Source organism: Pituophis catenifer, unplaced genomic scaffold (assembly GCF_029215685.1).
Source record: "Pituophis catenifer annectens isolate HBS135680 unplaced genomic scaffold, rPitCat1.0.hap2 SCAF_6, whole genome shotgun sequence".
Classification (NCBI taxonomy): Eukaryota; Metazoa; Chordata; class Lepidosauria; order Squamata; family Colubridae; genus Pituophis; species Pituophis catenifer.
In genome coordinates, this window is record NW_027256886.1 from 74,190,980 (window position 1) to 74,251,927 (window position 60,948).

Below are 60,948 nucleotides of genomic sequence, written 5' to 3' on the forward strand. Positions count from 1 at the left end.
CCAGAAAAACAAGAATGACAGAAGTAAAAATGGGCTGACTGGAAAAGTTTGCTCCATGAAAATAAACACCATGAGAAGAAGCTTCTTTCCCTGTTTTGATCTTGGAATTAGCACGTAATATACTTCTTCTAGAAATGGAAATAGCTTATTTAATTAACCTATTGCTCACTAGCCACATCTGAATATCTGTCAGGGTTCCAAGTACTAAATCCATTGCAAGCAAGACTCCAAGGCAATTGAGTTCCTCAAAGATTGTTGTTATTGGAAATATCATATCGGCACATATCTGCTGAAAACCGACACTGAAACTCCCACAGTTTTCACCTTATTAAAAGATTTTCTACTTTCTCAAAATGATCAGTCACATAGTCCAATCATCTTGCAGTCCGACAGCCGAGTGGCATCACTCTGCCTTCTTCTGACCAGATGTGAGAATGTCCTTGGTTCCCAAGAGAAAGTATTTTGCTTTGGCTGCAAAAACTCCTCTGTCTCAAATCCCCCCTTCCTGACCCTCAGCCCCAGTGTGGCAACACTGAAGCAGACAAAATGGCTTCCGTCAGTACAGCTTCAGAGTTGACATATATTTCTCAGCTTAGAAGCTATGGCATCTGAAGCTTGCTATTTTTTGCCATTTTTTCCTTAAATTTTTCCTTTAACCTGAGAGCTCAAGGCAGTTTTCGCATTTGTCTTCATAATATTCACCTTGTGAAATGAGCTGGGCTGAGAACAGCAGGCAGATACAATATACTTCTGAAACTCAGCCTCTCATTTAATAACAAACTTACAAGAGAAGTTTCAGAGACATCAACTAGATTGGATGTTCTATTGCAGATAAGAAAGAAATCATATGTGTAAAAGATTTGCCTGCAGGACATAACAATACTTCGAGCTTTGAGAATTGGAAATTTCTGCTTCATATCAGTTTCAATGTCAGTTGTGTCTGGCCTGAGAACATCACCTCCTACCTTATCGGTTGCAGACCTTACACTATGTCATTGGCACCAGTCTCTCAATGAGCTCTTGGTCAAGTCCATTGTCTAATCTTTATTGCACTATATCCTTGGAGTTTGATTTCACCGGTGATGCAGTGGTTATAATAGAATCTTTCATTCTGCCAAGTGTGATTAGACACACGGATTTTGTTTCTGGTGCGTAAGCTCTCAATGGTACATACAGCAATTGTGATATCATTAACATAGTCATTGTAAAATGCATTCATCATAAAAGATTAGATACCACACTTAAGGTGCAGCATGGCAGGCAAACTCTGCCCACAGCCTGGAGTTCAGGCTGACAGGACTCAAGGTTGACTCAGCCTTCCATCCTTCTAAGGTTGGTAAAATGAGGGCCCAGACTGTTGGAGGCAATAGGAAAATATTGCTTCTACGTTGTAAACCACCCGGGGAATACTGTAAAGGACTACAGGGCAGGATATACCATATTTTTCAGAGTATAAGACGCACCTTTTTCCCACCTAAAAGGGGGTAAAAATTTAGGTGCGTCTTATATACCGAATGTAGCCCCGCCCGCCCACTGGCCCCCACCCTTTGGCCTCTGCCTTGCAGCAGTTACCTCCTTGCAAGCAAACAGCAAGAAAAAACAGCTCCTTTCAGCTTCAGCACAGCCTAATTAGCACAAGTTGATTGGATCGGCCTCCCGACTCTCAGCTGATTTGCTCTCAGCTGGTCTGCGCAGGGCTCTGCTGCTTGCTGCAAAGAGGTAAATTGCTGGAGCAGATTTTTTTTCTCCTTGTGCTAATCAAGCTATGCTGAAAACGAAAATGAAAGTAAAGCAGGCTGTTTGCTGTTTGCTGCAACGAGGCAAAGGCAGAGGGAGATTTCTTTTTCTTCTTTTCCTCACCAAAAAAGATAGGTGCGTCTTATACTCCGGTGCATCTTATACTCTGAAAAATAGTCATTGTAAAATTCTAAATGCTATTACTGTTATTTATTTGTTTGTCAAATTTAGATACCGTCCATCTCATTCACTCATTCCTGACTAATTTTCAGAAAGAGTTCGTTTTCATCTGCATTCATTTCCCACTAAAAATAATGCAGCTCAGATATGACTTGCAATAATCATCTTCATGTCATCTGAGATTCAGCCAGATTTTGCGTCTTCTGCAGAAACCAAATTGCTTTGCCTAGCCTGGAACAGGCATGCTTTAAGGCAGGGGTCTCCAACCTTGGCAACTTTAAGATTTGTGGACTTCAATTCCCAGAGTTCCTCAGCCAGCTTTGCTTTAAGGAGTTTTGTGTTTCTTTATGTTATATCATTTCCACCTAAGCTCCCAAAGGGAGGTTACAGCTGGCCTGGTTAGGGGTCAGCAACCTGCGGCTCCGGAGCCGCATGCGGCTCTTTGAGCCCTCTGCTGTGGCTCCCTGTCAGGTGATCCCACCACTGGCTGCCCCCCCTCGCCCTCCCCTCCCAGTCACTCCTTGCCTGGCCTGAGAAGGTAAGGGTAATGGCGGGGGTGGAGAAGCGGCCAGGGCAGAGACAGCAAGATACAGAGGGGTGGGGGAAGAGAGAGACATAGAGAGATACAGAGATAGAGGGAGGGGGAGGGAGGGAGGGAGGCGAGAGAGAGATATGTCAAAGGAATTTTGTGGTTCCTGTGTTTTTTAACAACTGGTTCTCTGCCCTAATGACCGGCTGGGTAGGCATGGCTAGAGGGTGGTCATGTGACTGTTGGAAGTGAGTGACATCGAGTTGGCCATGCCCACCTAGATTTTGTGGCTCCCAGTGTTTTCTGTGGGAAAAAGGTCCAAATGGCTCTTTGAGTATTTAAGGTTGCAGATCCCTGGCCTGGTAGCTTTGGAGTTGGGGAATATAAGAGCAATAGCTGTTTCAGACATTCATTTATCCCAAAGAAGCATTATGAATTGAGGAGTACATGTATGCATTCATCTTCTTAACAGCAGGTCGTTTTATTGACATATTTGTCCTGCCAATTTTTATTTCATTTTTACTTGATTATCCATCTTGGAGAAGGAGCGGGAAAGCCATATTAGCACTGAATAACCTAATACCGAGGATGGGTTAAGGAACTCCCATCTTTGGGCCTCCATGTCTTTGGGGTTGGAATTGGTGTGCAAAGAGGTTATATGCATATAGAGATTTTTTTATAAAGAGTTTCCCTCCTAGGAAGTGGATACCCTCTGTAGCCTAGAAGTGAATGGCAAAAGGGTTTATGGTATTGGCATTGCAAGCGGCCTGCCTGAACCAGGTTTTCTTCCTCCTTCCTTTAATCTGCATAATCCACATTTCTTCCAACATACAGAAGTTGTACTTTTCTAAACAATCTTGGAATACCTCTGTTTAAAGTGATCTAACATGACTCTCACTCTTGGGTTACTATTGGAATATTGGATAACGTGTTCTGTGGAATTCAGTTTGCAGTTTCCATCACTAGGACCTTTCTACTTTTCTTTAGCCCCCCCCTTTCCCCCCCCCACCAAAACAATAGGATAAGGTTAGCATCTGTTATATGGGAAATCACATTACGTCTACCAATGGAGATAGCAAAGCAAAGGAAACTTGTAATTTTGCCAACTGTTGCCTCCTGGATTTCTCTTCTTTCGTAGCTTCTTGACATTCAGCATCATCCCTGGGAAACCTGATTAAAAATCTGAGTTTATTTATTTTATCTGCATCATTTAAACAATCAGTGTGGAATTGGAACAATCACTGGGTGTGCAATGTTGTGTCAACAGTGATATTCCAGAGAGATAGACTAAGCAAGAGAGTATCAAGGTCGCCCAAGAACAACAGACCTATAGATGGATTGGCACAGCTCTCCCATGGCCTCAAATTTGTCTTCAGGGTTAATTTTTTCCTAAGGATATTTTGATCCCTGTTTTTGAAAGCTGTACCCAAATGGCAGGTGGCATCGCATCCCCGATGTGAAGCTTCATTTGTTCACTTGGCAGAGCTGCAGTGGAGTGACAGGGTGCCAGCTCTGACAATGCACAGTTTCCTGTTGTGCAGAGATGGGAGAGAGAGAGAGGGAGGGAGAGGGAGGGAGGGCGGGGTGAAGAGAGAGAGTTAGAGAGAGAGGAAGAGAGAGAGAGAGAGAGAGAAACAGGATTTATATGCTCACTTTGGTATGGTGTTATTGAAAATGCACCCAACAGGAGTGCAGCAGGCTAAAAGGCTCAAGTGTGCCATGCAAGAGAGAATAAATTTGTTTTGTTCTCTGGCCTTCCAAATTGGCAAGCCTGGAAAAAAGCTGGGAGGGCAGATAGGGACTCCTAATGCATCTGAGTTTGAATGATGCCATAGCGTGGCTTCTTCCAGCTGCAAGGATCCCTTGTCTCGCAGTTTGGGAATTCCAGCTGGGCTAGAGACTTTGTGGCAGAAGATGGAGGGAGATGCCACCATGGCATTTTAAAAGAAAAACAACGGGAGAAGAGCTATTACAGGAGTGAGTCAGGGAGATAAATGGCTTGGGTAGACAGTCCTTCACAGAGTGGCAATGAAAGAGGCGATGATGTCTCTGTTGAAATGAAAACTTGCTGGCTGAAAATACAGCCCTGAGAAATAATAAAGAAAAATATGAACCTTGCTGGAATGGAGGGTTGCTATTCTTGATTTGATGTCCATGTCCAAGTAGGCCCTTATGTTTCCGTTGAGACAAACTTGGTTGAGCTCATAATTCGGTCATTTTATCAGGTTTCAAAATTCATAGGTTCAGGATTTTATTATCATATGTAGTGGACATGTTTGAAAGCTAGAGTCTATTGGAACAGAATTAAGATTTGGTTAGAGGAAATGACCCAAAAACATATTGATTTAAAACCAGATATCCTACTGGGTATCCTACCAGAAAAAATTAGTAAAGAAAATGTATATTTGATTATTCATATAATAACTGCAGTGAGGATAGTATTTGCACAAAGATGGAAAGTAGAGAAAATCCCGTTGGAAGGGGAAGTAATTAAAAAAAATTTAGATTGTGCAGAAATGAATAGATTAACCTTGATGATTAAAAAGAAAGAAGATACGGAATATTTTAAAATATGTGGAAAATTGTATGTTTGGTTAGAAAAGAGAAATACCGTATTTTTCAGAGTATAAGACGCACCTACCTTTTTTGTTGAGGAAAAGAAGAAAAAGAAATCTCCCTCTGCCTCTGCCTCTGAGCAACTTTGCCTCGTTGCAGCAAACAGCCTGCTTTACTTTCATTTTCGTTTTCAGCATAGCTTGATTAGCACAAGGAAAAAAAAAATCTACTCCAGCAATTTACCTCCTTGCAGCAAGCAGCAGAGCCCTGCACAAAACAGCTGAGAGCAAATCAGCTGAGAGCCGGGAGGCCGATCCAATCAACTTGTGCTAATTAGGCTGTGCTGAAGCTGAAAGGAGCTGTTTTTTCTTGCTGTTTGCTTGCAAGGAGGTTACTGCTGCAAGGCAGAAGCCAAAGGAGGCAGTGGGTGGGCGAGACTACATTCGGTGTATGAGACGCACCTAAATTTTCACCCCCTTTTAGGGGGAAAAAAGGTGCATCTTATACTCTGAAAAATACGGTAGATATAGATTTTGATAACAAAATAAGAGGATATTATATTAAATGTATTGTAGTTAGGGAGAAATATTATAATAGAGAAATGGAAATTATAAGGGAAGAAATGACGATATAATAATAATAAATACAAAAAAAAAAATTCATAGGTTCTGAAGTCCAAATAGCATTGTAGGTAAGTGAGGGAAGAAGTTTTTGGTTGTTTTTTTTAAACGGGTTAGATTTTGGGATTCGGTTCCTGGCCTCTCTAGTTCCTCTTTAACACAGAGGAAAAGATTTTCAAAACTTTAATGTAAAGGCAAACGGAGGTTAAAGGCATCTGATAGAATGATTCATTTGACTGTGGGGGTTGTCTTTTGATTGTAATAATGGGATTATCGGTATGTGTGAATCTGTTCTTTCAAATCGAGGAAAATCACTTCAGGCGAGATAGCAATAGCACTTATATACCACTTTACAGTGCTTTACGGCCCTCTCTAAGCGGTTTACAGAGTTAGCATATTGCTCCCAACAATCTGGGTCCTCATTTTGCCGACCTCGGAAGGATGGAAGGCTGAGTCAACTTTGAGCCTGGTGAGATTCAAACTGCCAAATTGCAGGCAGCCGGCAGTCAGCAGAAGTAGCCTGTAGTACTGCACTCAACCACTGCGCCACCGCGGCTCATGTTAACTGATGGTGCCTTATCTTCTAATCTAAGGACTATTTATATGTTCCTATCATCAGGAGATGCTGCTATCCTGAAGTGCTGAAGCCATTTCAGGAAAACGGTTGCTAGGATCAGCTTCCTTAGGAAAATCCAGAAGCGTTTCCTAGCTGGATTTTTTTAAAAAATCTAATTGGTTCCTGGGTGTAGCAGTTAATTATGGCTGAACTAGATGCCTTGCTGAGGCTATTAGACTCTAATCTAGAGTGATGTTTTTACAAAAATAGACAGTTTCATTTTGCAGAAGGATAGGCTTTCCACCTGAGTGCTTGCTGAAAAAACACTCCTCTTAGCAATGACGGTGGTCCCATTACTAAAAAAAAAAAAGTCCTCATCTTACAACAGTTCATTTAGTGGCCATTCAAAGTTACAACAGCACTGAAAAAAATTACTTATGACAGATTTTCACACTTATGACTGTTGCAGTATCCCTGTGGTCACGTAATGAAAATTCAGATGCTTGGCAACTGATTCATATTTATAGCAGTTTCAGTATCCCGATGTCATATGACCCCATTTTGCGACCTTCTGTCAAGAAAAGTCGAAGGAGAAGCCAGATTCACTTAACAATCGTGTTACCAACATAACAACTGCAGTGATCCCCTTCACAACGGTGGCAAGAAAGGTCATAAAATGGAGCAAAACTCACTTAACAACTGCCTTGCTTAGCAACAGAAATTTTGGGCTCAGTTGTGGTCTTAAGTCAAGGACTACTTGTACAACAGGAATAAATTCCTCATAAGTTCTTTTCTGGGGATTTTATGAAACTTGGGAATTTAAGGAGGCTGCAAATGACTGGAGAGATGATCGTGCCCTGAACGCAAGGGTGAAATCCAGCAGGTTCTGACAGGTTCTGGAGAACCGGTAGCGGAAATTTTGAGTAGTTCAGAGAACCGGCAAATACCACCTCTGGCTGGCCCCAGAGTAGGGTGGAAATGGAGATTTTGCAATATCCTTCCCCCAGGAGTGGGGAGGGAATGGGGATTTTGCAGTATCCTTCCCCTGCCACACCCACCAAACCAAACCACACCACGCATCTAAGAAGACTACCATCCTCCCTATGAGAAATTCTCCAAAATTCTCTCATCTTGTGAAATATTTTTAAAGCAAAATCTTTTAGATTAAAAAAATGGTACAGAACATAGAATAACAGAGTTGGAAAGGACCTTGGAGGTCTTCTAGTCCAACCCCCTGCTCAAACAGGAGACCTATACCAATCCAGACAAGTGGCCCTCCAGGCTCTTTTTTAAAAGCCTCCAGTGATGAGGCATCCACAGCTTCTAAAGGCAAGCTGTTCCACTGGTTGATTGTTCTCACCGTGAGGAAATTTCTCCTCAGTTCTAGCTTGCTTCTCTCCTTGATTAGTTTCCACCCATTGCTTCTTGTCTTGCCATTTGGTGCGTTGGCGAATAGGTTGACCAACTCATTTTTTGTGGTAGCCCCTCAAATATTGGAACACTATTTTTTTTTTTTTAATTTGATTTATATGCCGCCCTTCTCCGGAGACTCAGGGCGGCTTACAGTGCGTTAAGCAATAGCCTTCATACTTTTTGTATATTTACACAAAGTCAGCTTATTGCCCCCACAAACTGGGTCCTCAATTTACCTACCTTAGAAAGGATGGAAGGCTGAGTCAACCTTGAGCCTGGGGAGATTCGAACTAGCAGTAATTGCAGGCAGCTGGTGTTAATCACAATGCTTTTAGTCTGCTGAGCCACCAGGCTCTTTTATCGTGCCTATGTCTAGTTTAATGAAAAAAACTTCTTGTCACTAGACTAGACATACCCAATTCATAAGTTTTAGCCTCCAGAGTTCTTCATAGCTTTTTGTCTCCAGAAATGGGGCCTTTTTCTGCTAAGTACTAGTAAGTCCAAAAGGCTTGCACACCCCTGCATTTTGGCTCCAGAGTGGCAACAGGATGCTCATGAAATGCTCACTAGCTGGGTAGAGCATCATTGCCTCCTGCAACCCTTCCAACAGCTGCTGCTCTTGCTGTAGATTAATAGCTATTCTATTCTAATTGACCAGTTCTTCTAATAACGTTATAGATATTAATTCCTACGGAAGGACAAAGGAGGAAGTGTGACTGGAGTGGGTACAGATAGTCCTCGAGTTATGACCATACTTCAGCCTGGCAATGACAGTCATGCATTGTGACTGTCATAAAGTGGATCACCACATGACCAGACCTGATTTTACAACCTTTTTTTTTTGCAGTGATAATTAAGTGAATACGGCAGCCATTAGTTGAATCCATTGTTCGCTATAGGGCAGGGGTGTCAAATTCGATTTCATTGAGGGCCGCATAAGGGTTGTGTTTGACCTTGGGGAAGTGGGATGTGTGTGTGTGTGAGCAGGGTGGGCATTGGCATCAACATCACTCATGTCACGGGCACCTGTGGTGGCCCAAGCGCTCTGCCAATGAAAACAGGCTCCTGAGGTCTATTTTTGGCTGTGACAGCCTCCTGCAACACTCTGCCAGTGAAAACGGACCTTAGGAGGGCCTCCTGCGGCCCTCCCGAGCTCCATTTTTGCTGGCAGAGGCACCACGGGCCAGTCCTTCACTGTTTCCAGGGCAACGCTATAGAGCACTGCACACCAGAACAACTAGACACAAGAACAGTTTTTTCCCGAATGTCATCACTCTGCTAAACAAATAATTCCCTCAACACTGTCAAACTATTCACTAAGTCTGCACTACTGTTAATCTCATCGTTCCCACCACCCATCTCCTTCCACTTTATGATTGTAATTTTGTTGCTTGTATCCTTACGATTTATATTTATATTGTTTCCTGACTGCTTATTTGTACCCTATGACTATCATTAAATGTTGTACCTTATGATTCTTGATGAACCTATCTTTTCTTTTATGTACACTGAGAGCGTATTACCAAGACAAATTCCTTGTGTGTCCAATCACACTTGGCCAATAAAAAATTCTATTCTATTCTATTCTATTCTATTCTATTCTATTCTATTCTATTCTATTCTATTCTATTCTATTCTATGTGTGTGTATTTATATATTTATGTGTGTGTGTATATATGTATGTATATGTATATATGTGTGTGTGTGTGTGTGTGTGTGTGTGTGTGTATATATATATATATATATATATATATATATATATATATATATATATATATACACACACACACATATACTTACATAGACACATGGCTGAAAAGCTTACTGGGAAAAAATGGGTGAGTCATATTCCCCTGTATACAATTATTTATATAGATAAAGCCTGTTTAGAGATTATGCAATCCATACGCTACAATTTGATGTCTGTTTCCTCATGCAGTACATCAAGCTGGTACTGTAATGCTTCAGGGTTATTTGCAGAGGAAAAGGGAGAAATAAGCAAGTGTACCGATTATTGGGATTGTCAGAGTATGAAATACGTTGCGCAACTCCAGATGAGCCTGCTGGGACTCTGTACTTCATGCCCCGAAGGCAGGAGAAAACCTCTGGGGGAAGTTGTTGCTGTTTAACAAATGTCCTGTTTTGATTAATATTCCTTTCCAAGACCCCCACTGCTGTTGTTACAAATGACTTAATGCCCTTCAACTGGACAAACAAATCAAAGTAAACCTTTATTTATTTATTTATTATTTCAATTTATATGGCTGTCCATCTCAAATTCATGATTCCGGGTGGCCCCATAAAACGACCCCAGCAGAATAGTTAATAAAAACATCATTTATGGAGAATGGATTCTGATGTTAATAGAAATTTATGCTGTAGAAAAAAAACAATTGGTTACTTTGCCCTGCTGGTATGCATTTTAATCATATTGTACTTGCTTTTTTGTGCACAAAGAGTTGGTTTTTGGGGTTTTTTTCACTTCTCTTTTTCTTTCTCTCTTTCTGCTGCCCGTCTGCTGCGGTCTGAATTTTCCAGGAGGTGGAGGTCAGTATAGATTTTTTTTTTATCAGTCCTGTACCATCTTCCTTCCTTTTGTCTTCTCTTAGTCTGGCCTAACCTCTCTTTTAAACTTTTGTAATAACTTTTAAAATTTTTAAATTTTAAATTTGTCTTATGAATTTGGGGTGTTTTAAATTTCGTTTCCAGGCCAATTATTTAATTGTATTTTAATGGTTTTTTAACATTTGTATTATATGTATTTTATTTGGCTGTTCACTGCCCTGAGTCCTTCGGGAGTAGGGTGGTATACAAATTCAAATAATAATAATAATAATAATAATAATAATAATAATAATAATAATAATAATAATAATAATAATAATAATTAACACAATGCTTTGGATTGGGTTGCTTTTAAAGGTCATTCTCAGTGGTGGAACATAGTCCATAAAAAACTGGCTAGACCCAGGGGTGGGATTCAGACCAGTTCAGACCGGTTCGGGAGAACCGGTAGTTTTGACGATCAGCTGAGAGCAAACTGGTTCGCTCCAACAATCAGTTGGGCCAGCTCACCCGCCCCTGCACTATACCGACCTATATTTCCTTTGTTTGAAGCCCAGCTGATAGGCGCGGCAGAGTGGATTGCCGCGCCTCAGCTAACCGGTTTGTTACACCAGTTGAATCCCACCACTGGCCAGACCCTCCTGCCTGCTGCGGATTGCGTATAAATTCTGATAAAACGCAAATTGCTGAAAGTCTATGTGCTGTCTCCAAATCATCTCCACAGCCAATTCACAGATCTGAGTCGGGCCTCTTGCTACTTTCTATCCAGTCCTTTTGAGAAGCAGTAATTTTGACACTTCCAAAAAAAAAAAAGCTGTTTGGATGGGAACAAAAAGCTTCTCTCTCCAAGCCAGCCTCTAATTTTAAAGATTGGCAGGAGAAATGGAGAGCAATGTGCAGCACCTTGTCATCTTCCCTTAAAGAGGCTGCTGCCTGGAGTCAAAATATCTCCTTTTATACTCAAGTCCACCCACCTCCTTCTCCCCCCGCATCCCTTCAAAGAAAATGGTGCTTGGCAGAAATGCCACCTTTGAGCTATTGCAAAGAAAGCTTATTTTAGACATCATACTTCCCTTTGTTTTCCATCATAACCTTTAAGACGGCATGAAAACCAGCACAGGCATCACCCCATCTCGCTTACAAAAGCAAACAGCTATGAATATTATGACACGTTATGTAGGGCATCGCTTAAGATAAATGCAACTTTTTCATTTCAGACAACCGTTTGTCTCTGTGATCATTTTCTCATTCTCATTGCAAGTTCCTCATTGAAGTAGATGGTTTACGTTAGCATTTTTGTTTTGATGCCCGGTTCTCTTAAAATACGTTGCAGGTTGACAATGCTGTCAGTATGTTAAGTGTAAATCAAAAGATCTTGTAGACTGGGGAAGTTGTTCTACAAGGTTGCACAGATCCCTTGCAAATAGCTTCCGCAAGCATGTCTTGCAAAAAAAAATGTGCATGTTTTTATGGCTGTCCTTTGCTTATTGACAATTTTCTCCTTTTACCAGTAGACTAGTAAAACTGTTCACCACCATGGCAAGGTTATCAGTTTCCATCATATAGAAATTAAATTAGGAAACGTGGCTTTTTTAACTACACAAGATCACATGTGGAAATTGAGGAGAGGGGAAAAAAAACACACAGTGATGTTCCAAAAAGTATCACGTCAATCAATTCTAAGCTTCAGCAAAAAAAAAAAAAAAAAGATTGGCGATGAAACAGAGTGGCAATCCTGTACCCCGAGGGCTGCACCATTAAACCATTTTTATTTTGTTCTTCTGGCTAAGTGAGCATGTTTATCTTTAATTGCACAAGACTTTCAAACCAGAAAATGTTGAATTGATTTTCAATGGGTTGTTATTTTGTTTTGTGGCTTGCCACTTTGGGAAAGTCTCATTAAAAATTATAAGAGGGATGAGGATACGGCCTGATGTTCTGGAACTCCTAGCTTAAACATTCTTAATTGAACATGGGCAGATTCCCTGGGTTAGATTTTGTCCATTTCCTTTTCTTTGTGCGGTTTCTTTTTAATCTCCTTTACATTCTTCTTGTGCAACAAAATTAGATCCAACAGAAACCTTAGGCAGATCATGGTTTCTGTTTCTGGAATTAGGTCTATCAAGAAAGTACAGATAGTCCTTGACTTATGACCACAATTGAGCTCAAAATTTCTATTGCTAAGTGAGACAGTTATTAAGTGAATTTTGCCCCATTTTGTGACCTTTCTTGCCATGGGCGTTAAGGGAATCACAACAGTTGTCAAGTTAGTAACACGATTGTAAAGTGAAATCTGGTTTCTCCTTTGACTTTGCTTGTCATAAGGTCGCAAAAGGGGATCACGTGAACCTGGGACACTGCAACCATCATAAATATGAGTCAGTTGCCAAGTGTCTGGATTTTGATCATGTGACCATGGAGATGCTGCAACAGTCAAAAGTGTGAAAACGGTGATGAGTCACTTTTTTTTCAGGAATGTTGTAACTTCAAAGGGTCCCTAAACATACTGTTGTAAGTCAAGGACTACCTGTATCAGATATTGCACCCTCTGAATTAATGTTCCTTCTAATGCAGTTTATCCCAATTCAGTACTCTTTGGATGTGTTAAAACTAGAGATTTCCCCCTACTTCCAGTCCTATAATGCTGTGCCCAAGATTTCAAATTTCAAATCTTTATTGTCAGTGCGCAACCTATGTACAATGAGATTGGTTGAGCTCCCTCAGTGCACACACACACCCAACACAATACAACTCACAGTGAAGACAGAAAATCCCTAACCCAATAAATCATATTAACAAAACACCCAGTCCTATTGCATCAGTGTGAACATGTTACACGTTGCACCGGCCCTGCAAGTCCATCATACTACGTAGTTATGATGTTATTTCGCATTCAGGAGTCTGACAGCCCACGGATAAAAACTGTTCTTCAGCCTGTTTGTGCAGCATGCTTCTCTCTCCTTCCCGATGGTAAGAGGATAAAGAAGTGGTGACCAGGGTGAGAGTTGTCCCTGGGAATTGACCAACACTTTTGATTTACCTGGCCTTCTGGATAACCAGATTTTTTATTGCCGACATTTTGTATGGTCTAACAGTTAACTTGTTCTTTTTTTCCTTCTCCCTAACAGGATGACTACATCAAGAGCTGGGAAGATAATCAGCCAGTAGATGAGGGTAATTTTCTCCTCCTTTTTATAGTGCTTTTTTTTTTTTTAGTGTTGTTGCCTCCAAGAAAAAAATGGCTGAAGTTGCTTGGAAAGAAATTACTGCAAATTACTGAGACCGAAGAGAAATTGAACTGCTTGTTATCCATTCTGTAAACATTTGAAAATAACTGCATGCCAGGATGATCCTACAGACAAATGTAAAGAAAAATGTTCTGCTTTCTTCTGTTTTATCAGCCAGGAGTGCATTTTACAAATTGCAACATTCCTTGTAGATGAAGGCTATTATTTTCCTTTTTATCTTTAACATTTGGTTTTTCTTTCTTTCTTTCTTTTTTTTTTTTTTTTGGAAAAGAGCCAATTTAAATATTGGGACATATCAAGTGCCATCTCTCTTGAATGGCTTCCTTTGTGGTTTTATATTTTCTAGTAATAGACCTGTTCTGTTTCTTTTTTCCAATTGTGTTGGGAAAAAGTCTTGTTGTATAACATATATTACAAACGGAACACAGAGGCTTGTAGTTCTCCCTGTGTTAATTTAATTATAGTGCCCTCTAACAATATGCTGTTGAATATTTGTACTTGGGATTTGCTATAAACAATAATAAAAAAAAAATCCTTTGGGCATTAACATTGCATTTTGAACTCCAGAGTTCCAACTGTTACAACTTCCATTCATATACAATCTACCTGCTATTGTGTATCCTCAAAATGATTGAATTGGGACTGGGACACAGATTATTTTTACTGTTTCTTTCCCTGCTCTGGAATTCAATAGACTTGGCTGTCCATAGCTGTTCATACATGGTTATTTTGTGAGTGAATTTAGATTGTGTTCCAGGTTTTAATTAACTGCAGTTCAATCCTATACAGGTCTATTCAAAAGTAAGCCCTGTCATTTTTAATGGAGATTATACTCCTTGTTAGATTATTGTACAATCGAAGTGCTAGTCCTTTGTTTGTTAAGTGTGGTGGGGCTGCAGTAAACCATTGATTTAGTTTTTTGGTGGGGCAGGTGTTTAGTAAGGCGGAATGTCTGCTAAATGGCAAAAACAAAGATTTTCGAGACCAAAAACAAATTTGTTCATGACAGAGTTTACTTTACCAATAAATCAATATTGAAGGGAAGAGAGAACATTCTTCAGACAGTTTAATCAAATAAATAACTCTGTTGTTTGGAAAGAATTCATTATTGCCTGAAATTTGGACAAAACTCAGTTCCGGTGAAAATGAGTCATATTAACCTAACTAGTTAATTCCCAGGAGGTTAAATTTTGCCCCCAACAAACACAACCAAGCATAAGGTTAAACTAATTTAACCAGTCCATCATATCGGGCAATCTCCAAAGTCCCAGTCTTTGTCCTTCAAAAGGAAGAAAGAGAAAGAAAAACTGAAAAAGCAAGTTTCTCCATTATAGAAGTATCTCAAGGCCCACCAAAACAGAAAAGACCTCTTAAGCACTGATTGATTAGGGTGGCTCAACCAACCTGTTGCTATCTACCAGGCCAACAGGAAAGGTTTACCAATGCAATGTAATTTTGCTAGCTCTATTCTGGTTCTGGAGCTCATAAGATGCTAGGACTAGGTGCTTTGCTTATTGAAAACATATGCATGTACTTTGAATTCTGAAAATATTGTCAGTGTATAAAAAATTATGAGCTGGAATAGCCATAACAACAAGTCAGCCAATGGGAACTGTTTGGTGACTAAGAAACAGGGTCTGTTGTGAGCAATGGGAGATGGCTCAGAGCCTGGGCGTGGCTTAGTTTCACTGGTCTGTATATACATATAAGGCTTCTATGATTGTGTCTGTGCTTCTGGATTCTGAATTCTGAGTTCTGGTTCTGGCTTCTGCTACATGAGTATTGTATACATGCATCATGCTTTATATTACTGTATATAAAGAAGTTTCTTCTATAAATTAATCCTGCTGAATTATTTACTTGTGTGCTGGCTAGATTGCTGCAGACTCTGACAAATATTTACTGTGATCATGGACAATGCCTGCTGATGGAGGTTTGACAAGGCTAGCGGCTGTGGGAACGGGATTATGGTTTATGTGAGTGATGGAAGCCAACCATTTTTATATCTGTGCAGTTTATATTTTTATATAGGTTACAGTTTACGGTTCTTGGCTTCCTTTCCTTTTGCCATTTATTTGCTAGCATCTTGGAGTTGAGATTTCACAATCCGTTGGTCCAAAAATACTGAGCAGGTGTACAGTGTAGGAAATGAGAAGTTTGTTCAGCAGAAGCAAAGCGGTGAATTTTGAGTAAACGCCCACATTATAATAATAAATAAATAAATAAAATAAAAGAGGGTGATACATTTTATGGAAGAAATGAAATGTTGTTTTTTAGCCATTTTGTTGTGTCCAGCTCTTGGTGACTTTATAGGCAAGTGCTCTCCATGCTGCGCTGTCTAGCACAGCTTCTGTTCTGTCCCCGTCCCACACGCACACACACCAACAGAAGTTCAAGAGTTAAAGACCAAACCAGCCGGCAAAATCCTTTTCCTTATGATAACGGAACTTGGCAACAACCTAGTGGCTGCCTGCCAAGAGTTTATTATTTACGAAGAGGAGAGATAACTTCTCCCCACTTCTGGTACATCAAAAGAAACAGCTCAATAATTACAAACAAGTCCAGAGATAATCCAGCAAAGTCTATAGCAAAAGTCCAGCAATGCAGAATGGCGTGGAAGCTTTCAGCTTTGTTTGTCACAAGGTTTGACTGGCCACCATGTTCCCTTTTATATTCTGTGGGGTGTGGCCCAGTGACTCAGCCTAATCTCGGGCACGCCTTTTCTTCTGTTGTGCACACTTATCTCTGCGATGCTGGCGTGGATCCAGCCAAGACTCATTACCCTCATCACTGTCCATCTGTGGCTGCGTGGACGTGCTTGGCCCCGGCCCTATCTCTTGCCCTTCGGTGGACACCGAAGGCATTGCCAGAGAGGAGGGTCCTGGAGAGGGAGGCCTTGCCAACTCCTCTCCTTCACTCTCAGAGTCCTCTCCTGCCGATGACACAGGCTCAGGTAACGGAGCCACAACAGCTTCTTTCAATTGTTGTATGTTCAACTTTGCATCAGATTTGATGTTAACAAGCCAGCGTGTTCTTTGCTTGCCCTTTTCTCTTTTTCTTCTTCTTTTTTCTTTTTTTACAAACATATCACATCAGTGCGTGAACAGTGTGGCACCTGAGTGTCATACATTCTAATACAAATAAAACTAGTAAAATTAGTCATAGTTATTACATTCAATCAACTTATGTATTTCTAATAATAATACACAATGATAATAAGTTGCAATCTATCATTATTCAATTATTCCATGTTTTCTCTTGTTACTTTTATTTTATTATATAACAGTGTCTACACTAACGTCCCCCCTTCTCTTATTTCTATCACTTATTCTAACTTTTAATCATGTCACCTTTTACTGAAAAGCATTTTCTTTCTATCCTATCTAGCTTCTAGTCGTGCCATCTACCTAAAAAAAAAAGAAAGTAAGAGAGAAAGAGAGAGAGAAAAGGAAAAGCAAATCAGAACAATGATAAAGAAAAGAAAAGAAATCATCTATCCATTGTCTCTTGCCCGCTTCAATACTTTAGTTGCTATGCTTTTTTTAATTTGCCTCTCACATTCCTCTCTGGGAGCTTTATCTCTATCTGTAACTGCTTCTTGATTATTCAATCTAGGTATTTCTCCCATCTCTACCCTCTTCCACTGCCTAATTTCCAAAATTTCTGCCTGGGCCCCTATCTGCTTGCCCCTTCTTCTTGTTCCGCTAACCGTACATAAGGAGACAATGCAATATGAATGGATTGTTTGATGATTTCCTTAAAGGTACAAGTGGTCTGTAGGATAACGTTCTTGGGAGCCACAATGCCATTGGATACCCGCTTGGCCATTTTTCCTTTTTCCTGTTTAGCTTTTGATTTAAAAACACATTCTTTCATTTTAAAAAAAATGAATACTTAGCATAATATAAAGTAACTGAATCGTACAATATTGGCTTTCTGTATATGTACAAGAGCTTTGCTGTTCATATACATTTCGGTCAAATAAGCTTCAGTTTTACTGTTTTGCTGCTTAGAAGGGAGGAAGGAGTTTTATTCATTTGTTTGTATTTTCTCTCTCATTTATTTCTAAATTACCTTTGATAACTTGGCATGTTTATAGCACAACAAACAATTCCTTAGACAGTCCAGCTTCAATTTGTTTAGAGCTTTATATCTTAAATTGAATAGAACTTTGAGCTGAACTTGGAAAACCACTGACAGACATTTATTTTAAATATAGGTAGTCCTTGATTTACAACAGTTCATTTACTGACCGAAGTTAGAAAGGCACTGAAAAAAGTGACTTTATGACTGTTTTTCACACTTAGGACCATTATAGCATCCCCATGGTCACATGATCAAAAGTGAGATGCCTGGCAACTGACTCATACTTATGACGCTTGCAGTGTCCCAGGGTCATATGATCCCCTTTTGCGACCTTTTGACAAGCCAAATCAATGGGGAAACCAGAGTCACTTAACAATCGTGTTACTAACTTAACAACTGCAGTGAGTCACTTAACCAATGTGGCAAGAAAGGTCATAAAATGAGGCAAACCTCACTTAACAACTGTCTCACTTAGCAAAAGAAATTTTGGGCTCAATTGTGGTCGTAAGTCAAGGACTACCTGTACTGGGAATTGTTGTGGTCCACCAGCAGCCTGCAGAGCTGGCAGCGGAGTCAGACAGCGATGAGGCTGAGGAAGAACATGGGCCAGTCCTGGAGGCTGGGGAAGGCCCAGATGAGGGCTCTGCATCGGAGGCAGAGATGGGGCCAGGGCCATCGGGGAGTGATGTGCGGACTTCGGAGCCTCCAGAGGCTGACAGTAGAGAGGCAGAGGAACAGGAGGAGCCTGTTCCTAATGCACGTATGAGAAGAGCTGCCAGAAGGCAGGAGCAGCTAAAGCAGAGAGGACGACTCGGGAGTAGGGCCAAAAGATGATTGGACCCTCCCATGAGGCTTAAAAGACCAGCAATGGCTCTTGGCCTCTTTGCCGGAAAACAACCGTTGAGAGAATTGCTTCTTGTTTGGCTGTAGTTTTTTTTTTTTTTTTTTAATTTGATTTATATGCCGCCCTTCTCCGGAGACTCAGGGCAGTTATTTCTTCTGTTCCTGAACTGTTGCCAAGAAAAGCCTTTGGCAGTTTGCCTAATTATCCCAAGGTCAGAGATAAATTAAAGACTGGTGTTTTGAGGACTTTGCTTTCATTTAATTTAGAATACGCTGAGAATGAGTTAATTCTCAGCTGTTTTAATAAAATCTGTTTGTTTTTTGCATTTAATATCAACTACGTGGGCCTGGATCACAACAGGAATGATATAGTCCCAGCCTGGGTATCCCTTAGCAGCTAAGATGCTAACTGTTATACCGGTTAAACCTTCTGACTGCTCTTCAGGATTAGTCTCTCTTAAAACCCACTGCAGTAGTCAAGACAAATTATAGCCAGGTCTGGATAACTGTTGGCAGGTGCAGCTTTCATAAAGTTTATCAGCACCATTGAAAATTAATATCTGGCTGGTACCATTTTGGTCCTGTAAGTTGAAAGACTGTACAAACATTTCAGTCATTTTTTTATTTAATATAAAGAAAAAAAATCTTTCTCAAAAGGTTGATATTTAAGACGTCTGAAGAAAAGGAGAAAGATGGCTCCTTAGCTTCCAGATCTTGTAGATGATAGCTTCATCTTCTGTTAGTTCCTGGATTATATGGCAGAGCCAGAATAATAATTGATTGCTTCTAAATAGTTTTGAACTTCTCAATAAAGTGGAATACCATAATCTGCCCATCAAGTCCAACATTATATAATTGCAGTAGCCTTTGTTGACTGGCTAACTAAATTCCTAGATATCTATGACCATGGTGTTGGGGATGATGGGAAATGTATTCCATCCAGGTACCTATTATTAGGTAAGGGAAGCTACTGTAGAAAGACCTTACTGAGCTAGGCAGACCAAGATTTATCTTACTACAAAGCAGCTTCATATATTCAAGCAGTGAGAATATTTAGGCTCATCAATTACCGGCATTGGCAGACTTGGTACGTGAGATGTCGACATTTTTAAAAAAAGGAACTTCCAGGGCTAAATTGAAGAGGAAGCATTCAATCACTAATCCTTTCATCAGCTTGTGAGATTCAGTTCAATCTAAAGCATGTCTTGACTTTCCTGGAATATTAGGGTGTGTTTTTTTTCCCTGAGCTTCAGAAAATTGTGCGAGAGCATCTGCCTGACAGCCTTTCTCTGCCTGTAATATTTGCTGGCTACAAACTCACAGATTCATTTTATTTTGCCAATGAAATTGGGAAGTCTAAAAGCTAGATCCGAGTGTTGTTTGCGATCCAAATCTAACAATTATTGCAGGCAATTAGTGATATGTAACTGGAGGCCCTGCAAATTTGGGTTATTGGTTAACCTCAAGAGATTTGTGCTGTCAGTACAATATGATATTATGGATAAGCGCTGTCATTCCGTGGCAGAGATATCTTTTCAGTCAGCGGCTACATGCCTTGGGAGACTTCTGATAAACCGATCGGTCTTGCTGGATCAGAGCAAATGGGGGATTTTTTATATTTCTAGATCGAGTCATGATGATTACTTACAGTGCTTAAATTTTGAGCCTAAATGTCTCTGATCCAGATTCAGATGTTCGTGACCATGCTCTTATCCACAGTTACTGTTTCCTGTGTTTTTTTTTAATCCAAACTATAATATGGGTTATGATTGAAGATGGGAAACAATATAAGTTGTTTTCATTCATTCTGGTTGTCAGACCTGCCACCACTTACACCTCTAAATAGAAATTGGCTCCATTTGCTGAGAAAAGCATAGTTTTATTAGAAGTCAAGTGTATTGCAGCAATGCATAGCCAGAACTGTGAATTGCGCACCAAAATCTCTAAATTCAGCCTCCCATCGCTGATTCCTCCCCTCCCCCCCACGACCAGTCAGTTTCAAGCAAGATTTTGGAATGGTCAGTTCAAGCATAGATTGGTAAGCAGTTGCCTTCTCCCAGCTGGGTGACCTTGAGGCAGTGTCTCTGGGAGATGCAGCAGTTACTTTCATTTTCCCCCCAAGCATTCCTCCTCCCATCCACTTTCCTCAGACTTCATGGCAGACTGTCACCGCATGGTAGCGAAGCACAAGCAAGCGTAAGGTGGCAGCTGAAAATGGTGGAACTTGGCCATTTACTGGCTGGGGAATTCTGGGAGTTGAAGTCCATGCATCTTAAGGTTCCCAAGTTTGAGAAACAGTGGTTTGCAGATATATGCTCTTTGCAAAACCAAGAAACCTTTGTACTTGTGAGCGAGCATCTCCATGTAAGGATGTGGATCCACTTATTTACCTATTAACCAAATATTCAGAGGTGCACTTAGCTAGCGAATACAAGTCCTTGAGATCTCCTACACTGAACAAATGCAATTTCTTCCACAGCATTTTAGCTTATATTGAAATAGGATCAGGATATAAATTCAACACATGAATAAATAATGTGGCTACATCATTTGAATATTATAAATGGCAGCCAGGGTATTAGAAAAGGGAAACAAAATTGACAATCAGACTGTTTTTAAAACAAATCATGAGGTGACTTCCAGTTCCTGAGATTGTTGTATAAAACAGCACTGCACTATGTAACTAGGATTGCCTATAGCATGTTAGATGACAGTCTAGGTCAGTCGTGACAAACCTATGGCACGCCTGCCAGAAGTAGCACTCAGAGCTCTCTCTGCGGGCATGCACACCATTGCCCCAGTCCAGTTCCATCATGTTTCTCCCACAGCGGGGGGAGAGAGGGGGAGGTAGGGAAGGAGAGAGGGGGGAGATGGAGGGAAAGAGAGAGGAAGAGAGGGGAAGAGAGAGGGAAGGAGGGGAAGAGAGAGAGAGGGAGGGGAAGAGAGAGAAAGAAAGAGAGGGAGGGAGGGAAAGAGAGAGAGAGAGAAAGCAGGAGGGAAAGAGAGAGAGGGATGGAGGGAAAGAGAGAGGAAGAGAGGGGAAGAGAGAGAGGGAGGGAAAGAGAGAGAGAGGGAGGGGAAGAGAGAGAGAAAGAGAGGGAGGAAGGGAAAGAGAGAGAGAGAAAAAGCAGGAGGGGAAGAGAGAGGGATGGAGGGAAAGAGAGAGGGAGAGAGGGGAAGAGAGAGGGGGAAAGAGAGAGGGAGGGAAAGAGAAATTATATTACAAAAGTTTTTTCCTTTTTATTGCTTTTTATTGTTGCTAAACGTAGTATTTCAAAAGCAGAAAAAAATGAAGGGGCATAAAAGTGCATTTATCATGTTTTTCTTAGGACAATTAGCTGAACTCTGCCTTGTTTATCATTATTTTAGGTAGCAAAACCTCATTATTCAGGTTTAAGTGTGCCGTGTTGGCACTTTACAATAAATAAGTGGGTTTTGGGTTGCACTCGGTCTCTAAAAGGTTAGGGTTAGGGTTAGCGCTCCCTGTGCTTTTGGCACACGATGGCACGGTGGGCCTGGTAGGCCCGTTTTTTGTCCTCCCCAAGCTCCAGAAGCTTTCTTGGAGCCTGGGGAGGGCGAAAACGGCCTTCCCTACTCCCCCCCGGAGGCCCTCCGGAGGCCAGTAACAGCCCGTTTCCCGACTTCCGATGGGACCGGAAGACCCGTTTTTCGCCCTCCCCAGGCTCCTAGAAACCTTCTGAGCTAGGGCAATACTCACGTGCCCACAGATATGGCCACCTGTGGCACACGTGCCACAGGTTCGCCATCACTGGTATAGGGTTTCCTGCCTGAGCCAGGGGTTGGACTAGAAGGCCTCCAAGATCCCTTCTAACTCTTATTCTGTTAGGGTGAGTGGTATTTTGGATCCCACACTTAGTGTAGGATGACACGTGTTCTCTTTGCCGCTTGCTTTAGGTCTGGACACCACAAAAGATCCTTGCCAGAAGATCAAATGCAGCCGGCATAAGGTGTGCATTGCCCAGGGTTACCAGAGGGCCATGTGTATCAGTCGCAAAAAACTGGAGCACCGGTAAGAAATCCATTAAGTTATACATTAATTCCTGATTGAGTGATTTGGCTTTTCAGATATTTTTTTGATATAAAGATAGTCCTCGACTTACAACAGTTCATTTAGGGATCGTTCAAAGTTACAACAATACTGGAAAAGGTGATTATGACCGTTTTTCACACTTATGACCATTGCAGCATCCTCATGGTCACATGATCAAAATTGAGAAGCTTGGCAACTGACTCACATTTATGACATTTGCAATGTCCCGGGGTCACGTGATCCCCTTTTGCGACCTTCTGGCAAGCAATGTCAATGGGGAAGCCAAATTCACTTAGCAACCGTGTTGCTAATTTAACAACTGCAGTGATTCACTTAACAAATGTGACAAGCAACCTCATAAAATGGGGCAAAACTCACCTAACAATTGTCTGGCTCAGCAACGGAAATGTTGGACTCCGTTGTGGTTGTACATCGAGGACTATCTGTAAGCAAATATTTTAAGGCCAGTTGGATTTATGACCACTCTAGAGAAGGTGGAGTTATTGACATTCAGGGCAGAAATAACCAAATCCTTCATATAATAGTCTAAACCAGTGATTCTCAACCTATGTGTTGTAGCACACAAGTGTTGTCATGGTCTTGTTTCTTGTATGCCAGGAGATTTTTGTCTTGTGTTATTTTGTTGTTGTTGTAGTATGTATATTTTAATAATCCATATATTCAATACAGTGCAGATATTCCTTCCTCCTGAACTGGGTCTATTTAAAAATGCATACATACATACATACATACATACATACATACATACATACACACACACACACATACATACACATACATATATATATATATATATATATACATACATACATACCTACATGCATACACACACACACATACATACATACACATACATATACATACATACATACATACATACATATATATATATATATATATATGTACATACATACAATTAATAATTTTTGGTGTACCAAAGAACTCCTGCTACATTACATATTTTGCCATGGATTCCAGAAGCTTGAAAACCATTGATCAAAGCAAGAAGAACAAACAGCTTTTGTCCATAGGATTTGAGGATTAGATTGAATTTGTCCAGAGATATATTGTAGCTTTTTAAATATAAAATTATTTACACTTAACAACTTACTATATGTTAGATGGAAATTGAGAGAAGTGTTTAAAAGGATTTTTTTTTAAAGATTTTGTTATTTGTTCAAAATTGGAGAGCAGTTGTTGTACCATTATTTTGGTGGGGTGAGGTACCGTGTTTCCCCAAAAATAAGGTCCCTGTCTTATATTTTTTTGAACCCTGAAATAAATGCTTGGCCTTATTGCCATGCACTCAAAAGCCTGATTGGGCTTATTATCAGGGGATGTCTTATTTTGGGGGAAAACAGGGTAGAAAAGTGATGGGTGAATGAATGATTGAATGGGTAAATGAATGAATGGATTAATTAATTAATTAATTAATTAATTAATTCTGGGTTTATAGATGATGTTGAACTTCTATTTCATTATCCTTTAGAGAGCTGTATGCAACATTAGCCAGATTAAGAGTTAGCATAGTATATCAAATGCCACATTTTATGTCTCTTAAACCTTTCCTTCCCACCTCAAATCAGAGAACTGATATTTTTGGTCCCATCCCCCCCGGATGACTTAGAAGAGGTGCTAGGAAGTTGTACTTTTGATGCCTAACATCTGAGGAACCAAGATTGGGAGACCCTAATCTAAGAAGTTCAAAATTATTCCTTCAGTTTGATAAAAGTGTTAATGATATTTGCCATCTAGTGCTGTTGGTCTTCTGTGACTTGGAATCTGGGAACGTGTACACTTTTACTGAAGAAGGAAATAAGATATTGCCACATCCTGTCCTGAATAAATAAAAGGAATGCCAACCTTTCATCTTGTATCTTTTTAAAGTTAAGAAAAAAAATGTCACAGAGAAAGAAAGGTGCACACCTTTACCTATGGCTGAGACATAGAATGGGACAATTTGTCATGGCCAACTAACTGTGGCCAAGTTGCCATGGAACAAATCACCACAGGACAATTCAACAAATACAAAAGTTAAATTAAGTTAACTGTTGTGACCTAGGCCCAAGTAGTTAGTACCAGGCACAATCATTCCTAAACAAACATATTTTATTAGAACAGCTGAGAATTTATTCATTCTTAGCTTAGTCCAAATTAATTCCAAAACAGGTCCTTTTTCTTAAAAGTCCTTCGGCCTTATCACAAACGTTTGTCTTCTTTGGCATCCTGCCAAAGGCTTTTCTTGGCAAAGCCCCACGAAGTTCAGAAACAAGAGATGCTGACAAGAAACAAATGTAGCAAGGTGGTTTCCTACAAAGAGCCCAAGAGCCTTTGTTGCTCTTTTAAGCCTTATGGGAGGGGCCAATCATCTCCTGGCCTTACTCCCAAGTCGTCCTTTTTGCTTTAGCTGCTCTTGCCTTCTGACAGCTCTTTGCATGCGTGCACAGGCTCCTCCTGTTCCTTTGCCTCTCTGCTATCTGCCTCTGGAGGCTCCGGAGTCCGTGCATCGTTCCCAGATGGCCCTGGTCCCATCTCTGCTGCCGATTCAGAGCCCTCGTCCAGGCCTTCCCCTGATTCCAGGACTGGCCCATTGTCCTCCCCAGCCTCCTCACTGTCCAACTCCGCTGCCAACTCCACAGGCTGCTGGTGGACCACAACATCAACGGAACTATGGCCAATAATAATAAAATTCAGAAAGTCAGTCCAGAAATACAAGAGTTACGATAACTTGGACAAAAACATGGTCCCCAATAATAAAAGTAACTGAATGAAACAATTAACACAGCATTGAATTGTCCTGCAGTGAGTTGTCCCATGGCAACCCCTAGATCCCCGAGAAACCTTCTGCTTTCTTCACATGACCTGCTAGACTGATTCAACAAAGTTCACCTCCCTTTCCTTTCTCCTCAAAGACATCATGGTGTCTCTTCCACCATGATTAAATCATGTCGTTGGAAGTTTAGAGATGAATCGTTGCCTTTCACTACTGCTATGAAACCAGTGGTGATATTCAGCCAGTTCTATCAGCCGGTTTGGGCGAACTGGTAGCGGCAGCTGCGGGAGGCTCCGCCCACCCGCCCGGAAGTCATCATGTCCCGTTTTTGATGCTCTGCGTATGCGCGGAAGGCTCTGCAGATGTGCGGAAGGCTCTGCACATGCACAGGGGTGGTGTATGCGCTCACATTTGCAAACCGGTAGCAAAGGTAAGTGAATACCATCTCTGTATGAAACACTTCCCTTGATATGTGTCTGTTCTCTTCAGGACCACGAGGCAACTTTAGTCAACCTTTGGAGGTGTCAAGATTAACAGACTTCATAATTCCCATTCGCATGCTGGTTGGGAATCTGTAAACCTGTGTTCACAACACCTCTGGAGAGCACCAAGTTGGGGAAAGACCTTGGTGACTTCTCTTCAAGGGTGTTAACATTGCAGTGAGATCCTTTGTGCCCCGTCTGGAGCTTCCTCCTCCAGCCTGTGAATTAGGAGCATTTCACCTTCCCAAAACCCCAAGAAGGAGAGAAGTTGATCTAAGCCATGCTTTTTTAATGTGCATTGCTCTTTCTCTTTTCTCTCTGCCTGGTGCACGGGCACAGAATCAAACAGCCTGCCGTGAAGCTCCATGGAAACAAGGAGAACCTGTGCAAACCTTGTCACATGACCCAGCTTGCCTCCGTCTGTGGCTCCGACGGCCATACCTACAGCTCTGTGGTAAGGAAGACAACAATATTTGACCCTGAAAATAAGCAGGGATGGGGAGTAGAGGGAGGGAGAGCTTTGGGCTTGCAGAGGATCAGCCTACTTTATAACAGATTGGGTATTTTTCTTGGGATCAGTGAGAGGACGTGAACATTCGCATGTACAGTACAGACAGTCCTCGAGTTATGACCACAATTGAGCCCCAAAATTTACGTTGCTAACTGAAACATTTGTTCAGTGAGTTTTGCCCCATTTTCTTGCCACAGTTCTTGGGTGAATCACTGCATTTGTTCAGCTAGTAACACCATCATTAAGTGAATCTGGCTTCCCCAATGAGTTTGTTTGACAGAAGGTCTCAAAAAGGGATCACACGATCCAGGACACTGCAGCTGTCATAAATATGAGTCAGTTGCCAGGCATCCAGATTTTGATCATGTGACCGTGAAGATGCTGTAATGGTTGTGGGAAAATGGCCGTAAGTCACTTTTTTCAGTGCCGTTGTAACTAAATGAACTGTTGTAAGTCGAGGACTACCTGTAGCTGGTACCTGTTGCAAAGGCCCATCAGTTAGAATTCCACAGAACTAATTCTGTACAGTATTACAGTATGTGGGTAAAATCATTCCGTTTTTAACAGAGTCATATGTTATTCTTACCACACCTATCCATTCTACCCTCACAACAACTGCTGTGAGATGCATTTGGCTGGAGAAGATACCCAAAGGGAGAAGAGGAAAAAACCCATTACCCTCAAGCTGCTTGGATTTCAACTCCCACTAGTCTTGACTAACATGGTAGAGGAATTTGGGAAATTGTTACTCAAAATACCTGGAGGCTCCAGACTGCCTGCCCAGGCAGGCACTAATTGCCTTGTGCATTGTCTCATTCCCTTTGCAACTACTCCGAAGTTACCCTGAGGTAATGTTTAGCTTGCTTCTTTCAGCAGCCTATTTACACATGCACTACTAAGATGCATGGATTTTGATAAGGGGAATCAAACCTCTCTCTCGCAACTCTTCATTCTTAGCCGCAGCAGTATATTAAGGAAAAGCTTAATCTATTTAGTTTCTGCAGCCTCGGCTGTATTTTGAGGGCACAGAAATGACAGCACTGACATCCTGATAACAAATTACCACATCCTTTCAATTTAGAGTGGTTTAGAGTGGCCCGTTGAATTTAATCTGCCGTTTCCTGTGGCTGCAATGATTGCTCGTGTCCTGAAATCGGATCAAACGTTTTCTCATGAGCTAGCAGGCTCACAAAGTTGCTTTAAGAGTAAAAACGTGATTCCCGGGAGGAAAAGTGATATATAAATGTAATAAATCAACTTGATCTGTATCGCACAAACTCTTGATCATGCGGGAAGCTTGGTTCTATCACTTGTTAAGCGATGAGAAAGGAAACTCAAGAGAAATTGATATTTGAAGTTTTCTTCTGAGCTATGAAACTGGGGAGGACTTTTTGACATCCAAATATAGGAAGCACTTGTCACTTTATCGTCGCTAAATAAATGATTATTTTTATATTAGCAGAGACACCGAACTGATGTTACCCACATAACCACATAAGATAACACCTATTGTATTTTTGCTTATAATAACAACAATGGCTCTTTTGTCAAGAGATAAGCCATATAAAGAATTTTATATATATGTAATAATATATGAAGTGTTAATGTCAGGGTTCCAAGCAACACCTCCAACGAAATCAAACTCCGAGGCTTGAATTTCCTCAAAGCTAATTGTTATTAGAGATGTCATATTGGCACATTTGGGAAAACCCAAATCTGAGAGCTTCCGGGTTTTCCTCACCCAAAAGGAAGTTCAAGTCCTTGCCCTTCACCCACATGTCCATCACACGAACCAATCTTCACTCCATACAATCCCCCCCTCCCCTCCCATTTTCCCACAGTAGAATTTGTGGCAGGCCTGAAGGCTCAAAGGTGCTCAAAGGTAAAAGATGGCTTCCAGGTCTGACATAAAGTGGGGGAGGGATATAAGCTCCTTTAGATGTCTTCAATTTTCTAGGGGAAAATTGCAAATAACTATCAGTGATCTTGATTAGGGAAAAAAAAGGAGTTTGTGTCTATATGTTGGCATCAAGATGGCAAACATCATCCCTTGGTGGTAATAGCAACAATTAAAAATAGATTTACTTGACTGGAATACGTCGTAGGTAAAGCTAATTTCTTTTAAATGGTTGGATAACAATAAAACATTGCCAGAATTTGTTTGGGCAAAGCAAATACGTTGGATAATGACAAAGGGGTATAGTTAGAATGGTAAAAATGTGTTTTGCATGCCTTACATTATATTCAGAACAATCTGCCTTATGTTATAATGGGACTTCCAGAATCAAAGCTTATTTGGGTAAACTTGCTGTGCTGTCTTGTCCAATTTTTTCCTTCTAATAGAAGGAAAGAAGAAGACTAACAGAGCAAACAGAAGGCTAGTAGAGTGAGGGGGTAAGCTTTTAATTCCTGCTATCAATATGGAGTTCCTTGTGAAGAATTAGCTTCCCCTGATGGAAAACTGAAATTAGTATATTCTTTCTAGTACAAAGACCCAGATTCATTTAATTACCATATCAAGCTGGGCCATGCCAGTCTAATCAAAGCTCATTATAAGCACTGGAAGCTTTCAAGAAGAGACTGGACTGCCATCTGTCAGAAATGGTGTAAGGTCTCCTACTTGGGAAGGGGTTTGGACTAGATGACCTATTAGCAGGGGTGAAATCCAGCAGGTTCTGACAGGTTCTGGAGAACCGGTAGCGGAAATTTTGAGCAGTTCGGAGAACAGGTAGCGGAAATTTTGAGTAGTTCAGAGAACTGGCAAATACCACCTCTGACTGGCCCCAGAGTGGGGTGGGAATGGAGTTTTTGCAATATCCTTCCCCCAGGAATGGAGAGGGAATGGGGATTTGTAGCATCCTTCCCCTGGAGTGGAGTGGGAATGGAGATTTTGCAGTATCCTTCCCCTGCCACACCCACCAAGCCACACCCACAGAACCGGTAGTAAAAAAAATTGGATTTCACTTAACAATCGGGTGACTAACTTATCAATTTCAGTGATTCACTTAACAACCATATGAAGCAACGGTCTTAAATATGAACTAATTGCCAAGCACCTGAACTTTTTTTTAAACTTTTTTTAAAAATAATGTTTATTAATATATTCTATACACCAATACACATATTTAAGACCGTTGCTTCATATGGTCCCCTTTTGTGACCTCCTGCTAAGGAAAGTCAACGGGGAAGCCAGATTCACTTAACAATCGGGTGACTAACTTATCAATTTCAGTGATTCACTTAACAACGGTGGCAAGAAAAGTTGTAAACATGAGGCAAAATTCACTTAACAACTGTCTCACTTAGCAACAGAAATTCTGGGCTCAAGTGTGGTCATAATTTTGGTCAGTATGTTCACCATCTTGAATTATATAAAAAATGAATAGATATTTATGTAGGGAAAGAAAGAAAGAAAAGAAAGAAAGAAAGAAAGAAAGAAAGAAAGAAAGAAAGAAAGAAAGAAAGAAAGAAAGAAAGAAAGAATAAAATAAAATAAAAGAATATAAAATGTAAAATAAAATAAAATAACAAATAATAACTAGAATAGAATAAAATAATAATATAATATAATATAATAAATATAATAATATGATATAATATAATATAATATAATATAATATAATATAATATAATATAATATAATATAATATAATATAATATAATATAATATAATATAATATAATATAATATAATATAATATAATATAATATAATAATATATCCCTGCTAACAGCAAAGGCCCCTCTTCCCATACATCCCATAGAAGGAATGTTTTGTCCTCCACAAGACATCTACCATCTCATTCAATGTAATCGACTTGTCATTTTCTACCAGTAGGTCTGACACTCTTCCACTGGGCATCATCATTTATTAAAATGCTTGTGCTCAGGTCAACTAATGACTGGAAGACGGGCTTATAGCTTGCAGGAAAGGAGCTGTCAGTTTGCAATTATGCATCTAAGAATGTTGGGAAGCCTTTGCCCGATTAGTTCCAAATAGAGGCCACAGCAAGAAATTTCATTTGGGAAGATTAACTTTTAAGAAGATCCATTATGCCTTGCTTTGAGTTCCTTGTGGCTTGAAATTTAAATAACAAAGCCATAACAGGATCAAATAGCCAGCCTGCTACTAACTAAATCCTTCCTGCTCAATCTGCTCCTGCAATTTAAAAAGTCTGAGTGAAGAGTGATCCATATTGAAGTGAGTGAAGAGTGAAGAGTGATCCTCTCGTCTGGACTATTGTAACACTCTCTACATGGGGCTCCCCTTGAGGTGCACTCGGAGGCTCCAACTGGCGCAGAGTGCGGCCGCACGGGTGGTTATGGGAGCAACGTGGAGATCCCATGTAACACCTCTCCTGCGCGAGCTGCACTGGCTCCCGGTGGTCTTCCAAGTGCGCTTCAAGGTTTTGGTTATCACCTTTAAAGCGCTCCATGGCTTAGGACCTGGTTATCTACGGGACCGCCTGCTACCACCAATAGCCTCCCACCGGCCAGTACGCTCCCATAGAGAGGGGGTCCTCCGGGTGCCGTCGGCCAAACAATGTCGACTGGCGGCCCCTAGGGGGAGAGCCTTCTCTGTGGGGGCACCTACGATCTGGAACGAGCTCCCCCCAGAGATACGGAGGATCCCGGATCTGCGCACCTTCCGTCGCGCGCTTAAGACTTTTTTATTTCATCAAGCTGGCCTGGCCTAAATCTTCTCCCCTTTTAAATGTAAATTTTAATTTGTTTTAAATTATGGGGTATTTTAATTTCAGCCAAATTATTTAATTCGTTTTTAATCTATTTTAAATTTTTGTATTTATGTATTTTATCTTGTGGCTGTTCACCGCCCTGAGTCCTTTGGGAGAAGGGCGGTATAGAAATTTAATAAAATAAAATAAAATAAAATAAATAAATAAATAAATATTGCTGTAAACATTGAAGGAGGAGAACTGGGTTACTCGTCTGACATATTGCTGGAGAGTAAAGCCTTAGATGTATCCATCACCTGCTGTGCCAAGAAGCAGGGCATTTAATGTGTTTAGACTGAATTGTAAGCAGGACCACTTATACCAGGGGTGTCAAACTCGATTTCATTGAGGGCTGCATCAGGGTTGTGTTTGACCTCGGAGGGCCAGGGTAGGCGTGGCCAGGATGGGCATTGCCAGCTCACGCATGTTGAGGGCTGGCCTGTGGCGGCCCGAGCACTCTGCCAGCAAAAATGGGCTCTCGAGTTCCGTTTTCGCCTGCAATGGCCTCCTGTAATCCTCTACCAGCGAAAACGTAGCTCATGAGGGCCGCCCGCAGCCTCGCAAGCTCCGTTTTCTCTGGCAGAGGCACCACAGGTGGGTCCTTCGCTGTTTACAGGACAGCCCCGCAGACCAGATCTAAGCACCCTGCTGGCCAAATGCATTCATCCAAGTGGGGTTTGAAAAGAGGAGGCCCCACATCACACGTGGTTAAGCTGATGTGCATTTAGATGTGATCCACCCCCAAACTTCAATGGAGCTCCCCTGTTAATAGTTAATTTCAGTATCTTGGCTTTGGTTGCAAAATCATTAACACAACAGACCTCTGGACACAAACAGTGACATTGCCTAACTTTTTATTTTAGTAGATTTACTGCTTTTAAGTGGATGGAATTTCATATATTTTAGTGAGGGGTAGCAGGGGTGGGCTGCTGGAGGCTTGCAGGGGTTCGGTAGAACCTCTAGCTAAGATTCTGTGCAGTTCGGAGAACCCCCAAATCCCACTCCTGGCTGGCCCCACCCCTCCCACCCCTCCCAGGAGTCCCCATGTGGCCCGTTTTGGATGCAGGTAAGGGCAGGGGGCCTACGGAGGCTTGGGGAGGGTGAAAAACGGGCCTATCAGAAGTTCAGGAAACGGGCCCAGATCCTGGAGAGGCTGCTTTCGCTCTCCTGGAGGCTCAAAGAAAGCCTCTGGAGCCCGGGGAGGGCAAATACCCTCCCCCCCGCCATGGTGCAGGAGGTTGACTAGGCCACGCCCACCATGGCCATGCCCACCCAGCAACCAGGCAGAGAACCCCTTGCTAAAAATTTTGAAGTCCACTCCAGAGGGGTAGTGTATTTTAGGAAGGTTCATGTTGTTGTGTTCTGTTCTGGTAAACAACCTTGAGTTTTAGTTTGGGCAATATATAAATATATGTAAGAATAATAACAATGCTGACAGAGAACAAAAAGTCACAAGAGATACAGAATCAGTTCGGAACTGATTTATAAAGATCTCTATGGGTATTTATTCTTCAACAATATATAGATCTTTTCCGGACATAGTGGTATCTCACCGAAGATGATTACATTCAGGTGTAGGGTAAAGGAATTATTTGGTTAAACTTGTAGAAAAATCATATTATGAATATAAAAAGAGCTACAAGGCATTCTTTTCGAACCATTGCTTCATTTCCAAACTCAAAGAACCAAGAATCGCTTTGAGATGGCTATATAAATAAATAATTGTGCCAGGAAGGCTAAAGTTAGGGTAATATCTGTGGACTAGAATAAGAATGCTACAAAGATGTGCTCTCAAGGACTGTATGGGTCTGTGGCATTGCTGATACGACCACAGAAATATTGAATATATTTCAGAATTCACTTCACAGTGAAGTCCTGCTGCTCGGAATTCTGTAAGCAGAGACGCTTACGCACCTTATACAAAAAGTCAGTCAAGGGAACTCTTAAATATAAATCTACATTTATATTTTTCTTTCTTATAAAAGTAACAAGCAGGAATTATTTTTTCCTGGCATTTGTAGATGATTTTTCAAAACATGTTTGTTTATTTATTTGTTTGTCAACTTAATGAAGCTACCAATTCCATGAAAACTCTGGTGTACAATATTAAAAACAGCAAGGAACAGATTAATAAAGCAAAGAATGATACATGTTCAAAGGGGAAAAAGCTATTCTAATTAACTTGCAGTTTCCTATCAAGGACTTTCCACTCACTGTAGCCCAAAGCCAGAGGGGAAAGCAGGTTTTTGAAAGACCTTATAAATGCAATTGTCACCCAAAGGGGGGGAAAAAATCACAAAATGCAATGGGTATGTGGCCAGAGTGAGCAATAAATTTGGAGGAAACCTTAAGATTTTGCACACCAATTATTTTTATTATTATGTTGTGCTCAGCCACTGTTGCCAATAATATAACCAGTGCATTCTCTAGGCGTCATAAATAGAATGTCACTATTCATAAACACTTCTAGACATTGAATTGAGTAGTCCACCAGTGCCTGATCCAAAGCACATTAAGGCAGTGGTGAAATGTAAAATTTGTTACTATTAGTTCTGTGGGCGTGGCTTGGTGGGGGATAATGTGACTGGGTGGGTGTGGCCAACTTTTTTTTTTTTTTTACTTTTAAAACCATTTTTTCTACAACCTCTTCAGCCGAAAAGGTTGTAAAAAATGTTTTTAAAAGCCTCTGACAATCCCAGCTGAGTTGCCTGATCATCAGAGGCTTCTTTTTTCTTTTAAAAGCCTCTGACAATCCCAACTGAGCCACGCGATCATCAGAGGCTTTTTTTTTTTTTTTACTTTTAAAAGCATTTTTTCGGCCGAAGAGGTTGTAGAAAAAATGCTTTAAAAATTTTTTTTAAAAGCCTCTGATGATCGTGCAGCTCAGCTGGGCATGGGGGGTGGGCAGGGATTTTTGCTACCGGTTCTCCGAACCACCCGCCTCCATCGCTACTGGATCGGGCGATCCGGTCCAAACCGGGAGCATTTCACCCCTGCATTAAGGTACTTGGATCCAAGAAGTGTACTTACATTTCCAGAAGAAATGAGGGGTGAACTAAAGTACAGAAGTCATGAAGGGGTATGTTTCCTAACACTGATGATGTTATCGAGTTGGGTTGTGAAATGTCCAAAGAAAACAACCAAGCTAAAAAAAGCACCAGAGACCTCACAGTTCAACCCCGAGCAACAAATACTCTCTTCTGTTGGCATATTTCTGAGATGGGCTGCAAAGGCTATGCCAACCTTGAATTTGTTACAGAAATAGTTAGATTACATAGCATGGTCTGCTTTGATGACAACCAACAATGTAGACATCCCAACTGCAACGAAACAATACAATAGTCTCAGGAAGAGTATGAGCCAGCCATTAATGGAGAAGTCTGCATCAAAAGATGATGGGCTGTTGTTCATAAAAGTTTTTAAGCCGAAGAGGAACGACTACTGTTCGGGGATGATATTGCAGTGAGTTTCCTGCAGAAAAAAATGAGCTTGTCTGATTGAACAGAAGTCTCTTGATGTTCTAAGAATGAATCCAGAAGCAGACATATCTTAGTAGGAATATTTGTAAGATCTTGTTCTGTCCCCCTTCCCCACACAGGCAAACACACAACCAGGCATGCCTGCCAAGATTTTATTAAGCAAGCAGACTAGAAACCCTTGCAGATAAGAGTTTTGGCAGGAAACTGCGAAATGCCTGCCAAGTCAGTTTTCACTCACAGTCAGCAAGAGAGAGAGTTTCTCCTCAGTCCGGTTCAGTAGCAAAAAGTAATCCACAAAGCAAGAGTTAGCCAAGGTCCAATCCAAAATATGCACAAGCCAGATTTCAGGTAACGCGATGTGACTCTCAGGTTTTTAACTTTGACACAACTTTAACTTCAGTCACAAAGCCTGAAGAGTAATCACACCCACTTTTATTCCTTGTGGGGTGTGGCTCAGTGACTCAGCTCAATCACTGACCCTCCCACACCTCTTTCGTTGCTGCGCATGCTTCTCCCTCTGACACTTAGCTTTACTTTACTTTTATTTGATTTATATCCCGCCCTACTCCCAAAGGACTCAGGGCGGTGAACAGCCAACAATAAAATACATATATACAAAATTGCCTGGGATCAAGCCAGGATTCATCATCCTCGCCCCCTATCTGTTGTTGTTCCGATATGCTTTCCTCCTGGCATATCCCAGGCTGTTCCTCTTGGCCTTCGGATGGAACCTGAGGCATTGCCAGAGAGGAGGGTCCTGGAGAGGGAGACCTTATCAGTTCCTCCCCATCACCTTCTGAGTCCTCTTCCTCTGTTAGGACAGGCTCGGGAGTCGGGGTCACAACTGATCTACTGTGACTTGAATTAATGGCATAGGGAAATTGTCAATGGTATGAATTTATATTTCTATTGTGTATCAGTATATTGATATTGTGACAACCTATTGATTCCCATGATGGATGTATTTTATAGCAGGGAGATTTAGCAACTTGGATGATTAAAAATAATCTGTTACCTGCTTATGCATGAATTTCTAGCTGTTGCATTAAATCTTTATTTTGTTCTAGAATTTAGATAAGATTTATAATCTGTTGAATTCATGTCTGGGCATTAGAGGACCAGGTGAATTGAGACTAAGGTGATCCTGGCAGACTTTGCAAGAGAACTAGCGAAGTCCCTTATCTGGACGTTATTCTTATTTGATGGTCAGTTGCTTCTTGCTTGCTTGACTTCTCTGTTATTCTTTTGCAGTGTAAACTGGAACAACAGGCCTGCCTGACCAGCAAGCAGCTAACAGTGAAATGTGAGGGTCAGTGCCCATGCACAAGTGAACATAGTCCAACTTCAGCCACGGATCTCAAGCAAGGTCAGCGATCATCTACTAAGAATCTGAATAATTGTATTCTCTCCTCTTCTCCATTTTATGGTTCTATAGAGCAGTGTTTCTCAACCTTGGCAACTTTAAGATGTGTGTGGACCTCAACTCCCAGAATTCCCTAGCCAGAATGTGGATTTTGGCTGGGGGATTCTGGGAATTGAAGTCCATGTAAGTTAAAGTTGCCAAGGTTGAGAAACACCGCTCTATGGACACACAGAATAAATAAGAACACTGGTCAAATTAGACAGTGAACTGTATTCCATGGCTGACCTTTTCTGTGTCCCCACATGACACTCTTTGCTCTATATATTTGTTGGTATCCTGGACAACATCACCATCTGAATATAGATGAGATCAGTCCTTGAACATAGATGAGGTCAGTCTTCCATAGTCTTCCATAGAGAGCAGATATTTTGAGGATAAGTTCAACATTATTTGACTGGCAACATGGCCACGATTTATCAGATAATTTAGTTGCAAACTGACTATGAGAATAAGCAAAAAGAAAGCTTTAAAGTAGAGATTCAAACTACTAAATCTGGGGTTCAATTTTCAGTTTAGGTTTCATAGTATCTGGAGTTCAATTCTAATTCAAGCAACAAAGGATAAACAAATCAGCATCAAGAGATTCACTCAGCTTCATACAATAAAATGTGTTGGTTGTAACTCACAAAATCCTCACAAAATCCTACCATAAATATTTGTGGGCAAGCTAAGAATGTTAGGGGCCAAAATACACTCCAAAAATAGGATTCAGTTTACCTGTGACTATATACAATAATCCTGTCAGGGTTCCTGTTCCAGCCGTCCAGGTACAGGGCAAGATGTCCTTGACTCTCTGAGAAAGGAATGTTATTTTGACTATATATCACCCATGCTCCATACAATCCCCTGTCCCAGTTTCCCACAGTAGTAAAATTAAAGGTTTTTTCCCCTCAATATAAAATACAAGTGGGAATAAAGACAATGGCAAAACAGGAAAGGAAAGGAAAGGAAAGGAAAGGAAAGGAAAGGAAAGGAAAGGAAAGGAAAGGAAAGGAAAGGAAAGGAAAGGAAAGGAAAGGAAAGGAAAGGAAAGGAAAGGAAAGGAAAGGAAAGGAAAGAAGGAAAGAAGGAAAAAAGGAAAGGAAAGGAAATAGAGGACACAAAGTAAGGGAAGAAGAGAAGGAGGAAAAAGACATTTAAAAAAGAAACAAAAAGCAGCGATTTCTGACTTTTTTCAGTAGGGTATATAATAAAGTTATAGTATTTTTGGTTATGCCAAATAATAATGACTAGCCATTTTATAACAATAACCCACTTAATTGTCAAAATCCAAAGTCAAAATTTCATATTATTTTTCTCTTTCACACAGAAAGTCCACAAGCTGATTCCAAATACCCACAAAATTATTTACTTTTCTGTCCCTAATTAATGCGGTCACCTTTGCCATCTCCACCACTTCCATTATCTTTTCAAACCATTCCTCTGTGGTGGGGATTAACACTTCTTTCCATTTCTGGGCGTAAAAAATTCTTGCAACTGAATACAATGAACACAAATATCTATGGAGATTCTCAGTCATCCAGGTCATGGTTGTCCCAAAGGTGCTTTTTCAAGAGGCAACTGGACTTCCTTGTTTTTTTTTTCTTTGAAGATGTTTCGCTTCTGATCCAAAAAGCTTCTTCTGTTCTGACTGAATGGTGGCTTCCTTGCTGTTTTTAAAATTACCTGTATATCCCATATATATTTGCATATAAGTTCATCTTCAAATAAGCAAACCCCTCACATTTTTAACCAAAATGCAATGAAAAATGTGGGGCACTCATTGATGGGTGGTGCATTTTTCATGATATTTTGATGAAATTGTCAAGGATCATCTTATCTTATACCAGGAGTGAAATCCAGCAGGTTCTGACAGGTTCTGGACAACCAGTAGCGGAAATTTTGAGCAGTTCGGAGAACCTGCAAATACCACCTCTGGCTGGCCCCAGAGTGGGGTGGGAGTGGAAATTTTGCAATATCTTTCCCCTGGAGTGGGGTGGGAATGGAGAGTTTGCAGTATCCTTCCTCTGCCATGCCCACCAAGCCACACCACACCACACCACACCACGCCCACCAAGCCACGCCCACAGAACCGGTAGTAAAAAAAATTGAATTTCCCCACTGGCTTATACACAAATATATACAGTAGATATGAAACTAAAAAGTGAATGCTTAGCGTGGTAATAAAATCTTGATTTTAGAGATCATTTCCTGGCAGATTTCAGATACAACAAACATAATGTTAGCTTTAGATTCACAGTACTACCAAATAATGATCGTGGTGCAGTGTTTTTAGGACAGTCCGGACTACTGATGTAATTTACCTCTTTTGCATCAATTTGCATTGTTAGCAAATGACATAGATGACAAAAATTGTATAGATTAAGACTTAAACTTTCATAGACATACCCTTTCCACTCGTCCTCACGAGGTCTGTAAAGTTGACCTTTTATTGCAATTTTCTGCCACCAGATTAAAGAAGGTGAGTCACTTCTTGTGACTCTTAGATCAATTTCATTGCAGCCCTAGAGAATTTTTCCTCTCTATTCTTGTCCTCCTACCCTAACGCTGAGAATTTATTGTATAGACAAGAAATACTGTATCATGCTCTTAATATCGCCATGGACAAAACCAAGTTTTGGTAGCCTTTGAATAAGGAGTTGTGTACTTACTTACTGTCTTCCCATCTGGAATGCTCACCTGAGATGCTACCAACTGATTTGCAGAAACCTGCACTGGGCAAGACTTGGCAGATCTGGGCGATCGACTGCGCGACTGGTTCCAACTGCTGCATGAGAACGCCAAGCAGAACAGCTCTGGGAGTGTTGGCCCCAATCCTGTGAATGGTATGTGGAGTTCTACTTTTCTCCTTTGGGCGCATGGACAGAAGAAGTGGCTAGGTGGCTCAGTGGCTAAGACACTGAGCTTGTCGATCAGAAAAGTTGGCAGTTCGGCAGTTCGAATCCCTAGTATAGGTCTCCTGCATGAGCAGGGGGTTGGACTAGATTACCTCCAAGGCCCCTTCCAACTCTGTTACTGTTACTGGGAAACTCTCAGGCCATTTGCATTTTCCCAGGGTCCCTAGATTGCTGCTAGAATTTGACAGCAAGCGGCCAAAAGGTGAGTGGTGCAACTTGGTTGCTGATTCTGGATTTTTGGACAGCCTTAAGAATGAGAGCAGGATATCTTCTGATGGATGCTCCCTCCCCTTCCAATCCCATCCATAACTTCCCACCAGAAAACTGACCCAGAACAGGCTGAAAAATGCCACCAATAGCACATGTTCTCCTGTACTTGTTTCAAATTCACCCTTGGAATACTGCATCCAGTTTTAGTCACCATATTATAAAAATGGTATTGAGACCGGTATTATGTGTTTAAAATGTATTGAGTGCAGAGAAGAGCAACAAAGATGATTAGTGGGCTAGACTCAAGGATAAAACTTATGAGGAATTGGGTTTGTCTAGTGAATTTTTTTTTTTTAATTTGATTTATATGCCGCCCTTCTCCGGAGACTCAGGGCGGCTTACAATGTGCTCAGCAATAGCCTTCATTCGTTTGTATATTTATACAAAGTCAGTTTATTGCCCCCACAACTGGGTCCTCAATTTACCTACCTTAGAAAGGATGGAAGGCTGAGTCAACCTTGAGCCTTGGCGAGATTCGAACCCTGCAGTAATTGCAGGCATCTGGTCTTAATAACCAGCTTAATAACAGGGTGCCTTAGACCACTGTACTACCAAGGCTCTGGTGAAATGAAGGACTAGGGGTGACATGATACCTAGCAGTGTTCCAATATTTAAGGAGCTACCACAAAAAACAAATAGGTCAACCTATTTTCCAAAGCACCAGAAGGTAAGACAAGAAAGAATAGATGGACACTAATCAAGAAGAGAAGCAACTTAGAAGTAAGAAGAAATTTCCTAATGTGGAATGGCTTGCTTTTAGAAGTTGTGGGTGCTTCATCACTGGAGGCTTTTAAGAAGAGACTGGACAGCCACTTGTCTGGAATGCTATACAGTCTCCTGATTGAGTAAGGGGATGGACCTCCAAGGTCCCTTCCAACTCTGTTATTCAAATGTTAGGAGACTTAGCTGTGCTCCCACCCCCTAATCCTGTGGAAATTGCCTTCCACATCTGGACAAACTGATTAAGTTTGCTGTCAGATCAGAAAGTTAAGTCTGTCTTAAGCTGGATTCTCATCAGAGGAGATGTCCTTGCTGCTTTACTATCAGCCAAATTGCAGTGGCTTGGCACTGTTTTCTTCCACAAGTTATGAGGGAGGGAAAAAAAAATCACAATTAAAGCTTCATTTGTTGTTGTTTTTAATGTCCCTTGCATGGCTCCACTTCTAGGAAGTACATTTTATTTATTCTTAACTTACTTGTTACATTTACCACCTTTTCTCCAAAGGTTCAAAGTGGATCTCCATTCATTTTATACATCCACAGTCCTGTGAGATACAGTAGGTGGGGTACGAGGGGTGACTGGGATGATGGATCTGCTCTTCTTAGGATCCATCGGAATCAGTCACACTAATGCCAGCCCTGGGAGTTGAATGTCTTATTTTGGGTAGCTGAAAAATCCTGACATTTGAGCCAAGCCCTGCAGAAGAATGGAAACTGTGACTTGTTCTTGGGGAATTACGATGATTACAAATCATGTCCAAATAGGACTGAAAGAAACAAGCCACTTTGTTCCCCGGTTGGGCGAAATGTGGGGGGCTATCGATTCTGCCCAGTTGCTAAGCGAGCGCCAGACAGCAAACATTTTTGTGCACTTGTTACAAAAATAAATACCTCTCCGGTCCCTGAGCAGAGTTGGCAGATTGATCCCAAAGCACTTGCAGACTTCGAAGTGCCATAATTCAGGAACAAGATCATTAGCTTAAATGTCACTGAATAGAAATGGCTTCCCAGGAGAGGGAGGTGCATGAAATCAAGCCTGCTTGTTGGGTTTCGTGCAGATGCTCTTCTGCCATCCTTGCCAATGCAGCCAAAAAGGGTGGGGGCACGCACACACACACACAAAAATCATGATAATCGTTGTGATGGTGTGATTGGAGTCCTGCCCCCCCTTTTTTTAATGAAGGTCCCTGCAGCCATGGTGAGGGGGTTGTGTTATCAACGAGCTGTTGCAGATAGGTGCATTTTCTAAGGTAGGTAAAATGAGGACCCGGTTTGTGGGGGCAATAAACTGACTTTGTATAAAATATACAAAAGTATGAAGGCTATTGCTTAACGCATTGTAAGCCGCCCTGAGTCTCCGGAGAAGGGCGGCATATAAATAAAAAAAAAATAAAAAAAAATAACTATAATGTAAAGGTAATGGTTCCCCTCACGCATATGTGCTAGTCATTCCCGACTCGAGGGGGCACTGCTCATCTCCGTTTCAAAGCCGGAGAGCCAGCGCTGTCCGAAGACGTCTCCATGGTCATGTGGCCGGCATGACTCAATGCCAAAGGCGCACGGAACGCTGTTACCTTCCCACCAAAGGTGGTCCCTATTTTTTCTACTTGCATTTTTTACGTGCTTTCGAACTGCTAGGTTGGCAGAAGCTGGGATAAGTAGCGGGAGCTCACCCCATTACGCGACACTAGGGATTCGAACCGCTGAACTGCCGACCTTTCGATCGACAAGCTCAGCGTGGAGAGCAAACTGATCCATATAGTGAAATGAGAAGGAGGAGCAGGCGTGGTTGACCAATTTCAATGCTCCTTGATCTGTCACATCTGCAGCATGTTTTTCCTGGAGAGTCATATTTAGAACAGAGACCAGGCGTGATGGTTATGGCGGTAGGAGGTCAGCATTAGATCTCAACCTTTTAAAAGCGATCAATGGCTCTTCTGCTAACCCAAAATTGTATTTTTTTCGCCTCCAGCTTGAGAGAAAGACAGGCAATTGTCAATTTGGCCTCCAGGCTGACAGTTGTGGGTCTCGTGCTTAAGTATGCATTCTTAATTAATATATTCTCTTTGGAGTGCTTTCGATCTCCAGTGCAGAATTTCACACTGCATAAAATTCCCTTTAAAGCCTCAAGTCTGAAGCTTGCCACTCATTAGCGGCATCTGTCAATCTTTCCCGGGGATAATACTTTTCATTATGTATGCTCTGTATAACCTTTATATAAATTAACATTGTGCACTCAGAAAAGCTGGATCCTATGACCGGTGTAACGGATGCAAAGGACTGTGTTAGTGGAATATGTATTAGTTTCCTCTGGTAGTTTGGATAATAGAATAGCACTGTGCACAGTTTTGCAGGAATTCTGCTTCCTAAGTAAAGGATACTTTACTTAGATAGTTTTTAAACTTGGCTTTAGAAAGGTGGCTTTGGAAAGTAAATCAAGGGTTGACTATTCGATTCTCTCTTCATCACCAGTAAGGGTAATGGTTGGAAGTTGTAGTTCAGCAATACTTGGAGGGCCTGAGTTTCTCCATCCTTTTGTAAGGAGATAGTACACGCCTTAAAAACAGCAGTAGGACCTGCAAATACTGCAATGTATGTATCCAATGTAGCCTGACTAGGTGGCTCAGTGGCTAAGATACTGAGCTTGTTGATGAGAAAGGTCGGTACTTCGGCGGTTCGAATTCCTAGCACAGGTCTCCTGCGTGAGCAGGGGGTTGGACTAGATGATCTCTGAGCTCCCTTCCAACTCTGTTACTGTTAAAATGGTCCCATCTGTGTCCTACCCAAAGATCCCCTTTTCTCAGTTTTCTCCACTCACATATGCACATGTACAAACATACATATCCCAATGTATTGCTTGCTTTCCGGTTTGCTCATTACATTCTATGACTACTGGTCATGTTCAGTCTTAATTTAGCTGTGTGTGTGTTTGTGTGTGTGTTTGTGTGTGTGTGTGTTGTGCCTTCAAGTCAAGTGTTGAGTTCTAGCAGCTGCCTGGACAAGTCCTTGCAGAGAAAAGATGCCTCCTTTTTAAAGGACATTTGAAACTCCTGTGAAGGTTGAGTGACTCATACATGCTGATTTCTCTCGTGATCCTGTTATGAACTGATAAGTCTCTCTCTCACACACTCTCCCTCTTCCTCCCTCCCTCCCTCCGCTCCGTTTGTGTCTGTCTGTCTGTCTGTCTGTCTCTCTCTCTCTCTCTCTGTTTCTCTGTCTCTGTCTCTCTCTCTCTCCCTCTCCCTCTCTGTGTGGGTCTGTGTCTGTGTGTGTGTGTGTCTCTCTCTGTGTTTCTCTGTCTCTGTCTTTCTCCCTCTCCCTCTCTGTGTGGGTCTGTGTGTGTGTGTGTGTCTGTTTGTGTCTGTCTGTCTGTGTCTCTCTCTCTGTTTCTCTGTTTCTGTCTGTCTCTGTCTCTCTCATCTCCTGCCTGAGCAGGGATTGGACTAAAATACCTCCAAGGTCCTTTCCAAATCTGTTATTCTGTATTCTGTAACTATCAATCCCTTGGGTTAATCCTTAGAAGGACTAATGAAAGTTAAGATTTTCTGGATGTGAAAATCTACATTCCATTTCTGCAATCCCCCGACTGCAGAATACAGACTTCAAAATTCTGTGAACTGCGGAAGGGCAAGGACATTCCCTGCTCTTTCTGCCTCTCCAGTTACTCGAATTTTCATTTTATTGCAGCCCTGGACAAGAACCTGGTGGCCAGTTGCAAAGACTCCATTGGCTGGATGTTTTCCAAGTTGGACACCAACAGCGATCTGTTCCTGGACCAGGCAGAATTGGCGGCTATCAACCTGGACAAGTATGAGATCTGCATCAGGCCCTTCTTCAATTCCTGTGACACCTACAAGGATGGCCGTGTCTCCACTGCAGAGTGGTGTTTCTGCTTCTGGAGAGAGAGTGCGTCACAAGATATATATATTTTTCTCTTCCTGCTATGACCTTTAAATCTTTGTTATTACAGGTGGAAGGCTAAAGATTATAGCAGCTGCTTAGACAAACATAGATAGCAATAGCAATATCACTTAGACTTATATACCGCTTCATAGTGCTTTTACAGCCCTCTCTAAGCGGTTTACAGAGTCAGCATGTTGCCCCCAACAATCTGGGTCCTCAGATTATCAGATACTCTGATAATATAGGTGTAGTTTGATCAGTGATGGGTTTCAACCAGTGTAACAACCGGTTCGCGCACGTGCTCCGCGCAAGCTCGTTGCATGTCAGAACAGCTGAGCTGTGGCAATCTATTCTGCCGCGCCTATCAGCTGGGCTAAAAACAAACAAATATAGGTAGGTATAGTGCAGGGGTAGGTGGGAGGGCCCAGCTGATGGTCGGAGCGAACCAGCTCGCTCTCAGCTCACCATTGGTACTACCGGCTCGCTCCAACCATCAGCTAGGCCGTCCTGCCTGCCCCTGCACTATACCTACCTATATTTGTTCATTTTTAGCTCAGCTGATAGGCGCGGCAGAGTGGTGCTAACCCTAACCCTAACTCACCACTGAGCTTGATGTACTAGATAGCTTGTTAAAGAGAGATTCAGCCTAGAAGTAAGAATAAATTTTCTGATAGTGAGAGCAATTAATCAATGAAATATCTTGCCTCCTGGAGTTGGGTGGGTGCTTCATTACTAGAGGTTTTCATAAAATAAACTGTACAACCATTTGACTGGCATTGTATAAAGTATCATGCCTTGAGTAGGAGGTTGGGCTGGAAGATCTCTGAAATCCCTTCCATTCCTATAATTCTAAGTTCTATGTATCTAAGTCAGGAGTTAGTAATCTGCGGCTCTGGAGCCGCATGTGGCTCTTTCACCCCTCTGCTGCAGCTCCCTGTCACTCAAAATATGCATCACAACCGCCAATGTGCGACACCCGCCGGCACACCATTTATTGAGCTTTTCAACTCCCGGTAGGCCAACCATGGATAAATCCAAGAAAAGAAAAGTTTTAGAAGAAAACAAAACGTTTAATTCAACTACATATCCTAGTTTTGTGGCCACTCAAGAAACAGTCAGGCCCAGGAAGGGTTTTGTGGCTCCCGGTGTTTTCTTTTCTGTGGGAAATGGGTCCAAATGGCTCTTTGAGTGTTTAAGGTTGCAGACCCCAGATCTAGGTGTACGTTGATGGCACCACCATTACTACCAGATTTCAGAGAACAAAACAAAGGCCCGATGGACTGAGGTGTATATTAAAGCTTGGGCTCTGTTTCAAACAAAATAACGAAATGCCTAAAGTGTATATAATGCATTTTCCTAAATTCATAGATCTATTTGCATATATGATTACAGTCATCTTTCCAAACAAGCTTGTAGAACAGGTGAATGCTTTTGTCCCTCTACTCCAGATTGGGGAAGAATTGCTGGAAAAAGAACTTGCTTCCTTAATATGCTCAGGAGATCACGTTGAGTTGATTTAGCACTGATGAATTCTGCTTTGATTATTACAGAGCCTCCATGTCTGACGGAGCTGGAGAGGATTCAAATCCAGGAAGCTTCAAAAAAGAAACCTGGTGAGTTGCTGAGATGAGAGCAGAAAAGAAAATTGTTTTGGAGACTTTGGAGGGAAACATCTTGTTTGTCTATAACAGGGGTGTCAAACTAGATTTCATTGAGGGCCACATCAGGGTTGTGTTTGATCTCGGGGGGTGTGTGTGTGTGTGTAGCCAGGGGGTGTGGCCAGCTTGACGTCACTCATTGAGGCTCCGTTTTCAGCCGCGATGGCCTCCTGCAGTCCTCTGCCAGTGAAAATGGAGCCTGGTAGGGCCGCGTGTGGCCCTCCTGAGCTCCATTTTTGCTGGCAGTGGCACTACAGGCCGATCTTTTGCTGTTTCCAGGGTGGGCCCATGGGCCAGATCTAAGCACCCTGCAGGCCGGATCCGGCCCATGGGCCTTGAGTACTATAGAAATATCTATAGATATTTCAGACTGTCCAGCACATAGTGAGGGAATGCCCTAACAGAAGGTATCCAGGAGATTCTAGGGACTTCCTCTGCATAACAACAGCAGCTACTGACTGGATCTCCAAACTCGACATTAAACTTTGAAATGTTATTTCTGTTTTCCTCTTAGGTTTTCTTACTGCTTTTTTATTGTTTTAATTGTTTTTAACCTATAAAAATGAAGTGTTTTAATACTGTGTGTGACCAACCATACGCTAAATAAATAAATAAATAAACATTTCTAAGAGGCAGTAGAAGTCCTGGTGATATAATTCGGCTCTCTATTAAGGATCTTGGATTATTTATGTATATTTCAATTCTTCAGATAAATATAGTTTTCAGTTCTTAAAATATTATGGGAATAATATATCACATATTTTATGAGAATGAACTTGGCTATATATTAAAAACCCATGAATTATTTCAATTATTTGTTTTCTTGTATGCCACATTTATTATTTTTACAAATAACTAAAGATGGCAAATATATCCAACACATCTTCCTCCTCCTATTTTTCCCACAACAACCCTGTGAGACGTGTTGGGCTGAGAGAGAGTGACTAGCCCAAAGTCACCCAATTGGTTTTCATGGCTAAAGTGGGACTAGAACTCACAATCTCCCACTTTTCCAGCCCAGTGCCATAACCACTAGACCAAACTGTCAGACATACATTTCCTTTTCAATTCTTAAAATAATATTTAGGACCCCTCATAGATCTTATCTATTCATGCTGTTTTTATGGGAAACATGAAAGTAACCTCAAACCACAAGCTTCATCTCATGACATAAATTGTTTCAAATCCTACCCTCAGAAGGACGCTATAGAGCACTGTACACCAAGACAACTAGATTACAAGAACAGTTTTTTCCCGAACACCATCACTCTCTTAAACAAATAATTCCCTCAAACTGTCAAACTATTCACTAAGGCTGCATTACTCTTGCTACTGATCTTCTCATCATTCCTGTCGCCCATCTCCTCCCACTTGTGACTGCATGACTGTAACTTGTTGCTTATATCCTTGTGATTTATATTGATATTGATTGTTTCCTATTATGATTTGATTGCTTATTGTACCATATGACTGTCACTGGGTATTGTGCCTTGTGATTCTTGATGAAGTATCTTGTCTTTTTATGTACACTGAGAGCATATGCACCAAAGACAAATTCCTTGTGTGCCCAATCACACTTGGCCAAGAATTCTATTCTATTCTATTCTATTCTATTCTATTCTATTCCATTCCATTCCATTCCATTCCATTCCATTCCATTCCATTCCATTCTTTGTATATACTTCAATGAGGTGGTATGTGTGTATGAATACCAGAAGATTGTTTTAATCATTCTGCTTCCCTTTGATCCCCAGGGATATCACCGTCTAGCCCTTATCATTAGATATTGTAGATTGAGGCTGGAAGCAGGGGCCATGAGTTAGAAGAAGAGCCGTGTGTGATAGACAACCCATCCTTTGCTTCCAAGATTACCTTATTTACTTTCACCTATGGTGAAAGGTACAGAATTTAACACACTAGAATAACAGAGTTGGAAGGGACTTTGAAGGTCTTCTAGTCCAACCCCCTGCTTAAGCAGGAAACCCTACACCACTTCAGACAAATGGTTGTCCAATCTCTTTTAAAAAACTTTCAGTGTTGGAGCATTTACAATTTCTGGAGGCAAGTTGTTCCACTGATGAATTGTTCTAACTGTCAGGAAATTTCTCTTTAGTTCTAAGTTGCTTCTCTCCTTGATTAGCTTCCACTCATTGCTTCTTGTCCTACCCTCAGGTGCTTTGGATAATAGCTTGACTCCCTCTTCTTTGTGGCAGCCCCTGAGATATTGGAACACTGCTATCATGTCACCCAAATTCTTCTTTTCATCAGACTAGACATACCCAGTTCCAGTTCCAGCAACCGTTCTTTATATGTTTTAGCCTCCAGTCCCCTCATCATCTTTGTTGCTCTTCTCTGCACTCTTTCTAGAGTCTCAACCACCTTTAAAGCGCTCCATGGCATTGGACCTGGGTACCTTCGAGACCGTCTTCTGCCACCAGTAGCTTCCCACCAGCCAGTCCGCTCCCACAGAGAGGGTCTCCTCAGGGTGCCATCGGCCAAATTATGTCGGCTGGCGACACCCAGGGGGAGGGCCTTCTCTGTGGGAGCCCCTGCCCTTTGGAATGAACTGCCCCCAGAAATGCGTAAGATCTCCGATCTCCGTGTATTTCGCTGTGCCCTCAAAACCTTATTGTTCCGCCAGGCCGGGCTATCAATGTAAAGATTTTAAATTGGTTTTAAATGTGGGATTTTAAATTTGGGGGTTTTATAATTGAGCCAATTATTTAATAATTTTAACTGTTTTTAAATTTTGTCTGTCTTTGTGGTTTTAATCAGGCTGTACACCGCCCTGAGTCCTTCGGGAGAAGGGCGGTATAGAAATAAAATTAATGAATAAATAATAAATAAAAACATCTTTTTTACCTTGTAAAAAAGAGACCAAAACTGGATGGAGTATTCCACGTGTTGCCTTACCAAGGCATTATAAAGTGATATTAACACTTCACGTGATCTTGATTTGAACTGGGGATATCTAAACTCACAATCACTTGGGAGCCAAGACTTTCCATCAAGTTTGAGAGTTTTCTTTGAAGACTTTCCCAAGACAAGTTGAACTACCGTATCAGTGGTGAAATCCAAATTTTTTTACTACTGGTTCTGTGGGCATGGCTTGGTGGGCATGGTGTGGCTTGGTGGGCATGGCAGGGGAAGGGTACTGCAAAATCCCCATTCCCTCCCCACTCCTGGAGGAAGGATATTGCAAAATCTCCATTCCCACCCCACTCTGGGGCCAGCCAGAGGTTGTATTTGCCAGTTCTCCAAACTACTCAAAATTTCTGCTACCGGTTCTCTGAACTGCTCAAAATTTCTGCTACCGGTTCTCCAGAACCTGTCAGAATCTGCTGGATTTCACCCCTGTACCGTATATAACCCATGGTGTCCTTTCTCAGGATGAGCTGCTCTGCTTCCAATGCTCAGCAAATTCTTCCCCCTGCATGGGAGCATTGATTCAACCCTGAGCCATGGTTTCTCTCTGTCCTGCTGAGAGATACCCCATTTCCCTGCACAAAAAAAGCTTATCTCAACCATCTATTGTGCAAGTTTTAAATAAACTCGCCTAAAGATGCCCAGGAATGGAAAAGCTAGTTTCAAGAGAGCTCAAAATGGTTTGGGAAAGGCTTCGTTTCTTGACCTTACAGACCCAGCTGTATGTCCCTGTCAATTCTGTTTGGGTAACTCTTATGAAATAATAGCCAAACCTATCAAACACATTTATCAGAGGCAAAGAAAAATAAGCTGAGGGCATCCATCTGTAGCATTTGATGAATTCAAACTGCCTTCAGTGTATTTTCTGTCTCCAGTCTGTGTGAATTCAGGGATTGGAGGCAAACAAATGCCTATGTGTGCCTGATTTCAAGAGGACAGAAGATATTTTGACAAAGGCCTGTTTCCTGTAATATGTGTACTTCACCTAAAATGATCACCGTTGATGTTTTCTTTTAATGTTTGCAAATTTTAGAGCTGTAGTTATACCAGTAAAAAACTTTGGCAATCAAAGTTGTGGTTGTTATGACCTACTAAGTAAAAGTAGGACATAATGTCCCTAAGTAAGGGATACGGTGGCTCAGTGGCTAAGATGCTGAGTTTGTCGATTGAAAGGTCGGCAGTTCAGTGGTTCAAATCCCTAGTGCCGTGTAACGGGGTGAGCTCCCATTACTTGTCCCAGCTTCTGCCAACCTAGCAGTTCGAAAGCACGTAAAAAATGCAAGAAGAAAAATAGGAACCACCTTTGGTGGGAAGGTAACAGCGTTCCATGCACCTTTGGGGTTTAGTCATGCCAGCCACATGACCACGGAGACAACTTCGGACAGAGCTGGCTCTTCAGCTTTGAAATGGAGATGAGCAGCGCCCCCTCGAGTCGGGAATGACTAGCACATATGTGTGAGGGGAACCTTTACCTTACCTTTACTACCGTATTTTCCGGCATATAAAACGACTGGGCGTATAAGACGACCCCCGACTTTTCCTGTTAAAATATAGGGTTTGGGCTATACTCGCCGTATAAGATTACCCCTCTTCCAACGCACATCAAATAAAAATTAAAAAACATCAACTGGCTCACCCACAATGTAAAAGCAGCTGTGCTAGACCCAAAATGGCCCCTGCAACAAGCAGGAACCTCACACAGCCACAAAAAGCCCAAAAAAACAACTTTCACACTTTACACACACAAAATTCCACATACAGCTTTGTGAGATTTTGTGTGTTTGTGTAGTTAGAGTGAAACACTACAGAAACACACTAAATCTCAGAAAGCTGCACAAATATTGTTTTATTTTATTTTTATATGAAAACTAAATTTAAAACTTCCTAAACTTTAAATGGCTAGGTCTAAAAAAGAACAACTAAAAAAAACCCCAATTAACTATTTTTTTTAAAGCTCCCAAAGGGGGAAAAAAACTTACCCAATAGAACAGGGGTCTCCAACCTTGGCAACTTTAAGACTTGTAGACTTCAACTCCCAGAATTCCTCAGCCAGCTTTGTTTTGCTGGCTGAGGAATTCTGGGAGTTGAAGTCCACAACTCCCTGCCTGCTTGATTGCAGGCAGGGAGTGGCTTGCTGATGGAATGGATTCAGGCAAGCGAAGCAAGGCAAGCGTTGCGACTAGTAGCTAAGGTAAGCAAGCTGGACGGGGAAAACTTTTTTCCTTTTACATGGCTCTGGCGATCCCAGCTGTGTTGCCTGATTAGCAGGCAAAGCTGGGATCGTCAGAGCTTGGATCGCCAGAGCCATTTAAGGCTCATCAGAGCCTTTCGGGCTGGTCTGCCTGGTTACAGGAGAACGACACCCAGCGTATAAGACGACCCCCGACTTTTGAGAAGATTTTCATGTGTTAAAAAGTCGTCTTATACGCCGGAAAATACGGTAAGTAAAACATATATCTTACCCCTTGCCCATAAACTCATCGTTTCTTGTGAAGTGATGACCAGCGCTTAATTTATTTACTGTATTGTTACTTCTCCACATTCCCCAATGGTTCAAGAACCTTTATGGAAGTACGACATGGAGTTCCTGGAATTTAAAGATGTTGAAGAGCTGTGTGGATCCATATTTTCTGTGACTAGAGAACACTCCAGTGCCAAAACATCCAGCTCTCTCACATTCATCAGAAGAGCCTGGCAGATGTAATGGATCCCCCAGGCCTGATCCATTGTGTGGGTGTATGACTGATGGAGGAACTCCACATAATAAGCCAACGGGATGAGAAAAAGATTTAGTAATTTGGAATGGCTTTACTCCTGCTAATGTAATGCCTCATTTGCTTGTTGACAATTAGAACCTAAATCACATAATTATGCATGTTTTCAAAAACAGTACCTTGCAGAATATAGTCAATTTTTGTTTTTAAAAGAAAAACCACAGAGATGTAATTGTGGCAAATTTAGCCCCAATGGTTGAGCTCTTTTTCTTGTGAAAGAATTTCTTTCTTTCTTTACATTTCTAGAGGGGGAAAAAAGAAAAATGGAATCTAGTTCAGTGGTAGTGTGGAAACATTAGATCTCCAGGGAGAGGGTAGCTCTCCTTCCTGAAAATAAATATAATTGTTGCTATAGCTCCAGTGACTTGCATACTCCAGGCTTTCCATTCCCATTCTCTCAATTTGAAGGTTGACCACGGATAACTTGCACTTTTGTCTATCTGGAAACACAAAGATGAGGGGGAGGATACCACACAGTGGTGGGTTGCCCCCGGTTCAGACCGGTTTGCAAGAACCGGTAATAAAACCGGTGGGAGGCCCTACCCACCGCCCCGGATGTCATCATCAGCAATCTGCGCATGCGCAGAAGCAAGGCGCGTACGCAAGCCAAGCGAGTGTGTGCACATGATCCTGTTTCGAACCAGTAGTAAAGATAAGTAGAACCCACCCCTGATACCACACCATAATCAGAGGTGGGATTCAGCCGGTTCGGACTGGTTCAGGTGAACTGGTAGTGGCAACCTGCAGGGGCGCAATCCCGTCCTATTTCTCTGTGTTTTTGATGCTGCACGCATGCATGGCGCACGCAAATTGCCGGGTTGTTTGATGTCGCACGTATGTACGGACAGCGCGCACAAGTGAATTGCTGTGTTTTGTGACGCGCATGTGTGCGGATGGCACACGCGCGCTCACATTTCCAGTGCTGGGCGAACCGGTTGCTACAGTATGTGAAGCTCATCTCTGACCATAATCCAACTGGAGTTCCCCCTCAGAGAGTGCAAAACAATCATTCCTATAGGTGCCCAGTCCCAACTATTTCAAGTCCTAAAAGTAAGAAAAATCACATTCCTGGATCCAATCTGGCTCAGTCACTGGGTCTAGAGATTTAGCCTTCTGAGTTTTCAGACTCCTGCTGGAACCCATCCTCAAGAAACTTCTTTCTACTGGAATGTGTGCTTTGGACTATTCTATGCGTAGTATTTATGTGGTGCCTGATTGGGTGTGGCTTCACCAGACACCACATAAGTACAACACATACAGTAGTGGCCAAAATTGTGGAAACCTTTTGGGAAAAGTGTATTTTCTAAAACTAGCTAATAACACCACTTTTTTGGGGGAGTTGCACCATAAAATTATATATCAATGGAAAGATAATGAATGTAATTCAATAACTTTTATGAAGGATTTGCTATTAGAATAGTAGTTACAGTATTAAGAAGAAAAGTGAAACACATAGAAAAAACGAGATATACAAAAATTATCACCATAGAAAAAAATTGAGATATACAAAAATTATCACCATGTCAATTAATAGTTGGGTAACCTTTAGCATGAATTACGGCCTTACAACATCTTTCCATGGAGTGAACCAAGTCTTTTAGTTCTGCAGCTGTTATAATGTGAAACAAAGATTGAGTGATTGCTTCTATTAACTGGGTTTTATTGCTGGGTCGCTTCTGACTAACAAGTTTCTTTAGTCGGCTCCATAGATTTTCAATTGGGTTAAGGTCTGGGCTATTCCCAGGCCATTCCAGCAGTGGAATAGGATTGTCTTGAAACTCCCCCCCAAAAAGTGGTGTTATTAGCCATCAAACCAGGGGTGAAATGCTCCCGGTTCAGACTGGCTCGGGCAAGTAGGTAGTGATGGCGGGGGGCAGTTCGGAGAACCAGTAGCAAAAATCCCTGCCCCCGCCCCCCATGCCCAGCTGAGCCGCACAATCATCAGAGCCTTTTGTTTCTTTTAAATGGCTCTGACGATCCCAGCTGAGTTGCCTGCCGATCAGGCAACTCAGCTGGGATCGTCAGAGCCTTTTAAAAGCATTTTTACATGGTTTTACATGTAAAAAATGGTTTTAAAAGAAAAAAAATTGGCCACGCCCACCCAGTCACATTACTCCCCCACACCAAGCCACGCCCACAGAACCAGTAATAACAAATTTTAGATTTCACCCCTGCATCAAACCTCAAAAATACACTTTTCCCAAAAGGTTTCCACAATTTTGGCCACTACTGTAGAATAGCCCAAAGCACAGATTCCAATAGAGAGAAGTTCCCAGAGGAAGGGCTCCAGCACCAGTCCGAAAACTCAGAAGACTAAAACTCTGGATCCAGTGACTGATCCAGATTGGATCCAGCAACATCCTGGGACTTGTATATGTGCCTTTATTTGTGACAAATCACATTGTCTGTCCCATAACTCCATGCGGGACATGAGTAAAATTATTAGCCATCACTGGTATAGGTTCTCTTGCTTGAGCCAGGGGATGGACTAGAAGACCTCCAAGGTCCCTTCCAGTTCATTCTAAGTCTAAGTCTAGTCTTCCCTTAGGTGTGAATGGCGGATGGGTGAGTGGCTTCATCTCAGCCCAACCTATCTCACAGGGCTGTTGATGTGGGGAGTACAGGCAGGGAGCGTTATGTCTGTGCTTGGATGTATACAAAAGCCAAGGTGAAACAGAAATATTATATATATATGAAGAAAATGGGATCATTCCACCCCACCCATCCATCCGTTCCATTGTGGAGTCGATATGCAAGCAAAGAGGTAATTTCAGAGGCACGAAGCCATTGGTGCTGCATTGCAGTTCAGCCCAATCTCCCTGACAGAGCTGTTGCTGAGGGAATAAAATGAGCAGAGACCATCACGTAGGCTACCTTGCACTCCCAGATGAAAGGCAGGATATAATTGCAATAATAGAAGCTTCTGGCTGGCAGGGATGATAAAAGGAGAGCGAGCCAGCCAGCAATTTGGCAGCCAGAGGCTTTTCCTGGTAGTAGCTCTAATGGCGGCGGCTACCAGGACTGGAGTAGAGAAAATGGGGAGGAGGAGAGAGAGGAACAGCAGGGCACCAGAATGGGGCGATGAGGGGCTGTGGGGAAGGAGAAGGGAAGAGTTGTGGAGAGAAGCAACAAAAGTCATTTCACTCTCCAATGCACACAGAAGGGGAAGAATGGCAGGCAGCCACTCTCCTCCAGGAGGCAATAACCCAGAGGAGAACAAAGCAAGCCAAGCTTTACATGTCCTCACCCTGTTGAAGAGGAAAGGGAAGGACCCAATTCTTGACAACGACAAGCCTTTGCTATGGGATAGAATCACAGTTATCTGCCAGCCTTATAAGCTCTTCCAGTCAATCCTGGGCTTGTTTTTACAAAGAATGCATACTAGCCATGTGCATTTGTCCGGCTGGATGCAAAAAAGGCAGAGCAGTGGCTGGGGGGGGGAGGGACTGTCCAGCCGTCAAGGCCCCTTTCTCCTTAAAGGACCCCTGAAAAGCATGGCAAGCCTGATGTTACTGGGGCAGGGCAAGAATTTATTTATTGGTTTGATTTATATGCCGCCCTTTTCCAGAGACTCAGAGCGGCTTACAATGCATTAAGCAATAGCCTTCATACTTTTGTATATACCTGCTTAGTAAGGCTTTCGACCCCCCCAAGCGGTGTTCTTTTTTATACAAAGTCAGCTTATTGCCCCCACAAACTGGGTCCTCATTTTACCTACCTTGAAAGGATGGAAGGCTGAGTCAACCTTGAGCCTGGTGAGATTTGAACTTGCAGTAATTGCAGGCAGCTGGTGCTACTTGATAGCACTTTAGTCTGCTGCGCCACCAAGGCACTTATGATTTCCTGCCAGTCACAAAACTCATATTTTGCAGGTTCTATGGAGCTTAAGCAGGATACGCAAGAAAATACACCTGTCCCCTCAAGTTAGTCTGGAAATAAAGGTAAAGGTTCCCCTTGCACATACGTGCTAGGGGTTCCCGACTCTAGGGGGTGGTGCTCATCTCTGTTTCTAAGCCGAAGAGCCAGCGCTGTCCAAAGACATCTCCGTGGTCAGGTGGCCGGCATGACTAACCACCAAAGGCGCACAGAACGCTGTTACTTTCCCACCAAAGGTGATCCCTATTTTTCTACTTGCATTTTTTACGTGCTTTCGAACTGCTAAGTTGGCAGAAGCTGGGACAAGTCACGGGAACTTCCTCCGTTATGTGGTGCTAGGGATTCGAACCGCTGAACTGACAACCTTTCGATCGACAAGCTCAGCGGACTGGAGCAGCATTCAGAGAATCCTGGAAGAGAAGTGCCCTAAGTTCTCAGTGCCTGTTTTTCTTTTTTTTCCTTTTAACACAAGGGGGGCGTTTTTTCTTCCCCCAGGAGTCTTCATTCCGAGCTGTGATGAGGATGGATACTATCGGAAGATGCAGTGTGACTCCAGCAGTGGGGAATGCTGGTGCGTTGATCATCTTGGCACAGAACTGACAGGAACCCGGATGCATGGGAATCCAGACTGTGGTAAGGAAAGGGGAGGGGGAGAAGATGTGGGGCAGGAGGGGCATTGAGAATATACCTTACATGTGAAGCAGTGGTGGGTTCTTCCCGGTTTGGCCTGGTTCCACCGAGCCGGTAGCGGTGATGATATGATGTCACCGAACCGGTTCTATCCCCCCGCACCCCTCCCACGTTATTCTTACCTTTTATTTGGCCCCACCCCCAATCTATTGCTGCCTCCTGAGTCCCAGCTGATGGCTAGAGGGAAAAAAACTGTTTAAATTCTTGCCACGGGGCTTCAAAGGGCCGCCCTACAGCTGATAAGTGGTAAAAGGCAGTTTGGTGGTAGACCAGTGCCTCCAAAAACAAATGAGTAGACCGGTGCCTGCAAAAATAAATGGGTAGACCGGTGCCTCCAAAAACAAATGAGTAGACCGGTACAGCTGTGCAAGCAGTTAAAAGCCTGGTAGACCAGTACCTCTGCTAAATCCTAAAGAATTGTCACATGACCATCAAGCCACACCCACAAAATATGCCACACCCACAGAACCGGTAGTAATAAATTACCCACCCCTGATGCAAAGGACATCTTCATGTCAACCTCTTGGTCATTACAGGTAGACCTCCACTTACGACCATTCATTTAGTGATGATTCAAAGTTACAGCCTCACTGAAAAAAAGTGACTTATGACTGTTTTTCATACTTACAACCGTTGTAGCGTCCCCGTGTTCAAGTGATCGAAATTCAGATGCTTGGAAACTGGCATGTATTTATGATGGTTGCGGTATCCTTGGGGTCATGTGATAACCTTTTGCAACCTTCTGACAAGAAAAGTCAGTTGGAAAGCCAGTTTCATTTAATGACCATATGATGCACTTAACAACTGCACTTAACCACAGTAGCAAGGAAGGTCATAAAACAGGGCAAAACTCACTTCTGCCACGGTGGCGCAGTGGTTAGAGTACTGCAGGCTACTTCTGCTGACCGCCAGGTTGCCTGCAATTTGGCAGATCGAATCTCACCAGGCTCAAGGTTGACTCGGCCTTCCACATTTGGCGCGCACATTTGCGAACTGGTAGGGAAGGTAAGTGAATTTCACCCCTGATCCAAACTTAAAAGAATCCTACCTTGTGTGATGGTTAATGATTACAATAAAGGTTGATTTTATTTGAATATTTCTGCACACCTGGCTTGGGACAAGAGCAACTTTAATGCCCATCAGTGCCATTATCCCACATTAATAACCGACTGTGGCAAAATGATTTTGAAAGAATAAAAGAGCTCTCCATGATTCAATTTTGGCAGTTCAGGTAATGTTGTGGCCCGTCAGCGGCCTGTGCGGATTGTGGCTGACTCTGACAGCGAGGAGGCTGGTGTGGTGTTGTGCCAGCAGCCTGTGCAGCTGGCACTCAAGTCGGACAATGAGGAGGCTGGAGAAGATGTGGTGCCAGAGGCAGGGATTCAGCCAGGGCCTTCAGAACCTCCAGAAGCTCCTTTAAGTGAAGAGGACGAAGAGGAGGAGCCTCTTCTTGATGCACGGGAACGCAGAGCGGCCAAAAGGCAGGAGTGGCTCCTCAGGAGGAGGTCTCCTCGAGAGTAAGGCTTGGGGCTAATTGGCCACTCCCTTAGCCTATTTAAGGAGGAACACCGACTGAAGCAATTTGTAGGGAACAACTTTAGTTCACTCTACTTCGCGCTGGATTCTCTGCAAATTGCTTCTGGGCTTTCTGCCAACCGTAGTAAGATTGTGATTACTTTATCTTTGGTTTCTTGTAGGCTGTTAAGAAAGTTTATTAACAGCCTTTGTTTTGAAAAAGACTGAGTTATTTTAGTAAATTAAGTTTTGTACAAACTTTGTGTGTGCTATATTCTTTGGGGTCCGTATTTGGGGCAAAACAGGTAGTCCTCGACTTAGGACCACAATGGAGGCCAAAATTTCTGTAGCTTAGTGAAACATTTGTTAAGTGAGTTTTGCTCCTTTTTACAACCTTTCTTGCCACCGTTGTTAAGTGAATCACGGCAGTTATTAACTTAGTAACACGGTTGTTAAGTGAATCTGGCTTCCCCATTGACTTCGTTTGTCAGAAGGTTATAAAAGGTGACCACATAACCCGGGACATGGCAATCGTCATAGATGTGAGTCAGTTGTCGAGCATCTGAATTTTGATCACATTTATGTATTTATTTATTTATTTATTTATTTATTTATTTATTTATTTATTTATTTATTTATTTATTTATTTATTTCAATTTGTATACCGCCCTTCTCCTAGTGGACTCAGGGCGGTGAACAGCCAGAACTAAAACATATGCCAATACAAAATTTAAAATTGTTAAAAGAATTACATAACTGGCCCAATTTAAAACAATTCAGTTAAAACCCAATGACAATTTAAAAACTAAAAAACTAAAAAAGACTAAAAAAGGGGGAGGGGGGTTCACGCCAGCCCTGCTTGATGGAAAAGAAAAGTTTTTAGGGCACGGCGAAAGACCCGGAGATCCGATATCCTTTGTATCTCCGGGGGCAAATCGTTCCAGAGGGCAGGAGCTGCCACAGAGAAGGCCCTCCCCCTGGGGGTCGCCAGCCGACATTGCCTGGCTGACAGCACCCTGAGGAGTCCCTCTCTGTGGGTGCGTACTGGTCGGTGCGAGGCTATCGGCGGCAGAAGGCGGTCCCGCAAATACCCAGGTCCTATGCCATGGAGCGCTTTAAAGGTGGTAACCAACACCTTGAAGCGCACCCGGAAGACCACTGGAAGCCAATACAGCTCACGCAGGAGAGGTGTCACATGGGAGCACGCCCTCGCTCCCATAATCCCCCATGCGGCCGCATTCTGCACCAGTTGAAGCCTCCGGGTGCTCCTCAAGGGGAGCCCCATGTAGAGAGCATTGCAGTAGTCCAGGCGGGAAGTGACGAGTGCCTGAGTGACTGTGCGTAAGGAGTCCCGATCCAGAAAGGGATGCAACTGGCGAATCAGGCGGACCTGATAAAAAGCCCCCCTGGCCACAGCCGTCATATGCTCTTCTAAAGACAGCTGTGCATCCAGGAGGATGCCCAAGTTGCGAGCCCTATCCGTGACCATGGGGATGCTGCAATGGTTGTAAGTGTGAAAAACAGTCATAAGGGTTTTTTTTCCCCGTGTCGTCGTAACTTCGGTCACTAAACAAACAGTTGTAAGTTGAGGACTACTTGTACTGTAACAATTTGCATTCTGAAACAGCTGCCAAAATCTTTGAAGCGAATATGAAGAATATAAATATAAAGAATATAATATGAAGAATATAAAATTTCTTTCCTAGCAAACCTAGAATTAGGCGAAGGGCTGGCAGTGCTCCCTGACGTTGATTTTCTTCTTGCAGATGTTTCTGCCAGAAACCCAACAATTCATCCCTAAGCTACATATATTCCACACTAATGAAGAATTGGGAAATGTTCCCCCCCCCAACTGCATTTCTCTTGCTCTTGTTTCTATAGACGACATTGTTGGATTCTCAGGGGACTTTGGGAGTGGTGTCGGATGGGAAGATGAGGAAGAGAAGGAGACAGAAGAAGCCGGCGAGGAAGCTGAAGAAGAAGAAGAGGGAGAAGCAGATGATGGAGGCTATATTTGGTAGATGTCACCAAGGGGCACTGTTTGGCCAGGATGCAGGCTGTAGGGCTGGGAGGTAGCAGTCAACACTGAATGGAGAGGAACAACTGAACAAGATGATCAGGAAACACAGTTGAATGTAACTAACTATGGCAGAATGTGGGAGTGTGTGTATGTGTGAATGTATGTACACTTGCCTGGATGGGTCCATTCTCTTTACGTGGCTGTGGAGATCATCTCTTTCTTCCCAGCTTACCAGAGATCAAAGCTATAGCCGAGCAGAAGGGGAGGGGGGGAAGTACTCTGCACTGTAGGCTCCAGAGAAACTTTTGTTAATATTAAATTTTTAAAAATATTAATGACCAGTGACACATTTCAGTTCCTAACCAGGCTCAAAAGATGTGAGAAGCACCTTCATCACTCTGGCTACGGTGCCCAGCAATATCCTGCTGTATATGTCCTGTCCTATTGCTTGCCAAGCAAACTGCCAATCATTTGTGAGTCTTCATTGCAGTAGATCACCAGGATTTGCCTAACAGGTCAGAAATCAGGAACAATCCACTCTCCTGTGGCTAGACATTTAGATCTAGGACCGTATTGAAGAGGGGCAGCTAATGTATTGCTATTGACAAATACAGTTCCACAGCAGTCATTTCTTAGATAGGTTTCCAAAATCTTGGAAAAGTTCCCCTGGAAGATTGAACATCCATGCACTGAGTTAATGTATGATCACCTTTACTGGACTTAATAGCTTCCTGGTTAGGAGAGCTTTTAAATGTGTCTGTCTTTGCTTCTAATGTAGTTGTTGTGCTAGCTAGCGCTGTAGAATAAAGGGCTTTTCAGTCATCTCAACATCCTGGTGGAAAGGCAAGGAGTTCTGGGACAGAGATTGCTGAGAACATCAGTTAAAAGAATAAAGCAATTAGTTGTGGAAAAGAAATCAGCAGACTAGATACAGCAACGGCAAGAAATGGTTTCCCATGATAGAAGGTATGGTAAAGATAGGTATCTCAGTAACTTTGTTAATTATATTGCTTTGTGCCTTGGGTGTAGGAAATCTGCATCTAACTGGAACTCACTGTTCTCCTCCTACGTTCTCCAGTACAAGGCTTTACCTTCACAACATAGGAGAAGAAAGCTATTAGGCATCGCCTACAGGAATACAAATACAAAATTGCATTATCCATTTAAAAATAAATGAGCATGTGATTTAGCTAATGATGAAAATGATAATGATAATTCTATTCAGCATCCTGAAATCGTTCTCTCTCTCTCCCTCTCTCTCTCTCTCTCTCTCTCTCTCTCTCTCTCTCTCTCTCTCTCTTTCAAATAAATTAAGCATTGTTTTTTCAAAAATTAGCCAGTGGGAAACATCTAGGGGAAAAAATATGGTCATTTTCTTAGTTAGTGGAATGTCAGGCTTTTTAATCCCGACAAGGCCAATTCAATTCTTTATTTAGGAAGATCATTTCTCCACTTCCCCTTGCTTGGATGCACTCACTCTGTTGGTGAGCATGTATGCTTGCAAGTATTTGAACACCTGTATTACCATCCTGTCCAAGTTGTAGCTGTGCATGTCCTTGGGTGGCATGAAGAAATGTTGAGTGCTGGAGTGTGTGTGAGTATGTGTGAAGTACACACTGAGAAGTGGGCAGGCAGTTTGGCTTATATCAAGTACCCCAAGGTTTATGTAGATACTGAGCTTCTGGCTAAACCCTTCGGGACAGTGTGCAAGCACATTAAACAAATCATGGGATTTTAAGCAGCCTCACTCCCCAGTACGTCCAGCCACCTCCATAACAGAGATTTCTTATGTAGTCCAGCTGTGATAATAAATGAGCCTTGCTGTATTGAATTCTCTTATCTTCCTCAAATTTACTCCTTCTCCTCCTCCTCTTCCAACTCTCACACTCCCAC

The 60,948-nt window shown here is 42.1% G+C and overlaps 1 protein-coding gene across 1 annotated transcript; it reads left to right on the top strand.

Annotated features, from left to right (window-relative positions):
* Nucleotides 1-9,399: 9,399 nt before the first annotated feature.
* Nucleotides 9,400-60,354, top strand: SPOCK2 (SPARC (osteonectin), cwcv and kazal like domains proteoglycan 2). The gene is made up of 10 exons (XM_070946304.1): nucleotides 9,400-9,429; nucleotides 13,285-13,330; nucleotides 22,249-22,363; nucleotides 26,000-26,114; nucleotides 35,636-35,750; nucleotides 38,513-38,632; nucleotides 43,382-43,600; nucleotides 45,148-45,210; nucleotides 55,326-55,463; nucleotides 58,917-60,354. Exons 1-10 carry the CDS (start codon nucleotides 9,400-9,402, stop codon nucleotides 59,054-59,056), a joined length of 1,101 nt encoding a protein of 366 aa, XP_070802405.1. The 3' UTR covers nucleotides 59,057-60,354.
* Nucleotides 60,355-60,948: the final 594 nt, after the last annotated feature.

Coding starts and splice junctions, on each gene's coding strand:
- SPOCK2 (XM_070946304.1), top strand. CDS start 9,400: ATGGCTGAAAAGCTTACTGGGAAAAAATGG. Junction 43,601..45,147: donor TTTCTGCTTCTGGAGAGAGA/GTGCGTCACAAG, acceptor TGATTATTACAG/AGCCTCCATGTCTGACGGAG. Junction 55,464..58,916: donor GCATGGGAATCCAGACTGTG/GTAAGGAAAGGG, acceptor TTGTTTCTATAG/ACGACATTGTTGGATTCTCA.